Source organism: Triticum urartu, chromosome 1 (genome assembly GCF_003073215.2).
Source record: "Triticum urartu cultivar G1812 chromosome 1, Tu2.1, whole genome shotgun sequence".
Lineage (NCBI taxonomy): Eukaryota > Viridiplantae > Streptophyta > Magnoliopsida > Poales > Poaceae > Triticum > Triticum urartu.
This window is the reverse complement of record NC_053022.1, coordinates 388,433,218-388,505,306: the sequence shown is the minus strand read 5'-3', so window position 1 is coordinate 388,505,306 and position 72,089 is coordinate 388,433,218. Positions and strand designations below refer to the sequence as shown.

The following is a 72,089-nucleotide window of genomic DNA, read 5'->3' as shown; positions in this document are numbered from 1 at the left end:
TCCAAAGAGCAGGGGAAAGGAGGGGACAAGGAAGAAAACGTGTACGTGATGATTCCACCCAAACCTTTCCGACGCGAACCCCCTCTTAATAGTACGGCTTTCCTACGACTCAAATCCACCAAAAAGAAACATAGAAAAGATGTTGTCTTCAACAGTCTTCGAGGGGCACCAAACCGTCTTGTGCCTAGCGATGAAACGTCTGGGAAACTCAAGGCACACGATTAGTCCGCAAAAGCATTATCATCAATCACCAAAACACCTTAGGGATAAATATGCCCTTACAATCTCCCCCTTTTTGGTGGATTGATGACAATACGGGATTTGCATAGAGGAAATAAGGTTAAGCAAACGCAAACCCCTCCTCTCTAGAATATAGACGGGCTCCCCCTAGATGTGTGCTAAATAGATGGGTGCTTTGGACTGCACGGCACACATACTAAGATCAAAATCCCCCTATATTATAGAGACAAGCCATATCTTGCAAAAGTAAGGCTAACACTAGACAAGATAGCAAATACGAGCATAACAAGTAGCACAATCATAAGCTCACTAGGATAGAATAGAGTGCATATGTCTTACACCATATGAAGGATAAGTCTCAAAGGCGCAAACTAAACCAAAGCAAACGAGGTTCAAACGACAAAGCAAACACCAAAGACGACACGACACGCAAGCACGCAAATCCCTATACTCTCTCCCCCTTTGGCATCGAGACGCCAAAAAGGCAGAGAGGACACCTACACACAAGGGGTGGCTCAGGCAGAGAAATCATCCCAATGCTCCTTGTGCTCCTCGTCAGACTCGGCGGCGGGACGGTCTCCTCGATGTCCTCCTCAGAACTAGTCCACTTGAAACCTTGCTTCGCCATCCATGCAGCCTCTGGCGTGATGGCATCCTCAGAACCGCCAGAGACATCCTCTCCAAAGAGCCTCATGACCTTCTTGTCGCGGCGGCGACTCTCCTTGGATGCCACATGAGTCCTGTACTGCCCCTTCGCATGCATGCAGAAGAGAGTCTTCATCTTGTCCTTCAACTGCTTGGCCCACAATGGCTCAGAGGAAGGTGGGGAAGACCTAGCAGCACAGTCCTCAGCAACATCCTCTGCACCAGCCTCCTCCTCACCAACAGCCCTCCTAGCAGCAGACGCCTCAGCAAGAGTAGTAGTATTGGCCCAGTTGGGCTTGACGCGGAGACTGATGGACTCATGCCGAATCCAGTCTGGAGCTAAGAACTCATCACCAAGGTACATCTTCTCCCAAGTCATGGAGATCAACAGAAACATGTATGGTCCATAGATAGGTACTGACGGTGTCCTGGACTAGGGGGTACTCAACACGTCATCTCCCGATCTGATAGATTGGGCCGAGGACCCCCGTGGCCGTATACTCATGGGCCAGTTCGGACAGCTGCCGCATACAAGGAAGATTCCACAAGACTTGGCGATCAAGACAAGGACTTCTCCCCACCGGCATATTCGGCTAGGACTCTTGTTAACCTAGGCCTCTGGTGCATTATATAAACCAGGGCCGGGCTAGTCGATAGACAACAGACAACAATCATACCATAGGCTAGCTTTTAGGGTTTGGCCTCTCTGATCACGTGGTAGATCTACTCTTGTACTACCCATATCATCAATATTAATCAAGCAGGAGTAGGGTATTATCTCCATCGAGAGGGCCCGAACCTGGGTAAAAACATCGTGTCCCTTGTCTCCTGTTACCATCCGGCCTTGACGCATAGTTTGGGACCCCCTACCCGAGATCTGCCGGTTTTGACACCGACATTGGTGCTTTCATTGAGGGTTCCGCTGTGTGATCGACAAAAGGATCGATGGCTCGCCTGCAGATCAACTGCGACTTCGGCATCTTCGTCACCAGCTCGACTGGTCACCTTGGTTCGACCAAGAATTGCGCCCCGTGTTCGGATCACCATGTCCGGACAAGGGCCTTCATCAAACATCAACTCCGATCTCTATCAAGATCACGGAGGAATCATCTATGGAGCTCGGGGGCTCAACGTCAACATTGCCCTCAAGCGACCGTGCTGTTTTTCTGGACAGCGAACTCGTATCTGCCACCACCACCTTCTTGAGTATCGCTTTGACGATCGCTTTGGTGGAATTGTGCGGAATTGAGTCTACAACAACCCTGGAAAATTTCGTCGAGTTCCGATGGAGGAATCTCTGGCAATCCACGATATACCGGAGCCCTGTCAAATCTGGACGGGAATTTGGAGGAGTTTAGGGCGTGGTGTCCAGCTTCTAGCTCGGACGTCCTTTGGAAGATCCAACTGTTGATCGGCTGCGGAATTCCTGTATCTACCACCTCTCAAAATTTCAGCTCGATCCGACCGTCCAAACTCCGGGAACCTTCCGATTAGTGCATCACTTTTCAGATCTGTTTTCTGCGCGAAAACGAATCCGACCTGAGTTCATCTTTTTTATGAACGGGATTTCGGACATCCCTTTTGAAGGAAGTTTTGTATGGGGTATTGTGTTTTGTTCCCGAACACATCCCACTAACTTTAAGATCTTTTGAACATGACTTCAACATCATGCTGGTGTCAAACCAGTCCGGCAATATTACTCCACGGCTGCCGACCCGCGCTAGACACGTCGTCACTTTAGCCGAGCTCAACTTCTTCGGATCATCATCTCGGCAAGCCGAACAAGAGTCCGGCATCGCGAAGGATAAATCATCATCAACATCGCCGCCCCACGGATTACACGGAGCGGGGCATACCGGCATCGCCGCACGGTCGCTTCATCAAGCCGGCATCGACCACGTCACGACCTGCATCGACAGGGCCGCACTATTGCTTCTTCAAGCTGGTGTCCATCATGCCGACCTACTTCGACATCTCGGCTGGACCGGGGGTTTCGTCATCTCTTCATCAACCTACTCCGGACGCTTCGGCTTCACTAGCCGACCAGCTCCGTCACGTTAGCTGGGCCGAGGGCTTTGCCTCGGCGAGTCAACCTTTACCAGCATTGACATGCCGTCGTTTTATCGCCCATCAGGCAATGGGTGTGCAGAGCGAGTCCCAATTTTGGGAATCATCTTCCTTCGGATTGCTACAACAAATAAACCAGGTGCTATTAATCCCAGTATTTTTTGCTTATTTGGATTCATTTTTCCCAAGGAATTAGTACTCTGGTTTGTCCATCATATGTACACAGGTCTATCAAATGGTGGCCGCATTAACGACAGTCGCATGGTGGTCCGGTCAGTCTCCGTACATAGTCCGGCGAATACCGCATCCGGAACTCGGACCGACCTGTGAATTCAGGCTTTGCCACGCCTTTACCGCATCACGCCGACGCCCTGCATCGACATTGACTTCGGCGCCGGGCCATATTTCTTTTATTACTCACTTTGCATAAATTATTTATTATGCAACATTTTTTTTAATTATCATTATTACTATTATCTCCGGTTTGCACTATTTTTTGTGCACAGGAAAACGATTCGGGGACTTCGGCGTCACTCTGCCGGTCTGCATTGACCGTGCTATGTCACCACTTCGTCGTGTCGAGCTCTCCGCTCCGCCACCTCGGGACCGGCTTGGGAGATGGAACCTAGCCCCGCATCAAGCTCGGACCACGTCATCAATACCGAACACATTAACCAGCTAAGTCGCTTTCATGCTCAAAGCTTTAATTTCTAACTTGTGTTCGGTTCGACCAAGCATTGTACTTTTTTGGAAAAAAGTTGCTTGTAAAAAATTTTCCTTGTCCAAACTTTGTTTGTGACACACAAATTCAAGGACCCAATTCACTTGGGGGCTTCCTTTATGAAGCTTTTCCTCTTGCATATGATTATACTTGTACGGCTTCGTTCCTTGTTCGTGTATTACGCCACAATATGCACCATATTGACTTAAGCGATTTGCAAGCTGGGTTGCCTCACTCCTGTATTTACCCCTACGTTCCCGATTGTTCGGCTAGGGAGTAAAGGGAGCACCTCTGCGATTGTCGCAATCGGGTCAACCGAGCCGGACCTTAGACTGGGTGAAGCCGAAAGCTAGCGCTCTTATAGTTTTCAATGATGGTCGGCACACAACGGAACTCATGAGTACAAAAAATCTATTGCACGAGTCTCATAATAACAATGAGCACCGAAGAAAGGTATCGGTGGGGGTACTATTTTCTTCGAAGATGCTTCTTACACTTCACGGTAATATAGCATAAGTTCCCTGAGCGCGCTTTGTCTGTTACAGCCTTATGGCCTGATTGCCTGGTTATTGGAAACACCGTCGATATTCTCGACCGATGGAGTACATAACACTTTTCGGTCCTTGACCGAAGAGGGAGAAGCTGACGGTCGGTTAAGACGCGTTTAAAGTTCGGTTGAACATAGATATGATATAAGTACTTCGGTACATGCAATCATTCTTCTACCCAAGTCACTTGGGGGATCTTAAGTTTATTTGAGCCGTTTTATAATAAGTGTTCTTCTTCTTAGTGGTTGCAAAGTTTTATTATTATTTATCACTCCTTTTTTCGACACGAGTGTGCGGTCACTAGCCGGGGAGCCTAATTTCTCTCTCAAATCCGCTAGAGTTTAGTTTGCTAAACTGGCCTGATGAGAAGTACTCCGCCCTCGGGATAGGAGGTTGAAGCCGTAGGCTGACCCGCTCAAAGTCTTGAGATAGGATGTATCATGTTAAAACACGACAGAGCACTTCTTTTTTCTAAGACAAGCTTTCGGATTGGCACCGAACACGTGATATTGTTCGGACGTCATGTTTTTATTGACGTTTCTTGGTTTTCCAAGCTTTTTGGCACTTTTAAAACTATTTGTGCTTTTCCAGCATTAGTCTCGCAGTGGAACCCCGGACACCTTTAGGGATTCGGCAAAAACATTCTCAGATATTGCTATATATGCATCGGTTTCGAATTGTGTCTTCGGTCAATAGTTGGGTTGCCCGGCTCCTGCACTTGCTTCCTACGTTCCATTTTGTTCGGCTAGGCGTGCAAAGGGAGAACCACTGTGATTGTGCTTCCAGCTCACATGGTTAAGCACCTTAGTGGAGAAAGCCGAAAACTGACTATCACAATAAGCGTAAACTGGTCAGCGATCCGATGACTATGACGGGCCATTCATAACATTGGCCGAAGTGTTTACAGCTTGACCTCGACTGTCGCCGAACACTACCGGGGGCTATTAACTGGCCTCCCAAACTAAATCCTCAATATTTTGCTCTTACATTCGAGCTGAGGTTTCATGATCATGCTTAGCATGACAACCCAAAGAAAGGAACCGATAGCGGGACTATTTTCTTTGGAATACATTTCTTCTGTTAAACAGTAATATAACATATCTCTCTGCGTACCTTTGTTTATAAAACCGTGTGGCCAGATTGCCTTGTTTGTCGTAAATCTTTGCCCTCATAAAGGCTTTATAAAGTAGGACAAACACTCCTCGGCTACTGGCCAAGGAGGTGGAAGCCGATGGTCGGTCAACAAAGTTTTGTACAATGCGGATCCGAGCATTAATGACGTAAAGTACTTGGATACATAGAGTCATTACACATAATTTGTGATTTTACTATGGATATTGATCCTTAATTCGGCCACCCGTGCCCGCATTAAGGCTCGGGGGCTACTGGGCTTTGGGCTTATTATTTACAAATATTAAAGGGGCACATCGATCCCCTGATCTGGTGTTGCCACCTGACCAGTGTCTCGGGGGCTACTGCATTGCCTGTTCAATGCAGAAAATTTTAAGTGCAATACAGTTGTCGAGGAGATTTTGATCCTCAGGTTGGTCGGCCGCACCCAACCTGAGTCTCGAGGACTAAGCACACCGCTTTTTGTGTCCCGAAGTATTCTGCCGAGTTAGGACTTGATCCTCAGGCCGATTTTGCAAATCAACCTGAGTCTCAGCGGCTACTGGGATCAGCGGTCTTACGTCATCCTTCAGGTGCATCTCGGGTTTTAGACCGATACACACCTTGAGGGCTACTGGCTATATATCTCGGCAGAGAATAAATTGCACCAATAAAAAATATTCACAAAAATCGGCTCACATTCGGGGTGGTGCACCACCTCGGAAGCAGCCCGGCATAAAGCTCGGGCGCTAGTGGCTGGCTCCATAGAGGGCATTTCCGGCATTAAGCTCGGCTAAACTCCTTCAACTTTTTTGAACCAAGGTGATATGACACCTCGGATATAGTCCGGTGTTGGAGCTCGGATACAGTCCGGCGTTGGAGCTCGGATACATAGTCCGGCGTTGGAGCTCGGATACATTCCGGCGTTAGAGCTGGGAAGCGGTCCGGCATTGGTGCTCGGCTGCAAAAGATACCTCGAATACAGTCCGGCGTTAGAGCTCGAGGACACTGCCTCCCGGGAACAACTTCAAACCCGAGGTGTGGCATAAAAATAATAAGGCATTGATAAAGGCCGGAAACTTAAAGGGGCTCCTCGGATACCCGGCGTATAAACTCGTCAAATGCATTTCGGCGATCCTCAAGATCGAAGATGAGAAGATTTGTTGAACCAGTTTTCAAGACCGACGACCGAAGATGAAGAACAGTTCAGAAGAATCGAGGAGCGTCCCTAACTTGAAGACCGGTTCAGGGGGCTACTGACGGTGTCCTGGACTAGGGGGTACTCAACACGTCATCTCCCGATCTGATAGATTGGGCCGAGGACCCCCGTGGCTATATACTCATGGGCCAGTTCGGACAGCTGCCGCATACAAGGAAGATTCCACAAGACTTGGCGATCAAGACAAGGACTTCTCCCCACCGGCATATTCGGCTAGGACTCTTGTTAACCTAGGCCTCTGGTGCATTATATAAACCAGGGCCGGGCTAGTCGATAGACAACAGACAACAATCATACCATAGGCTAGCTTTTAGGGTTTAGCCTCTCTGATCTCGTGGTAGATCTACTCTTGTACTACCCATATCATCAATATTAATCAAGCAGGAGTAGGGTATTACCTCCATCGAGAGGGCCCGAACCTGGGTAAAAACATCGTGTCCCTTGTCTCCTGTTACCATCCGGCCTTGACGCACAGTTCGGGACCCCCTACCCGAGATCCGCCGGTTTTGACACCGACAGGTACCTTGCGGGTGTACACCGCAAACCGAAGCTCACACCACATGATGTGTGAGACATCAAGTGGTTGAGTCTGAGACGAACGTGCCTCCGTGCACAGGAGCATCATGTCCACCAGATAGGAATGAACCTTGTCCTTGTCGCCAATGCGAGGGAACAGAGTGTTGCGGAAGATGTGATGCGTGATATCCAGAAAAGAGTTCAGCACCCAAGTCGACTTGCCACTGGGAAGCACCTTCTCAACATAGTACGGCTGAAGCAAGTTCTTGTTAGCAGACTCAGAATTGGCGTGGGGGCGAACACCAACGGGTGTGCGAAGCCCATCATCAGGAACTTGGAGCAGACCCATGAACTCCTTCCAGGTAGTAGACAACTGACGGCCATTTGTCATCCAGGTCATCCTCCGCTCATCCCCGGGGTGAAAGTGAACTGAGGCAAAGAACTGACAGATAAGCTCAGGATCATAGTCAAGGTGGAAAGAGATCACATGTTCAATACCGAACTGCTCCACCAAATCCAGAGCTTCTCCAAAGTAGTCACGAAACTTGTCCTTCCTCATGTGATTCATGTCTATCCACTTGACATCCACATAGGTGTTTTGCTTGTTCTTGATTACATCCAGATAAATGAGAGCCTGCTGCTTGGTCCAAAACAACTCAGTGCCTCTGAGGATAGCACGAGCATTCACATAAGGGTTGATCTTCCGGTGTTCAATGTACTCATTGAGGGGAATCTCATCCATGCCCTTAGCAGGTTCCTTTTGCTTGCTGGCAGTGGTCTTGACATTGCGCTTGGGGGCATTGGAGCCCTCTGGTGCTTCATCTTGAGGATTGCGCAGTCGCTTGGAGCTAGTGTCACGACTGGGATTGGAACGGCGAGAGCCACCACCTAAGACACAAGAGAAAGCACACACACAGAGCGAGAAGAATCAATGCAAAGACCACGGCAAAGCAAGGGAAACAGGTAGAAATCATACGGGATAAATGCCACAAGGGAGATGGGACAACGACGATAGTGCTGCCTGGTCATGCGGTACTAAAATTTTAGTACCGTTCCTAGTCGCGCTAGTACCGTGTGAGGATACGGTAGTACCATGGCTTGGAGCGGTAGTAAGACCTTAGTGCCACAGAATGTGCGGTAGTACCGCACCGAACGAGCGGTAGTACCGAATGAGCGGTAGTACCGCATCAGAGGCACGGTAGTACCGCACCGCGTCAGATACGAGCCTACTTTTGAATCTGAGCAGACGCGCGAAACCACGGCAGAACTACGGTTGATCACATCTACCACGGGACAATATATCAAGTAAAATGTCTACGCAACACTGCTCTCCTACAACCTTCTCTTGCAAAGATTTGGCCTAAAATCTCAAGAACACAAGCATCTCCCCAAAAACCTAGAGACAAGAGAACCAACAAGAAAGAGAGGGATTTGGGGAAAAACCTTAGTCCATGGCAAGAGGAAGTGATGGGGAACGATCCCACCGGTCGAAATCCAAAGAGAGCAGCCGGAGATGGAGATCCGACGAGGGACTCTGGCCCCGTTCTTGAGCGAGAGAGAGAGAGACGAAGTGGGGAAACTGACGAATGGGTATGGGGAAGTTAGAACCCCCCGTTCCCGTCCTTTATCCCCACGCACCTCCGACAGCGCGGTAGTACCGCGTATCATCGCGGTAGTACCTCTTGGGCGGAAGGACTGCACCAAAACGGTAGTACCGCTCCCCCAGGTGGTAGTACCGTGCTGGGCCGGTAGTACCGTACACTCCATGCACGGTAGTACCATGGCAGGCCGCGGTAGTACCGTGAGCTCAAGAAGAAGCACATTTCCAACACAAGAGAAAGAGTGGTCTTTGCACGGAAACTTCAAACGAACACCACACCACCCAACAAGCTCAAACACGAGGAGAAGAAGGGGCAAAAAGACAACAAGAGACGACCATGAGACACAACCTCTCCAACGAGAGGTCGGTGGCCAGAGCCACCTATGTTTGAGTCAATTGGTATGGCACCGCGAAGAATTATCCTTGGGCCCATGACCAAAACTCGTCTTTAAAGCACAAGTACCATCAACCATGGCTAATGTGAAAGACTTGATCAATTTATGCATAATGGGGGAGGGAGAGTTCATTGAGAGAACAACACTCCACCTATGTCCATGCCTACATCTAAACAAGACAACAAGTTGAGTATGGTGGGGTGTGTAAGGGTTCAAGCAATATTGCTTGAATCAATGATATTTAGCTCATGCCTTAACTCGCGAAATCTTGCTTCATCCAACGGCTTCGTGAAAATATCTGCAAGGTTATCATGAGTGTTGACATAGTTGAGCTCGATCTCCCCTCGCCTGATGTGATCCCGGATGAAGTGATACCGAATCTCAATATGCTTCGTCTTGAAGTGTTGCACCTAGTTGAGAGAAATCTTGATGGCACTTTCATTGTCACACCAAAGAGGCACTTTGTCACAAATGACACCGTAATCCTTTAAAGTTTGCCTCATCCATAAGAGTTGTGCACAACAACTACCGGCCGCTACATACTCCGCTTCGGTGGACGAGAGAGACACACAACTTTTCTTTTTGGAAGACCAACTTACCAAAGAGCAACCAAGGAATTGGCACCCTCTGGAAGTGGACTTCCTATCCACTTTGTCTCCCGCCCAATCCGAGTCCAAGTAACCTACAAGCTTGAAGTTTGCTCCTCTTGGGTACCATAAGCCAAAGTTTGGGGTATGAGCCAAATATCGAAAGATTCATTTGACCGCGACATAGTGACTTTCCTTAGGTGCGGCTTGAAACCGTGCACAAATTCCCACACTCAACATGATATCCGGTCTAGATGCACAAAGGTAAAGCAAGGAGCCAATCATGGAGCGATATACCTTTTGATCCACCGCTTTACCATTGGGATCAATGTCAAGTTGACACTTGGTGGGCATGGGAGTGGACGTCGGCTTGACATCACTTAGCTTGAATCTCTTAAGCATGTCTTGAGTGTATTTGGCTTGGTTGATGAAGGTTCCTTCTCTCCTTTGCTTCACTTCGAACCTGAGAAAGAACTTCAACTCTCCCATGGAAGACATCTCGAACTTTGAGGTCATGAGAGCGGAAAATTCCTCATTGAAAGCTTTGTTAGGGGAACCAAAGATAATATCATCAACATATAATTGACACACAAACAACTCCCCTTTGACCTTCTTAGTAAAAAGAGTGGGGTCGATTAGCCCAACTTCAAAACCACGGTCTTGTAACAACTCGGTAAGGTGGTCATACCACGCACGTGGGGCTTGTTTAAGGCCATGGAGTGCCTTATCGAGTTGATACACATGATCGAGAAAGTAGGGATCCTCGAACCCGGGGGGTTGCTTGACATAAACCAATTCATTAATAGGACCATTAAGAAAGGCACTCTTCACATCCATTTGTTGTAACTTAAAGTTATGGTGAGAAGCATATGCAATCAACATGCGAATGGATTCAAGACGAGCAACGGGAGCAAAGGTTTCACCATAGTCGATACCCTCGACTTGGGAGTAGCCTTGTGCTACCAAGTGAGCCTTGTTGCGAATGATAATCCCATGAGCATCTTTCTTGTTCTTAAATATACACTTGGTTCCAATGACATTGTGGTTCACCGTCGGCCTTGGCACCAATCTCCACACGTTGTTGTGCTCGAAGTTGTTGAGTTCTTCGTGCATGCCATTGAGCCAATCCGGATCTTCGAGCGCCTCATAGACCTTTTGGGGCTCAACACAAGAGACAAACGCGTGATGTTCACAATAGTTTGCTAATTGTCTATGAGTGCTTACCCCCTTTCTTAAGCTTCCAAGCACATTTGTCATGAGATGATCCTTGGTGGAGAGCTTGGAAGCAACCTTGGCGGCACGACGCTCCAATTCCTCCTCGGGTGTGAGACGAGGAGTGGTCACTTGATCATCTTGAGCGTCATCTTGAGCTTGTTCTCGTTCTCGTGGAAGCTCTTGATCTTGAACTTGCTCGGAGGAGGGAACTTGACCTTGGGCATCACTTGATGTTACAACACCATCTTGAGATTGATCTTGCCCTTGGTCTTGTTCATGAGGTTGAGGGCCCTCACTTTGTTCTTCGGAAGCGTGTGGGTCTTGGGTTGGTGAAGGTTCCACTTGAGTAGAACATTGTCCTTCTCCTTCGGCCACAAGGGGTTCCTCAATGGGTAGGATAAGACCAACACCCATTCTTCTTATGGCTTGAGGAGGAATTTCATCACCTACATCACAAGTACCACTTTGCTCCACTTGGGAGCCGCTGTTCTCATCAAACTCCACGTTACACGTTTCCTCAATAAGTCCCGTGAACTTATTGAGAACACGGTAAGCATGAGAGTTTGTAGCATAACCAACAAATATGCCCTCATGAGCTCTAGCCTCAAATTTAGACAAACAGACACCTTTCTTGAGAATGAAACACTTACACCCGAACACCCAGAAGTACTTGAGGTTGGGCTTGTTACCGTTGAGTATCTCATATGGAGTCTTGTTCAAGCCTTTGCGGAGGTAGAGCCGATTAGATGCATGGCACGTGGTGTTGATGTCTTCGGCCCAAAAGTTGTAGGGAGACTTGAACTCCGCCATCATGGTCCTTGCCGCATCCATCAACGTCCGGTTCTTCCACTCCGCTACACCATTTTGTTGAGGGGTATAAGGTGTGGAATATTGATGCTTGATTCCCCCATCACTCAAAAACTCATCCAAGGTGTAGTTCTTGAAATCGGAGCCGTTGTCACTTCTTATTGTCAAGATCTTTGTATTATGCTGTCGTTGAGCTTCATTTGCAAAGTCGATGACGGTTTGTTGGGTCTCACTCTTCCTCTTGAAGAAATATACCCAAGTGTATCTTGAATAGTCATCTACAATCACCAAGCAATACTTTCTACCCCCAAGACTATCAAAGGATGGAGGTCCAAAGAGATCCAAGTGAAGGAGCTCCAGGGCCTCTTCGAATAGATGATAGTCTTGGGAGGGTGAGCCTTCTCATGTAGCTTTCCTTCGATGCAAGCACTGCAAGCACGATCTTTGGCAAAACTAACACTTGTTAGTCCACGGACATGGTCCCCCTTGAGAAGACTTTGCAAAGATCTTATATTGACGTGGGCTAAACGGCGATGCCAAAGCCATCCCACGTCAACTTTAGCCATTAGGCATGTCGTGATCTTAGTGGGTCGCTCCAAAAAGTTAATCACATAGAGACCGTTCTCGACATGCCCAACAAAGGCTACTTTAAGAGTCTTGCTCCACAAGAGGGCCACGGAATCAATATCAAAGAAAGTGGCAAAGTCCATGAGTGCTAGTTGACAAACGGAAAGTAAATTGTATGCAAGGGACTCAACAAGCATGACCTTCTCGATCGTAAGATCATGAGAAATGACAACTTTGCCAAGTCCCAATACCTTAGAAGACGAGGCATCACCCCACTCAACATTGGTGGGCATGGATGGAATCTTTTGCACGTCCACCACCAAGTCCTTGCTTCCGGTCATATGATTAGTAGCTCCACTATCGAGCAACCATGATCCCCCACCGGAAGCAAACACCTACAAGAGATCAATGCTTGGTTTTAGGTACCCATTTTGTAATGGGTCCTTTGATGTTAGTAACAAGGGTCTTAGGAACCCAAATAGACCATTCAATGTACTCATAAGGAGAACCAACAAATTTGGCATAAAGATGCCCATCACTAGCGCGGCACAACACGTAAGAAGGGTTAAAGTCCCCGGCTTTGTTGGGAAGGGGAGCGTTTCCCTTCTTGGCACCTATACCCCTCATGGAGTTTTTCTCCTTCTCCTTAGTAGCACCCTCACCCTCCTTCACAAAGGTTTGCATGAGAGGAGGAGGTCATTTGGCCTTGTCATTCTTCTTCTTGTTCTTGGACTTGGGCACGTACCCAATCCCTTCCTTGGCCACAACTCCCTTTTGGTTGGTCAAGAGGTCGTTGAGGTTCTTCTCGCCTTGTATGCAAGACGCAAGACCTTTCTCAAGTTGCACCTTTAGCTTAGCGTTCTCCTCAACAAGATGCACATGCTCACAACACGGGTTAGTAGCATTTGCATTATCAATTAACATCATACGAGGAAAAGTGGCTTTTTTCCTTGGTTAGCTTTACTTGAAGTTGATCATGAGACTCTTTGAGGCTAGCGTGAGCACCCTTCAAGACCTTGTGAGCCTTGTCAAGTAGATCAAACTCCTCTTTGATTCTAGTAAGATCAACCTCAAGTTCGGCCTTCTCGGAGTTTAGCACACGAGAAACAATGAGAGCATGATTAAAATCTTTCTTTAACTTAGCATGATCAACGTTGTGTGACTCCTCAAGAGCCAAACGAAGACCACGCTCTTCCTCAAGAGCATTGTAAAGATCCGAGATCTCATCGGCATAGTCACGACTATGCCCCTCCATCTTGGAGATAGTATCTTCATGATACTCGATCATGTCATTGGCTTCACCGAGTTGTTCCAAGAGAGCAATAAAATGCTTCTTGGATTTACCCTTGAGTTTACCCATAAACGACTCAAGCTCATTTTCCTCCACATTAGATCCCCCACATTCATCAATGCAATCCATCAAGGAAGGATTATTAATGATGGTAGTTTTGATGTTGGGAGTTACCTTGTTGGTGGCTTTAGCCATGAGACACTTGGCGGTGATGTTCTCATTGGGTGAGTCGAAGAGAGATACTCGTGGAGTTTTTGCAATGGCAACGGATGCCATGGCCACCGACTCACCATCTTCATCATCATCATCATCCTCATGGTACTCTTCTTGAACCACCAACGCCTTGCGAGGGATTTTCTTGGTGAAGTTGTTCTTGTTGGGGAAAGACTTGGCTTTGTCCTTTCGAATGAGCTTGCCACCATTGTATTCCCTCTTCTCATACGGGCACTCCGCAACAAAGTGACTCACATTGCCACAATTGTAGCAAGTCCTTGCACGTTGCTTGCTCTTCGTGCCACTTGGGTTGTTCTTGTTGAAGTTTGGCCTTGAGTTTTTCTTACTCCAAAATTGCCTTGAAGCAAGTGCCATGTGTTCATGATAGGCATACTTTGTATCTTCGGGGTTGATTTCCTCTTCTTCCTCTTATTCTTCCTCTTCACTGCAAACCTTGGCCTTTAATGCAAGGTTGGGCTTCTTTGCCCTTTGAGAGCGAAGCACCACATTGTCGGCGGTCTTGTCCAAGATTTTCATAGCCACAAACTCATCCAACACTTCACTTGAGGTCAAAGTGTGGAAGTCCGACCTTTGACAAATGATGGAGGACATGGCCTTGTGGTAAGGCATCATTGCCTTGAGGAATTTGCGCTTGATCCAATTGTCATCCGTGTCCTTGCTCCCGTGATCTCGGAGTGAGACCGCGAGTTTGGTTACTCTCCTATAAAGCTCACGGGGTTCTTCATCTTCTTTCATAGCAAACTCATCGGCTTCATCTTGCACTACTTCATAGTTGGAGCGTTGAATGCTCGCGCTTCCCCGGTAGAGAGAGACAACACAAAGCCATGCATCTTTGGCCAAGGCGAAGGGCCGAAGATGAGGAAGATCTTCGGGTGGAATTGCATCTTGTATGATGAAGAGAGCATTCTCATTGAATTGATTATCCGCGGCTTCTCGAGGAGTGAAGTTGCTTGGATTGTGCGGATGAAAACCTTCTTCAATGATTCTCCAAAGATTAGTGTTCACATGATTTAAATGACGCTTAAAGCGATAAACCCAAGAATCAAAGTCCTCATTTTTCACAATCTTAGGGGGAGGACTGGCATGATTCAAATGAGTGGAAGGAACCGGTCCACCATAAACAAGTGGTGGTTCCACATGAGCAAAGATGCCGGTGCCATTTTTACCACTAGAAGAAGGAGCCTTTTCACTACTAGCTTCCCCCTTGTCGGAGATAGCGTCCGTCACCTTGTCAGTGGGATCACCCACTTTCAACGGTGCGGTGGATAGTTTAAGCCCTTCAAGGAATTTAGTAAACATGCTTTCAACCTTGGTCGTCATGGAGGTTTTCAATGTCTCCAAGGCCACATTGAACTCCTCACGAGAGACCGAGGTTCCCCCATCGCCCGTAGACGAGATCGGATTCACACCGGAGTGTTCCTCCACACCGTCTACAGTATCAACCATACTCTTCGGACGGTAAAGTCCTTAACAAAGAGACGAGGCTCTGATACCAATTGAAATGATCGATATGGTTGACTAGAGGGGGGTGAATAGGCAACTAACATTGTTTAGCTTTTCTTTAACAATTTAAACTTTGCATCAAAGTAGGTTGTCTAGATATGCAACTAGGTGAGCAACCTATATGATGCAACAAAGATAGGAACACAAGCAAGCAAGAGATATATCACAAATAAGCTTGCACAAGTAAAGGCACAAGATAACCAAGAGTGGAGCCGGTGGAGACGAGGATGTGTTACCGAAGTTCCTTCCCTTTGAGGGGAAGTACGTCTCCGTTGGAGCGGTGTGGAGGCACAATGCTCCCCAAGAAGCCACTAGGGCCACCGTACTCTCCTCACGCCCTCACACAATGCGATATGCCGTGATTCCACTATTGGTGCCCTTGGAGGCGGCGACCGAACCTTTACAAACAAGGTTGGGGCAATCTCCACAACTCAATTGGAGGCTCCCAATGACACCATGAAGCTTCACCACAATGGACTATGACTCCGCGTTGACCTCCACCATCTAGGGTGCTCAAACACCCAAGAGTAACAAGATCTGCAAGGGATTGGTGGGGGGAATCAAATTTCTCTTGGTGGAAGTGTAGATCAGGGCCTTCTCAACCACTCCCGAGCAAATCAACAAGTTTGATTGGCTAGGGAGTGAGATTGGGCGAAAATGGAGCTTAGAGCAACAATGGAGCTTAGGGTTGGAAGAGGTAGTAACTAGAGGAAGAAGACACCCCTTTTATAGCTTAGGACAAAAATCCAACCGTTATCCATCTACCAGCCCGCGACCAACTGTACTACCACCCCAGACCAGCGATACTACCACAGGGCCACACGGTACTTCCGCTTGCTGACAAGCGGTACTACCGCAAGGCCATGCGGTACTACCGTGCGAACTCGCGGTACTACCGCTGTAGTCGCAGCAGCTAGGGCAGACCTGTAGCACAAGAGCTGAGGGCGGTACTGCCGCAGGCGCGGTACTACCGCTCCCCCTTGTGGTACTACCACAAGGCAGGAAACCCCTAGCCTGGGAAGAGCGCGAATACATCCATGCCTACTTCCGCTGGTAAACGGAAGAAGCAAACATCCGACACAGTACTACCGCAGAGGAGCGGTACTACCGCGGGTGCCTGCAGTACTACCGCTCAACAGGGAGCAGTACTACCGCAAGCCCACCAACAGCAGTCAGGACAAGGGAAAGGAGGATCAACGGAGGATGCTCCAAAGAGCAGGGGAAAGGAGGGGACAAGGAAGAAAACGTGTACGTGATGATTCCACCCAAACCTTTCCGACGCGAACCCCCTCTTAATAGTACGGCTTTCCTACGACTCAAATCCACCAAAAAGAAACGTAGAAAAGACGTCGTCTTCAACAGTCTTCGAGGGGCACCAACCCGTCTTGTGCCTAGCGATGAAATGTCTGGGAAACTCAAGGCACACGATTAGTCCGCAAAAGCATTGTCATCAATCATCAAAACACCTTAGGGATAAATATGCCCTTACAGTAGGCATTGGGACCAAAGAGATCCATATGAAGTAGCTCGAGCGGTCTCCTCGTGGTCATGATGTTCTTCACGGGATGACTTCCTCCGACTTGTTTTCCTGCTTGACAAGCACTGCGCAATCTATCCTTGTCAAATATAACATCTTTTACTCCAAGGATGTGATCACCTTTAATAAGGTTATCAAGATTTCGCATGCCCACATGACCTAACCTTCTATACCACAACCATCCTTTCGAGGATTTAGCAATTAGGCAAGTTATAGGTTGAGCCTTTCTAGTAAAATCAACAATACAAAAATCACCTCTATGTATACCGGTAAAGACCATTTTATGATTATCTCTATGAAACACTTGGCAATCTACTTCAGTAAATAGGACACTGAAACCAAAGTCAGCAAGTCTAGATACGGAAAGTAAGTTGTAGCCAAGAGATTCAACGAGCATAACATTTTGTATAGAGCTATCATGTGAGATGGCCACCTTACCAAGGCCAACCACCTTACCCTTTGAGTTATCACCAAAAGTGACATACTTCCGAGGGCCGTCGTTTTCAGCAAGCTCACGAAACATATCTTTGTCTCCGGTCATATGATCAGTGCACCCACTATCAAGGACTCATTCCTTTCCTCGGGCCGTGTAGCCACGAAGATTAGCCATAAGACCAAAGTGTCACATAGACTCATCGAGATCAAGGTCACTATCATCATCCTCATCATAGTACCCATGTTCAACATCGTCTTGTGATGGATCAATTCCAAGAGAGGGCAATTCATTAGATAAATGGTCATCACAATAGTCATCTTTATGAATTCTAATGGCTTCGGAGATGATATTGCTAATGATTCCAACATCTTCTTTGGCACTCGTAAGATTAGTAAGCTCAAATAGACAATCACCAAATTTGGGATCATTGGAACTCATGTTACTCAAAGCAATAGATTTATAAAGAATTTCATCCAAGTTTTGCAAGGAATAGTTTGGAAATCGTTTCTCAAGAAATCTCCATATGGTGTAGGCACAATCAAGAGCAGGTAAGCTAGCAAGCAAGTTTCTAAGAAAACCTCTAGTGATTAAATTGACACTTCTAAGATTACAGATCATGTCAATAGACTCATCAAGGGTAGGATGCAAAGGATCAACATGAGGTGCACAAGGGCTAGTAATGTACTTGTTCAAATTATATTCATTGAAAATCTCAAGCATCTCAATTTTCCACTCATGAAAGTACTCTCCATCAAGAATAGGTACTCTAGTCTAAGACTCCCCAACATAGACTCACCCATCTTCCTCCAACGGTGTTTAAACCAAAGCAATGGAGACCAATGCTCTGATACCAATTGAAAGGATCGAGGAAAGGTGTCCAGAGGGGGGTGAATAGACTCCTAACAAAGAAAAGTTGCAGTTTTTATTTTCTTCAAGTTAAGGTAGAGTTTTAGCACAAGTTTAAACAGTCACAATACATTCAAGCAAGCATGGCAAGAGTATATGAGCAGCGGAAAGTAAAGCATGAAATTTGCAGGAATGTGAAGGGATGGGATTGGAGTGTGCAAACGCAATTAGAGACACGGAGATTTTTGGCGTGGTTCTGATAGGTGGTGCTATCGTACATCCATGTTGATGGAGACTTCAACCCACGAAGGGTAACGGTTGCGCGAGTCCACGGAGGTCTCCACCCATGAAGGGTCCACGAAGAAGCAACCTTGTTTATCCACCATGGCCATCGCGCACGAAGGACTTGCATCACTAGGGTAGATCTTCACGAAGTAGGCGATATCCTTGCCCGTACAAACTCATTGGTTCAACTCCACAATCTTGACGAAGGCTCCCAAGTGACACCTAACCAATCTAGGAGACACCACTCTCCAAAAGGTAATAGACGGTGTGTTGATGATGAACTCCTTGCTCTTGTGCTTAAAATGATAGTCTCCCCAACACTCAACTCTCTCTCACAGATTTGGATTTGGTGGAGAGATGATTTGAGTGGAAAGAAACTTGGAGAAGGCTAGAGATCAAGATTCATATGGTTGGAATGGAATATCTTGACCTCAACACATGAGTAGGTGGTTCTCTCTCAAAAAATGTATGATGAAAGTGTAGGCATGTTCTGATGGCTCTCTCCACTAATGAAGAGTGGGTGGAGGGGTATTTATAGCCTTCACACAAAATCCAACCGTTACACACACATCACCAAACTCGGTGGGACCGAATCAAAAAACTCGGTCAGACCGATTTAGTTTAAAATGTGACCGTTAGGCATTTCGGTGGGACCGATATGATCAACTCGGTGGGACCGATGTGCTAGGGTTAGTGTAAAACCTCATCTCGATTTGACCAATTATGCAAACTCGGTGGGACCGATTTTGGCAATAAGCTAACCAAAGAGTTAGTCAGGCAAACTCGGTGGGACCGAAATTATTGCAATAGGTAATAGATAGTTTGCAAGCCCATCTCGGTGAGACCGAGATCCCATCGGTGAGACCGAGTTGATTAGGGTTTGTGGCAGTGGCTATGTCAAGTGAACTCGGTGGCGCCGGATAGAAAGTTTCGGTGGGGCCGAGTTTGACTTTTTGGTTTGGGACATATGTGGATGTGAGAAAGTGGTTCAGGGTTTTGGAGCATATCACTAAGCATTTTGAGCAAGCAAGCCATTAAGCAACACCTCATCCCCTTTTAATAGTATTGGCTTTCCTATGGACTCAATGTGATCTTGGATCACTAAAAGTAAAATGTAGAGTCTTGAGCTTTTGAGCTTGAGCCAATCCTTTGTCCTTAGCATCTTGAAAGGGTTCCATATCCTCTTGTCCACGCCACTCCATCTGTTGAACTTGTCTGAAATAAACTAGATGAAGACATTAGTCCAACAAGAGATATGTTGACATTAATTACCAAAACCACCCAGGGAGCACTTGTGCTTTCAGACGGTGTGGGGGCCTGCCGCCATGATGATTAAGGTGGCAGTCCTCGTGCTCTTCTCGCATCACAGCAACACCCTGCATGATTGTTCTGTTGGAAATATGCCCTAGAGGCAATAATAAAATGGTTATTATTATATTTCTTTGTTCATGATAATTGTCTATTGTTCATGCTATAATTGTGTTATCCGGAAATCGTAATACATGTGTGAATACATAGACCACAACACGTCCCTAGTGAGCCTCTAGTTGACTAGCTCGTTGATCAAAGGATAGTCATGGTTTCCTCACTATGGACATTGGATGTCATTGATAACGGGATCACATCATTAGGAGAATGATGTGATGGACAAGACCCAATCCTAAGCATAGCTCAAAGATCATGTAATTCGTTTGCTGTCGCTTTTCCGAATGTCAAGTATCATTTCCTTAGACCATGAGATTGTGCAACTCCCGGATACCGTAGGAGTGCTTTGGGTGTGCCAAACGTCACGACGTAACTGGGTGACTATAAAGGTACACTACAGGTATCTCCGAAAGTGTCTGTTGGGTTGGCACGAATCGAGACTGGGATTTGTCACTCCGTATGACGGAGAGGTATCTCTGGGCCCACTCGGTAATGCATCATCATAATGAGCTCAATGTGACCAAGTGGTTGATCATGGGATCATGCATTACGGTACAAGTAAAGTGACTTGCCGGTAACGAGATTGAATGAGGTATTGGGATACCGACGATCGAGTCTCGGGCAAGTAACGTACCGATTGACAAAGGGAATTGTATGCGGATTGATTGAATCCTCGACATCGTGGTTCATCCGATGAGATCATCGTGGAGCATGTGGGAGCCAACATGGGTATCCAAATCCCGCTGTTAGTTATTGACCGGAGAGTCGTCTCGGTCATGTCTGCATGTCTCCCGAACCCGTAGGGTCTACACACTTAAGGTTCGGTGACGCTAGGGTTGTTGAGATATTAGTATACGGTAACCCGAAAGTTGTTCGGAGTCCCGGATGAGATCCCAGACGTCACGAGGAGTTCCGGAATGGTCCGGAGGTGAAGATTTATATATAGGAAGTCAAGTTTCGGCCATCGGGAAAGTTTCGGGGGTAATCGGTATTGTACCAGGACCACCGGAAGGGTCCCGGGGGTCCACCGGGTGGGACCACCTATCCCGGAGGGCCCCATGGGCTGAAGTGGGAGGGGAACCAGCCCCTAGTGGGCTGGTGCGCCCCCCTTGGGCCTCCCCCTGCGCCTAGGGTTGGAAACCCTAGGGGTGGGGGGGCGCCACCCTTGCCTTGGGGGGCAAGGCACCCCCATGGCCGTCGCCCCTCCTAGGAGATTGGATCTCCTAGGGCCGGCGCCCCCCCTAGGGACCCTATATATAGTGGGGGGGAGGGAGGGCAGCTGCACCCAAGCCCCTGGCCTCTCCCTCTCCCACCCGTAACACTCCTCCGTCTCCCTGCGCTTGGCGAAGCCCTGCCGAGATCACCGTTGCTTCCACCACCACGCCGTCGTGCTGCTGGATCTTCATCAACCTCTCCTTCCCCCTTGCTGGATCAAGAAGGAGGAGACGTCTTCCCAACTGTACGTGTGTTGAACACGGAGGTGCCGTCCGTTCGGCACTAGGTCATCGGTGATTTGGATCACGTCGAGTACGACTCCATCAACCCCGTTCTCTTGAACGCTTCCACACGCGATCTACAAGGGTATGTAGATGCACTCCTCTCTCCCTCGTTGCTAGATGACTCCATAGATTGATCTTGGTGATGCGTAGAAAATTTTAAAATTCTGCTACGTTCCCCAACAGTGGCATCATGAGCTAGGTCTATGCGTAGTTACTATGCACGAGTAGAACACAAAGCAGTTGTGGGCGTCGATATTGTCAATTTGCTTGCCGTTACTAGTCTTATCTTGATTCGGCGGCATCATGGGATGAAGCGGCCCGGACCGACCTTACACGTACGCTTACGTGAGACTGGTTCCACCAACTGACATGCACTAGTTGCATAAGGTGGCTGGCGGGTGTCTGTCTCTCCCACTTTAGTCGGATCGGATTCGATGAACAGGGTCCTTATGAAGGGTAAATAGAAATTGGCAATTCACGTTGTGGTTTTGGCGTAGGTAAGAAACGTTCTTGCTAGAAACCTATAGCAGCCACGTAAAAACTTGCAACAACAATTAGAGGACGTCTAAATTGTTTTTGCAGCAAGTGTTTTGTGATGTGATATGGCCAAAGGATGTGATGAATGATATATGTGATGTATGAGATGATCATGTTCTTGTAATAGGAATCACAACTTGCATGTCGATGAGTATGACAACCGGCAGGAGCCATAGGAGTTGTCTTTATTTATTTATGACCTGCGTGTCAACATAAACATCATGTAATTACTTTACTTTATTGCTAAAGCGTTAGCCATAGTAGTAGAAGTAATAGATGACGAGACAACTTCAAGAAGACACGATGATGGAGATCATGATGATGGAGATCATGGTGTCATGCCGGTGACAACGATGATCATGGAGCCCCGAAGATGGAGATCAAAAGGAGCAAATGATATTGGCCATATCATGTCACCATTTGATTGCATGTGATGTTTATCATGTTTTACATCTTATTTGCTTAGAACGACGGTAGCTTAAATAAGATGATCCCTCGTAATAATTTCAAGAAAGCGTTCCCCCTAACTGTGCACCGTTGTGAAGGTTCGTTGTTTCGAAGCACCACGTGATGATCGGGTGTGATAGATTCTAACGCTCGAATACAACGGGTGTAAGCCAGATTTACACATGCAATACACTTAGGTTGACTTGACGAGCCTAGCATGTACAAACATGGCCTCAGAACACGGAAGACCAAAAGGTCGAGCATGAGTCATATAGAAGATACGATCAACATGAAGATGTTCACCGATGTTGGCTAGTCCGTCTCACGTGATGATCGGACACGGCCTAGTTAACTCGGATCATGTTTCACTTAGATGACTGGAGGGATGTCTATCTGAGTGGGAATTCATTGAGTAATTTGATTAGATGAACTTAATTATCATGAACTTAGTCTAAAATCTTTACAATATGTCTTGTAGATCAAATGGCCCACGTTGTCCTCAACTTCAACGCGTTCCTAGAGAAAACCAAGCTGAAAGATGATGGCAGCAACTATACGGACTGGGTCCGGAACCTGAGGATCATCCTCATAGTTGCCAAGAAAGATTATGTCCTAGAAGCACCGCTAGGTGACGCACCTGTCCCAGAGAACCAAGACGTTATGAACGCTTGGCAGTCACGTACTGATGATTACTCCCTCATTCAGTGCGGCATGCTTTACAGCTTAGAACCGGGGCTCCAAAAGCGTTTTGAGAGACACAGAGCATATGAGATGTTCGAAGAGCTGAAAATGGGTTTTCAAGCTCATGCCCGGGTCGATAGATATGAAGTCTCTGACAAGTTCTTCAGCTGTAAGATGGAGGAAAATAGTTCTGTCAGTAAGCACATAGTCAAAATGTCTAGGTTGCATAACCACTTGACTCAGCTGGGAGTTAATCTCCCGGATGACGCGGTCATTGACAGAATCCTTCAGTCGCTTCCACCAAGCTACAAGAGCTTTGTGATGGAAAAGACCATTCCTGAGGTATATTCAATGCTGAAATCAGCAGAGGTGGAAATCAAAAAGGAACATCAAGTGTTGATGGTGAATAAAACCACTAAGTTCAAGAAAGGCAAGGGTAAGAAGAACTTCAAGAAGGACGGCAAGGGAGTTGCCGCGCCCGGTAAGCAAACTGCCGGGAAGAAGCCAAAGAATGGACCCAAGCCCGAAACTGAGTGTTTTTATTGCAAGGGAAGTGGTCACTGGAAGCGGAACTGCCCCAAATACTTAGCGGACAAGAAGGCCGGCAACACTAAAGGTATATGTGATATACATGTAATTGATGTGTACCTTACCAGTACTCGTAGTAGCTCCTGGGTATTTGATACCGGTGCGGCTGCTCACATTTGTAACTCAAAGCAGGAGCTGCGGAATAAGCGGAGACTGGCGAAGGACGAGGTGACGATGCGCGTCGGGAATGGTTCCAAGGTCGATGTGATCGCCGTCGGCACGCTGCCTCTACATTTACCTACGGGATTAGTTTTAAACCGCAATAATTGTTATTTAGTGCCAGCTTTGAGCATGAACATTATATCAGGATCTCGTTTAATTCGAGATGGCTACTCATTTAAATCCGAGAATAATGGTTGTTCTATTTATATGAGAGATATGTTTTATGGTCATGCTCCGATGGTGAATGGTTTATTCTTAATGAATCTCGAGCGTAATGCTACACATATTCATAGTGTGAATACCAAAAGATGTAAGGTTGATAATGATAGTCCCACATACTTGTGGCATTGCCGCCTTGGTCACATAGGTGTCAAACGCATGAAGAAGCTCCATGCAGATGGACTTTTAGAGTCTCTTGATTACGAATCATTTGACACGTGCGAACCATGCCTCATGGGAAAAATGACCAAGACTCCGTTCTCAGGAACAATGGAGCGAGCAACCAACTTATTGGAAATCATACATACTGATGTGTGTGGTCCAATGAGTGTTGAGGCTCGCGGTGGCTATCGTTATGTTCTCACCCTCACTGATGACTTGAGTAGATATGGGTATGTCTACTTAATGAAACACAAGTCTGAGACCTTTGAAAAGTTCAAAGAATTTCAGAGTGAGGTTGAGAATCAACGTGACAAGAAAATCAAGTTCTTGCGATCAGATGGCGCGGGAGAATACTTGAGTCATGAATTTGGCACACACTTAAGAAAATGTGGAATAGTTTCACAACTCACGCCGCCTAGAACACCTCAGCGTAATGGTGTGTCCGAACGTCGTAATCGCACTCTATTGGATATGGTGCGATCTATGATGTCTCTTACCAATTTACCGCTTTCATTTTGGGGCTATGCTTTAGAGACTGCCGCATTCACTTTAAATAGGGCTCCGTCAAAATCCGTTGAGATGACACCGTATGAATTATGGTTTGGGAAGAAACCTAAGCTGTCATTTCTAAAAGTTTGGGGATGTGATGCTTATGTCAAGAAACTTCAACCTGAAAAGCTCGAACCCAAATTAGAAAAATGCGTCTTCATAGGATACCCTAAAGAAACTATTGGGTATACCTTCTACCTCAGATCCGAAGGCAAGATCTTTGTTGCCAAGAATGGGTCCTTTCCAGAGAAAGAGTTTCTCTCGAAAGAAATAAGTGGGAGGAAAGTAGAACTTGATGAGGTATTACCTCTTGAACCGGTAAGTGGCGCAGCTCAAGAAAATGTTCCTGAGGTGCCTACACCGACTAGAGAGGAAGTTAATGATGATGATCATGAAACTTCACATCAAGTTGCTACTGAACTTCGTAGGTCCACAAGGACACGTTCCGCACCAGAGTGGTACGACAACCCTGTCTTGGAAATCATGTTGTTAGATAACGGTGAACCTTCGAACTATGAAGAAGCGATGGCGGGCCCGGATTCCGACAAATGGCTGGAAGCCATGAAATCCGAGATAGGATCCATGTATGAAAATGAAGTATGGACTTTGACTGACTTGCCCGTTGATCGGCGAGCCATAGAAAATAAATGGATCTTTAAGAAGAAGACAGACGCGGATGGTAACGTAACCATCTATAAAGCTCGGCTTGTCACTAAGGGTTATCGACAAGTTCAAGGGGTTGACTACGATGAGGCTTTCTCACCCGTAGCAAAGCTGAAGTCCGTCCGAATCATGTTAGCAATTGCCGCATTCTATGATTATGCAATATGGCAAATGGACGTCAAAACGGCATTCCTTAATGGTTTCCTTAAGGAAGAATTGTATATGATGCAGCCGGAAGGTTTTGTCGATCCTAAGAATGCTGACAAGGTGTGCAAGCTCCAACGCTCGATTTACGGCTGGTGCAAGCATCTCGGAGTTGGAACATTCGTTTTGATGAGATGATCAAAGCATTTGGGTTTACGCAGACTTATGGAGAAGCCTGCATTTACAAGAAAGTGAGTGGGAGCTTTGTAGCATTTCTCATATTGTATGTGGATGACATACTGTTGATGGGAAATGATATAGAATTCTTGGAAAGCATAAAGGCCTACTTGAACAAGTGTTTTTCAATGAAGGACCTTGGAGAAGCTGCTTATATATTAGGCATCAAGATCTATAGAGATAGATCGAGACGCCTCATTGGTCTTTCAAAGAGTACGTACCTTGACAAGATATTGAAGAAGTTCAAGATGGATCAGTCAAAGAAGGGGTTCTTGCCTGTATTGCAAGGTATGAGTGTTGGGTTTCGTAGTAATTTCAAAAAAATTCCTACGCACACGCAAGATCATGGTGATGCATAGCAACGAGAGGGGAGAGTGTTGTCTACGTACCCACGCAGACCGACTGCGGAAGCGTTGACACAACGTAGAGGAAGTATCGTACGTCTTCACGATCCAACCGATCAAGCACCGAAACTACGGCACCTCCGAGTTCGAGCACACGTTCAGCTCGATGACGATCCCCGGACTCCGATCCAGCAAAGTGTCAGGGAAGAGTTCCGTCAGCACGACGGCGTGGTGACGCTCTTGATGTACTACAGCAGCAGGGCTTCGCCTAAACTCCGCTACAGTATTATCGAGGACTATGGTGGCTGGGGGCGCCGCACACGGCTAAGGAATAGATCACGTGGATCAACTTGTGTGTTCTTTGGGGTGCCCTGCCTCTTTATATAAAGGACTAGAGGGGGGAGGCTGGCCGGCCAAGGGAGGGCGCGCCAGGAGAGTCCTACTCCCTCTGGGAGTAGCCCCCCCCAATCCTAGTTGGAATAGGATTCCTTGAGGGGGGAAAGAGAGAGAGGGGGCCGGCCACCTCTCCTAGTCCTAATAGGACTAGGGGAAGGGGGGAGGCGCACAGCCACCTTGGGCTGTCCCTTTCTCCTTTCCACTAAAGCCCACTAAGGCCCATATAGCTCCCGGGGGGTTCCGGTAACCTCCCGGTACTCCGGTAAAATCCCGATTTCACCCGGAACACTTCCGATATCCAAACATAGGCTTCCAATATATCAATCTTTAATGTCTCGACCATTTTCGAGACTCCTCGTCATGTCCGTGATCACATCCGGGACTCGAACACCTTTCGGTACATCAAAATGCATAAACTCATAATATAACTATCATCGTAACCTTAAGCGTGCGGAACCCTAACGGGTTTCGAACAATGTAGACATGACCGAGACATGTCTTCGTCAAATAACCAAATAGCGGGACCTGGATTGCCCATATTGGCTCCTACATATTCTAACGAAGATCTTTATCGTCAAGACCCGCATAACAACATACGTTGTTCCCTTTGTCATCGGTATGTTACTTGCCCGAAGATTCGATCCGTCGGTATCAATCTAGTTCAATCTCGTTACCGGCAAGTCTCTTTACTCGTTCCGTAATACATCATCTCACAACTAACTTATTAGTTGCAATGCTTGCAAGGCTTATGTGATGTGCATTACCGAGAGGGCCCAGAGATACCTCTCCGACAATCGGAGTGACAAATCCTAATCTCGAAATACGCCAACCCGACATCTACCTTTGGAGACACCTGTAATGCTCCTTTATAATCACCCAGTTACGTTGTGACGTTTGGTTGCACCCAAAGTGTTCCTCCGGCAAACGGGAGTTGCATAATCTCATAGTCATAGGAACATGTATAAGTCATGAAGAAAGCAATAGCAACATACTAAACGATCGGGTGCTAAGCTAATGGAATGGGTCATGTCAATCAGATCATTCAACTAATGATGTGATCCCGTTAATCAAATAACAACTCTTTGTCATGGTTAGGAAACATAACCATCTTTGATTAACGAGCTAGTCAAGTAGAGGCATACTAGTGACACTCTGTTTGTCTATGTATTCACACATGTATTATGTTTCCGGTTAATACAATTCTAGCATGAATAATAAACATTTATCATGATATAAGGAAATAAATAATAACTTTATTATTGCCTCTAGGGCATATTTCCTTCAGTCTCCCACTTGCACTAGAGTCAATAATCTAGATTACACTGTAATGATTCTAACACCCATGGAGCCTTGGTGCTGATCATGTTTTGCTCGTGGAAGAGGCTTAGTCAACGGGTCTGCAACATTCAGATCCGTATGTATCTTGCAAATCTCTATGTCTCCCACCTGGACTAGATCCCGGATGGAGTTGAAGCGTCTCTTGATGTGCTTGGTCCTTTTGTGAAATCTGGATTCCTTTGCCAAGGCAATTGCACCAGTATTGTCACAAAAGATTTTCATTGGACCCGATGCACTAGGTATGACACCTAGATCGGATATGAACTCCTTCATCCAGACTCCTTCGTTCGCTGCTTCCGAAGCAGCTATGTACTCCGCTTCACATGTAGATCCCGCTACGACGCTTTGTTTAGAACAGCACCAACTGACAGCTCCACCGTTTAATGTAAACACATATCCGGTTTGCGATTTAGAATCGTCCGGATCAGTGTCAAAGCTTGCATCAATGTAACCTTTTACGGTGAGCTCTTTGTCACCTCCATATACGAGAAACATATCCTTAGTCCTTTTTAGGTATTTCAGGATGTTCTTGACCGCTGTCCAGTGATCCACTCCTGGATTACTTTGGTACCTCCCTGCTAAACTTATAGCAAGGCACACATCAGGTCCGGTACACAGCATTGCATACATGATAGAGCCTATGGCTGAAGCATAGGGAACATCTTTCATTTTCTCTCTATCTTCTGCAGTGGTCGGGCATTGAGTCTTACTCAACTTCACACCTTGTAACACAGGCAAGAACCCTTTCTTTACTTGATCCATTTTGAACTTCTTCAAAACTTTGTCAAGGTATGTGCTTTGTGAAAGTCCAATTAAGCGTCTTGATCTATCTCTATAGATCTTAATGCCTAATATGTAAGCAGCTTCACCGAGGTCTTTCATTGAAAAACTCTTATTCAAGTATCCCTTTATGCTATCCAGAAATTATATATCATTTCCAATTAGTAATATGTCATCCACATATAATATCAGAAATGCTACAGAGCTCTCACTCACTTTCTTGTAAATACAGGCTTCTCCGAAAGTCTGTATAAAACCAAATGCTTTGATCACACTATCAAAGCGTTTATTCCAACTCCGAGAGGCTTGCACCAGTCCATAAATGGATCGCTGGAGCTTGCACACTTTGTTAGCTCCCTTTGGATCGACAAAACCTTCCGGTTGCATCATATACAACTCTTCTTCCAGAAATCCATTCAGGAATGCAGTTTTGACATCCATCTGCCAAATTTCATAATCATAAAATGCGGCAATCGCTAACATGATTCGGACAGACTTAAGCATCGCTACAGGTGAGAAAGTCTCATCGTAGTCAACCCCTTGAACTTGTCGAAAACCTTTCGCGACAAGTCGAGCTTTGTAGACAGTAACATTACCATCAGCGTCAGTCCTCTTCTTGAAGATCCATTTATTTTCAATTGCTTGCCGATCATCGGGCAAGTCAACCAAAGTCCATACTTTGTTCTCATACATGGATCCCATCTCAGATTTCATGGCTTCAAGCCACTTTGCGAAATCTGGGCTCACCATTGCTTCTTCATAGTTCGTAGGTTCATCATGATCTAGTAGCATGACTTCCAGAACAGGATTACCGTACCACTCTGGTGCGGATCTTACTCTGGTTGATCTACGAGGTTCAGTAGTATCTTGATCTGAAGTTTCATGATCATTATCATTAGCTTCCTTACTAACTGGTGTAGGTGTCACTGAAACAGTTTTCTGTGATGTACTACTTTCCAGTAAGGGAGCAGGTACAGTTACCCCGACAAGTTCTACTTTCCTCCCACTCACTTCTTTCGAGAGAAACTCCTTCTCTAGAAAGGATCCATTCTTAGCAACGAATGTCTTGCCTTCGGATCTGTGATAGAAGGTGTACCCAACAGTCTCCTTTGGGTATCCTATGAAGACACATTTCTCCGATTTGGGTTCGAGCTTATCAGGTTGAAGCATTTTCACATAAGCATCACAGCCCCAAACTTTAAGAAACGACAATTTTGGTTTCTTGCCAAACCATAGTTCATAAGGTGTCGTCTCAACGGATTTTGATGGTGCCCTATTTAACGTGAATGCGGCCGTCTCTAAAGCATAACCCCAAAACAATAGCGGTAAATCTGTAAGAGACATCATAGATCGCACCATATCTAGTAAAGTACGATTACGACGTTCGAACACACCATTACGCTGTGGTGTTCCGGGTGGCGTGAGTTGCGAAACTATTCCACCGATTTTCAAATGTACACCAAACTCGTAACTCAAATATTCTCCTCCACGATCAGATCGTAGAAACTTTATTTTCTTGTTACGATGATTTTCAACTTCATTCTGAAATTCTTTGAAGTTTTCAAATGTTTCAGACTTATGTTTCATTAAGTAGATATACCCATATCTGCTTAAATCATCTGTGAAGGTGAGAAAATAACGATATCCGCCACGAGCCTCAATATTCATCGGACCACATACATCGGTATGTATGATTTTCAACAAATCTGTTGATCTCTCCATAGTACCGGAGAACGGTGTTTTAGTCATCTTGCCCATGAGGCACGGTTCGCAAGTACCAAGTGATTCATAATCAAGTGGTTCCAAAAGTCCATCAGTATGGAGTTTCTTCATGTGCTTTACACCGATATGACCTAAACGACAGTGCCATAAATAAGTTGCACATTCATTATCAACTCTGCATCTTTTGGCTTCAACATTATGAATATGTGTATTACTACTATCGAGATTCAATAAGAATAGACCACTCTTCAAGGGTGCATGACCATAAAAGATATTACTCATATAAATAGAACAACCATTATTCTCTGATTTAAATGAATAACCGTCTCGCATTAAACAAGATCCAGATATAATGTTCATGCTCAACGCTGGCACCAAATAACAATTATTTAGGTCTAATACTAATCCCGAAGGTAGATGTAGAGGTAGCGTGCCGACCGCGATCACATCGACTTTGGAACCGTTTCCCACGCGCATCGTCACCTCGTCCTTCGCCAGTGTTCGCTTAATCCGTAGTCCCTGTTTCGAGTTGCAAATATTAGCAACAGAACCAGTATCAAATACCCAGGTGCTACTGCGAGCTCTAGTAAGGTACACATCAATAACATGTATATCACATATACCTTTGTTCACCTTGCCATCCTTCTTATCCGCCAAATACTTGGGGCAGTTCCGCTTCCAGTGACCAGTCTGCTTGTAGTAGAAGCACTCAGTTTCAGGCTTAGGTCCAGACTTGGGTTTCTTCTCCTGAGCAGCAACTTGCTTGCTGTTCTTCTTGAAGTTCCCCTTCTTCTTCCCCTTTGCCCTTTTTCTTGAAACTAGTGGTCTTGTTAACCATCAACACTTGATGCTCCTTCTTGATTTCTACCTCCGCAGCTTTCAGCATTGCGAAGAGCTCGGGAATAGTCTTGTTCATCCCTTGCATATTATAGTTCATCACGAAGCTCTTGTAGCTTGGTGGCAGTGATTGGAGAATTCTGTCAATGACGCAATCATCTGGAAGATTAACTCCCATCTGAATCAAGTGATTATTATACCCAGACATTTTGAGTATATGCTCACTGACAGAACTGTTCTCCTCCATCTTGCAGCTATAGAACTTATTGGAGACTTCATATCTCTCAATCCGGGCATTTGCTTGAAATATTAACTTCAACTCCTGGAACATCTCATATGCTCCATGACGTTCAAAACATCGTTGAAGTCCCGATTCTAAGCCGTAAAGCATGGCACACTGAACTATCGAGTAGTCATCAGCTTTGCTCTGCCAGACGTTCATAACATCTGGTGTTGCTCCAGCAGCAGGCCTAGCACCCAGCGGTGCTTCCAGGACGTAATTCTTCTGAGCAGCAATGAGGATAATCCTCAAGTTACGGACCCAGTCCGTATAATTGCTACCATCATCTTTCAACTTTGCTTTCTCAAGGAACGCATTAAAATTCAACGGAACAACAGCACGAGCCATCTATCTACAATCAACATAAACAAGCAAGATACTATCAGGTACTAAGTTCATGATAAGTTTAAGTTCAATTAATCAAATTACTTAAGAACTCCCACTTAGATAGACATCCCTCTAATCCTCTAAGTGATCACGTGATCCAAATCAACTAAACCATAACCGATCATCACGTGAGATGGAGTAGTTTTCAATGGTGAACATCGTTATGTTGATCATATCTACTATATGATTCACGCTCGACCTTTCGGTCTCCGTGTTCCGAGGCCATATCTGCATATGCTAGGCTCGTCAAGTTTAACCTGAGTATTCTGCATGTGCAAAACTGTCTTGCACCCGTTGTAGATGGACGTAGAGCTTATCACACCCGATCATCACGTGGTGTCTGGGCACGACGAACTTTGGCAACGGTGCATACTCAGGGAGAACACTTCTTGATAATTTAGTGAGAGATCATCTTATAATGCTACCGTCAATCAAAGCAAGATAAGATGCATAAAAAGATAAACATCACATGCAATCAATATAAGTGATATGATATGGCCATCATCATCTTGTGCTTGTGATCTCCATCTCCGAAGCACCGTCATGATCACCATCGTCACCGGCGCGACACCTTGATCTCCATCATAGCATCATTGTCGTCTCGTCAATCTTATGCTTCCACGACTATCACTACCGTTTAGTAATAAAGTAAAGCATTACATCGCGATTGCATTGCATACAATAAAGCGACAACCATATGGCTCCTGCCAGTTGCCGATAACTCGGTTACAAAACATGATCATCTCATACAATAAAATTTAGCATCATGCCTTGACCATATCACATCACAACATGCCCTGCAAAAACAAGTTAGACGTCCTCTACTTTGTTGTTGCAAGTTTTACGTGGCTGCTACGGGCTTAAGCAAGAACCAATCTCACCTACGCATCAAAACCACAACGATAGTTTGTCAAATAGACTCCATTTTAACCTTCGCAAGGACCGGGCGTAGCCACACTTGGTTCAACTAAAGTTGGAGAGACAGTCGCCCGCAAGCCACCTATGTGCAAAGCACGTCGGGGGAACTGGTCTCGCGTAAGCGTACGCGTAATGTTGGTCCGGGTCGTCTCGTCCAACAATGCCGCCGAACCAAAGTATGACATGCTGGTAGGCAGTATGACTTATATCGCCCACAACTCACTTGTGTTCTACTCGTGCATATAACATCAACATAAATAACCTAGGCTCGGATGCCACTGTTGGGTTTCGTAGTAATTTCAAAAAAATTCCTACGCACACGCAAGATCATGGTGATGCATAGCAACGAGAGGGGAGAGTGTTGTCTACGTACCCACGCAGACCGACTGCGGAAGCGTTGACACAACGTAGAGGAAGTAGTCGTACGTCTTCACGATCCAACCGATCAAGCACCGAAACTACGGCACCTCCGAGTTCGAGCACACGTTCAGCTCGATGACGATCCCCGGACTCCGATCCAGCAAAGTGTCGGGGAAGAGTTCCGTCAGCACGACGGCGTGGTGACGATCTTGATGTACTACAGCAGCAGGGCTTCGCCTAAACTCCGCTACAGTATTATCGAGGACTATGGTGGCTGGGGGCGCCGCACACGGCTAAGGAATAGATCACGTGGATCAACTTGTGTGTTCTTTGGGGTGCCCTGCCTCTGTATATAAAGGACTAGAGGGGGGAGGCTGGCCGGCCAAGGCAGGGCGCGCCAGGAGAGTCCTACTCCCTCTGGGAGTAGGATTCCCCCCCCCCCCAATCCTAGTTGGAATAGGATTCCTTGAGGGGGGAAAGAGAGAGAGGGGGCCGGCCACCTCTCCTAGTCCTAATAGGACTAGGGGAAGGGGGGAGGCGCACAGCCACCTTGGGCTGGCCCTTTCTCCTTTCCACTAAAGCCCACTAAGGCCCATATAGCTCCCGGGGGGTTCCGGTAACCTCCCGGTACTCCGGTAAAATCCCGATTTCACCCGGAACACTTCCGATATCCAAACATAGGCTTCCAATATATCAATCTTTATGTCTCGACCATTTCGAGACTCCTCGTCATGTCCGTGATCACATCCGGGACTCCGAACAACCTTCGGTACATCAAAATGCATAAACTCATAATATAACTGTCATCGTAACCTTAAGCGTGCGGACCCTACGGGTTCGAGAACAATGTAGACATGACCGAGACATGTCTCCGGTCAATAACCAATAGCGGGACCTGGATGCCCATATTGGCTCCTACATATTCTACGAAGATCTTTATCGGTCAGACCGCATAACAACATACGTTGTTCCCTTTGTCATCGGTATGTTACTTGCCCAAGATTCGATCGTCGGTATCCAATACCTAGTTCAATCTCGTTACCGGCAAGTCTCTTTACTCGTTCCGTAATACATCATCTCACAACTAACATATTAGTTGTAATGCTTGCAAGGCTTATGTGATGTGCATTACCGAGAGGGCGCAGAGATACCTCTCCAACAATCGGAGTGACAAATCCTAATCTCGAAATACGCCAACCCAACATGTACCTTTGGAGACACCTGTAGTACTCCTTTATAATCACCCAGTTACGTTGTGACGTTTGGTAGTACCCAAAGTGTTCCTCCGGTAAACGGGAGTTGCATAATCTCATAGTTATAGGAACATGTATAAGTCATGAAGAAAGCAATAGCAACATACTAAACGATCGGGTGCTAAGCTAATGGAATGGGTCATGTCAATCAGATCATTCAACTAATGATGTGGCCTCGTTAATCAAATAACAACACTTTGTTCATGGTCAGGAAACATAACCATCTTTGATTAACGAGCTAGTCAAGTAGAGGCATACTAGTGACACTAAGTTTGTCTATGTATTCACACATGTATTATGTTTCCGGTTAATACAATTCTAGCATGAATAATAAACATTTATCATGATATAAGAAAATAAATAATAACTTTATTATTGCCTCTAGGGCATATTTCCTTCAATGAGATTGAGCACGGCTCAATGCCCGACCACGACAGAAGATAGAGAAAAGATGAGTGTCGTCCCCTATGCCTCGGCCATAGGGTCTATCATGTATGCTATGTTGTGTACCAGACCTGATGTGAACCTTGCCGTAAGTTTGGTAGGAAGATACCAAAGTAATTCCGGCATGGAACGCTGGACAGCGGTCAAGAATGTCCTGAAGTACCTGAAAAGGACTAAGGATATGTTTCTCGTTTATGGAGGTGACGAAGAGCTCGTCGTAAAGGGTTACGTCGATGCTAGCTTCGACACAGATCTGGATGACTCTAAGTCACAAACCGGATACATGTATATTTTGAATGGTGGGGCAGTAAGCTGGTGCAGTTGCAAGCAAAGCGTTGTGGCGGGATCTACATGTGAAGCGGAGTACATGGCAGCCTTAGAGGCAGCACAAGAAGCAGTCTGGGTGAAGGAGTTCATTACCGACCTAGGAGTCATACCCAATGCGTCGGGCCCGATGGCTCTCTTCTGTGACAACACTGGAGCTATTGCCCTTGCCAAGGAGCCCAGGTTTCACAGGAAGACCAGGCATATCAAGCGTCGCTTCAACTCCATTCGTGAAAGTGTTCAAAATGGAGACATAGAGATTTGTAAAGTACATACGGACCTGAATGTGGCAGATCCGTTGACTAAACCTCTCCCTAGAGCAAAACATGATCAACACCAGAACCGCATGGGTGTTCGATTCATCACAATTTAACTAGACTATTGACTCTAGTGCAAGTGGGAGACTGTTGGAAATATGCCCTAGAGGCAATAATAAAATGGTTATTATTATATTTCTTTGTTCATGATAATTGTCTATTGTTCATGCTATAATTGTGTTATCCAGAAATCATAATACATGTGTGAATACATAGACCACAACACGTCCCTAGTGAGCCTCTAGTTGACTAGCCCATTGATCAAAGGATAGTCATGGTTTCCTGACTATGGACATTGGATGTCATTGATAACGGGATCACATCATTAGGAGAATGATGTGATGGACAAGACCCAATCCTAAGCATAGCTCAAAGATCGTGTAGTTCGTTTGTTGTAGCTTTTCCGAATGTCAAGTATCATTTCCTTAGACCATGAGATTGTGCAACTCCCGGATACCGTAGGAGTGCTTTGGGTGTGCCAAACGTCACGACGTAACTGGGTGACTATAAAGGTACACTACAGGTATCTCCGAAAGTGTCTGTTGGGTTGGCACGAATCGAGACTGGGATTTGTCACTCCGTATGACGGAGAGGTATCTCTGGGCCCACTCGGTAATGCATCATCATAATGAGCTCAATGTGACCAAGTGGTTGATCACGAGATCATGCATTACGGTACGAGTAAAGTGACTTGCCGGTAACGAGATTGAACGAGGTATTGGGATACCGACGATCGAGTCTCGGGCAAGTAACGTACCGATTGACAAAGGGAATTGTATGCGGATTGATTGAATCCTCGACATCGTGGTTCATCCGATGAGATCATCGTGGAGCATGTGGGAGCCAACATGGGTATCCAGTTCCCGCTGTTAGTTATTGACCGGAGAGTCCTCTCGGTCATGTCTGCATGTCTCCCAAACCCGTAGGGTCTACACACTTAAGGTTCGGTGACGCTAGGGTTGTTGAGATATTAGTATACGGTAACCCAAAAGTTGTTCGGAGTCCCGGATGAGATCCCGGACGTCACGAGGAGTTCTGGAATGGTCCGGAGGTGAAGATTTATATATAGGAAGTCAAGTTTCGGCCATCGGGAAAGTTTCGGGGGTAATCGGTATTGTACCAGGACCACCGGAAGGGTCCCGGGGGTCCACAGGGTGGGACCACCTATCCCGGAGGGCCCCATGGGCTGAAATGGGAGGGGAACCAGCCCCTAGTGGGCTGGTGCGCCCCCCTTGGGCCTCCCCCTGCGCCTAGGGTTGGAAACCCTAGGGGTGGGGGGCGCCACCCTTGCCTTGGGGGGCAAGGCACCCCCTTGGCCGCCGCCCCTCCTAGGAGATTGGATCTCCTAGGGCCGGCGCCCCCCTAGGGACCCTATATATAGTGGGGGGAGGGAGGGCAGCCGCACCCAAGCCCCTGGCCTCTCCCTCTCCCACCCGTAACACTCCTCCGTCTCCCTGCGCTTGGCGAAGCCCTGCTGAGATCACCGTTACTTCCACCACCACGCCGTCGTGCTGCTGGATCTTCATCAACCTCTCCTTCCCCCTTGCTGGGTCAAGAAGGAGGAGACGTCTTCCCAACCGTACGTGTGTTGAACACGGAGGTGCCGTCCGTTCGGCACTAGGTCATCGGTGATTTGGATCACGTCGAGTACGACTCCATCAACCCCGTTCTCTTGAACGCTTCCGCACGCGATCTACAAGGGTATGTAGATGCACTCCTCTCTCCCTCATTGCTAGATGACTCCATAGATTGATCTTGGTGATGCGTAGAAAATTTTAAAATTCTGCTACGTTCCCCAACATGTTCCTCCTCGATCTGGCCATCGACGTGTTCCGGGACGACCGCCGAAGATCTTGCTCATGATATCTGGATCGGTTAGATTTCGGTCATGCATGCCCATACCAGCTTACGAGGTCCTGAGAGCGTGGACAGCGGTGGAGAAGGTCATGATGGCTGAGATTGGAGGATCGGTTGGACGGATGGAGCCTTGGAGACGATGGAGTCAGCCACGTGTTAGATAACTCTCAGGAGCAGCAGTGATAAGTGGGGGTGGCAGCACTGACGGATTTATTTTTGGTGGTACTCCTCGGGTGCCGAGTTGTGACTTTTAGGGTGAAAACCTAATGTCTGGCCTTCATCGGTTGTGTCTGGCGATTGGCTTGCTGATGGAATTGTTTTGAAAGCGCGGACTTTCTCTAGGGTGAAAAATGTTCCCATCTTGGAGGCGTTGCTTTTGGAGACCTTTTATGTTTTTCGGGTGTTGTATTAGGTGGTGGTAGGTGTGCTGCTGTTGAGAGGAGTCGATCACTGTGGCGGGACCTTTCTTCTCATTTTCTCTTTTGGCTGTGTGCATCTTGGATGTCTTTATGACATCTTGTAGGTGTAAAGGCTGAGTGTAATTGGTATATTCACGATATTAATATATTCTTTTTTTTAAAAGACAAGACTATGCGAGAAGATGTGGAAATGCATTTGCAGGGATGCACACTAGCATCCACTGGTGGAATCTACAGACATGTCATTGATCCACCCCCAACCTTAAAGTTTTTTTTTGGGAGGGGGGGGGGCACTTAGATAAAGAAAAAACAGTTTTTTGCCCTTAACAATTCGTGTTTTCTTGTTTGCCCCATCAACAATCCATGCCTAGCTCCATCCCTAATAAGATCCTTTAAAAATAATAGCAGTATGTGGTTGGAGGCAATGATGATCGTTGTATCTTATAGCACAACAAGAATACAACCCTAGATTTGACACATGTTTGCCTCATTAACGTGGAGACGACATTCCTATTGATAGTCAAATCTTGAAGCAGTAAACATTGCGTGTGTGTGTGTGCAGTAATCAGGTGATTCTCACGAATCAACTCCACACGGAAAAAGAAAGTCCTCCAATCCAAAAAGTAAAAAGCCATTGTCATTTTTCAAGGAGAACAGGACACCTTTTCCTTCGTCGTTATAAGAACAGAAAATATAACACCGAGTCGACCGTCCGATCATCGAGCAAGCCTGTCGGGCCCGGGCGGGGGTCGCGTGGGCCGTCGGATCGAGGGCGTCCACTAGTACTAAACCACGCGTCCTGCCCTCCCCGCCAGAGGCCCACCCCCAAAACCCAGACTCCCGCCTCTAAACCCTAGCCGCCGGCGCTGCCTATATTCCCCTCTCTCCCTCCTCCGCAGCCTCCTTCCATTTGTCTGGGAGAGGCGGCCGAGCGAGCGAGCGAGCGAGCGCGGAAGCATCCCCCGGCAGATTCGTTCTTCTGGTAAGCTCTCCCGCTTCCTCGATTGGTCTCTCGCTGTTTCCTTCCGCTGTCTCAATCAATCCCCGATCTCTCTCGGACTTGTCCCCAATCCCTAACCCTAGCCGCCTACCCCGTCAGTCTCCGCAGTATCCAGTCCGGTCTCCCCTTCCTCCACTTTACCCTGTTTATATCCGTCTCACCGCCGGTTAAGCGCGCGGCGTCTGCGGGAAGCAGCACCCCGTCGTGGGCCGGCGGCGGAACCAGCCGTATGGGCTAGTAGTCGTTTTATTTATTTATTTATGTATTATTGTAAGCCGCCTATATACGCATCGGAGCTTTACCCTGGTAGTGGTAGCCCAGTTGGCCATCCTACAGGTGCATCAGGGATTGTGTCCAAGTTGGTTCGACCAGCGTATTTGTATGTATAGCTTAGCCCGCCGTGGATTAGTTGAATTGATCTAGCGCTGTTGATTAGTACAATTTGATTTGACATGTTCAAGGTCCTGGCAGTGTATCCATATATTTCCCTGCTGTAACTTTGTTTTCTTAATAGTATACTCTTATTGTCCATGCATGCAGTAGCATTGTTCAGGGGCATCATAATTTATCTGGTTGTAGAACAACTTCATATGGTTTGGTTTTGTCAAAATCAGCCCTGGTGATGTAGTGTGCAGTTGCCTCATGAATACCTAGTTTACCGGTGGGGTTCTTTAGCCTTTTTAGCTATGCCTCCTCAATCAAATAAACTTAACGCATGGTCAGATCCTTTGTAACTGTTTAACTAGGAAATATGTCTCGCTGATAGAGATAAACAGTACCTATCTACTGAAGTAACGGTAACTATCTTATGAATGCGTTGTTTCATTTGTGGTAGATGTTTTTTGCATCCTGTAACTGTATTTTAGCAAAACTATTTTTTGATTAACCGTGTAACTGCATTATGTGGTTGTCAAGCCTTTCTTAATTTTACTTGTGGAAGAACACTAAGCTACGTGAAACTGGTCAGTAGCCTGTAGATCTAGGACAGCTCACAAGTGCTATTTTGTTTTAATTTGTATTTGTACTTAGATGCTTTATCCTTGAATGTTGCTGACTGACACAGTCTGTTCCTCCCATATTTGTCTGGCTAACTGATACAATCTGGTCTTCCAATATTTGCCAGGGCAGGTGCAACAGCCATGGATATCACTCAGATTCTGCTAGCTGCCCAGTCTCCAGATGGCAACCTTCGCTCAGCAGCAGAAGGCAACATCAAGCAGTTCCAGGAGCAGAATCTTCCCAACTTCCTCCTATCCTTGTCAGTGGAGTTATCGAATGATGAAAGACCACCAGAGTCTAGAAGACTTGCTGGTATTATCCTTAAGAACTCACTGGACGCAAAGGATTCTGCAAAGAAGGAGCTGCTGACTCAACAATGGGTCAGCTTGGATCACTCGATCAAATTGCAGATTAAGGAGTCATTGCTGATAACACTAGGATCTTCGGTGGGTGATGCGCGGCAGACGTCATCACAAGTCATTGCAAAGATTGCATCCATTGAGATACCCCGTCGGGAATGGCAAGACCTCATTGCCAAATTATTGAGCAACATGACGCAGCCTGGGGCCTCTGCGCCACTAAAGCAAGCAACTCTAGAAGCATTGGGGTATGTGTGTGAGGAGATTCCTCCTGAGCACTTGGAGCAGGATCAAGTGAACGCTGTTCTGACTGCTGTGGTTCAGGGGATGAACCAGACAGAGCTAAGCTCTGAAGTCCGTCTTGCAGCAGTTAAAGCTCTGTATAATGCTCTTGACTTTGCTGAGAGCAACTTTGCAAATGAGATGGAGAGGACCTTTATAATGAAGGTAATTTGTGATACTGCTGTATCTAAGGAAGTGGAGATCAGACAGGCAGCCTTTGAATGCCTTGTGGCAATTGCATCCACATATTATGTGCACTTAGATCCTTATATGCAAACCATATTCAACCTGACAGCTAATGCTGTCAAAGGAGATGAGGAACCAGTTGCACTGCAGGCTGTTGAGTTCTGGAGTACTATTTGTGAGGAAGAGATTGAACTCCAAGAGGAATATGAGGGATCTGATGATGCTAACTCAACTGTAAATTATCGCTTCATTGAGAAGGCCCTCCCTTCACTTGTTCCAATGCTGCTAGAAACTCTGTTGAAGCAAGAGGAAGATCAAGAGCAAGATGATAATGCTTGGAACATTTCCATGAGTGGCGGAACATGCCTTGGACTCATTGCTAGAACTGTTGGTGATGCAATTGTCCCTCTTGTGATGCCATTTGTGGAAGCTAACATCACAAAGCCAGACTGGCGTTGTCGTGAGGCAGCCACTTTTGCATTTGGTTCTATCCTTGATGGCCCATCCCTTGAGAAACTTGCTCCCCTGGTACAGGCCGGACTTGATTTCTTGCTCAATACAATGAATGATCCAAACAGCCAGGTAAAAGACACCACTGCATGGACTCTTGGACGGGTATTTGAGCTTTTGCATTCTCCATGCAGTACTAATCCAATCATATCAAATGCAAACCTTCCTCGTATCATGGCTGTGCTGCTAGAGAGTAGCAAAGATGTTCCAAATGTGGCTGAGAAAGTCTGTGGAGCCATATATTTTCTTGCCCAAGGTTATGAAGATGCAGAGCCGGCCTCATCTTTGCTTACACCTTATCTTCCTAATGTTATTGCTGCACTCCTTACTGCCGCGGATCGTGGTGATATGACCCATGTGAGGCTTCGTGCATCTGCTTATGAAGCGCTGAATGAGATTGTAAGAGTCAGTAACATACCCGAAACTTCAAGCATTATAGGCCAGTTATTGCAGGAGATCATGAGAAGATTGAACCTGACATTTGATCACCAAATATTTTCATCAGGCGACAAGGAGAAGCAAAGCGATCTGCAGGCTTTGCTGTGTGGTGTACTGCAGGTCATTATCCAGAAACTGAGCAGCTCAGATGCAAAGTCCATAATTGCACAGACTGCTGATCAGCTGATGCTTCTGTTTCTCCGCGTCTTTGCCTGCCACAGTGCTACTGTACATGAAGAAGCAATGCTTGCCATTGGTGCTCTTGCTTATGCCACAGGTCCAGATTTTGTGAAATACATGCCTGAGTTTTTCAAGTACCTTGAGGCAGGCTTGCAGAATTATGAAGAATACCAAGTATGCTCCATCTCTGTAGGGGTGGTGGGTGATATTTGCCGTGCCTTGGAAGATAAAATTTTGCCCTTCTGTGATGGGATCATGACTGTGCTTCTCAAGGATCTCTCAAACTCACAGCTCAACAGGTCTGTCAAGCCTCCGATTTTCTCATGCTTTGGAGACATTGCTCTTGCCATCGGTGAGAATTTTGAGAAGTACCTGCCGTATGCTATGCCAATGCTTCAAGGGGCGGCTGAGCTTCTTGTTGTTTTGGATCAAAATGATGAGGATATGGTTGATTATGGTAACCAGCTCAGACGGGGAATATTTGAGGCGTACTCTGGCATACTACAGGGCATAAAGGGCGCAAAAGCTCAGCTGATGATACCTTATGCAGGACATCTGTTGCAGTTCACTGAAGCTGTCTACAAAGATCGGAGCAGGTCCATGTCATTTCTCTCGCCTTTCTTTTTTGTTACATTATTACATGGGTGATTGGTTCTCTTGCTTAACATTATATATATGCATGCGTTTACTTTCAGGGACGAGAGCGTGACAAAGGCTGCAGTTGCTGTCCTGGGGGATCTTGCGGACACGCTTGGGCCAATCTCGAAGGATCTGTTCAAGAGCCACCTCTTCCACGTTGAGTTCCTGAGGGAGTGCCTCGATTTGGATGATGAAGTCAGGGAGACGGCGTCATGGACCCAGGGGATGATAAACCAAGCGATAGTCTCCTAGACGAGAAATTATCTTGCGTCGTCTGTTATGGTGGATGTTTGGTTTTGTTGCTGCGCCAAACTCCGTTTGGGTTTGGTTCAGATGAACAGAAGGGTACCAAAGTATAGCGTCAGTCAGTCGTAGGAACATTGTCGTAGATGTTTTCTGTGGTGGTTTATTATTTTCAGTCTGTCAAGTCGTTATGCGTCACATTCGACGGCAGTGGGGTTTATGGGCATTGGACGTCTTGAACAGCTAAACTTATTATTGTATTCTACTCGTTTGTGTTGCGTACTTGCATGCATGCTATGCTGCTGCTGATGTCTCTTCTGCATGGTGTTTCTGCGAGCTGCAGTATGCACTGAGGCAGTCTGGTTACAAAATCTGGACAAACTACAAGGTCTGTAGTGAAGCGAAAATACAAGCACACCTTTGTCACTATGCTATGCTACACCACTTGCACACACTGCGATTTCAACTGTTGGTATACGAACTCTTGTAGCAAACCTGTATGCTCAGCTCCTTCAGGTGGCCTCGGTGGAGATGATCTCCAGCTCCGCCCACCACAGCGGCGACACCTTGGGGGTGGCCGCCTCCGGCGGCATGGCCGTGATCTCCCTCAGCCGCCTCGCCACCTCTGCCATCGCGGGTCGCCGCCTCGCCTCCCGGTCGGTGCAGGACCGTATCACGCCGTCCAGCCTGTTGACGGTCTCGGCCTGGCGGGGCGCGTTCCAGCTCAGGCCAGGGTCCATGACGTCCCTCAGCTGCCTCTCCCCTCGGAGGAAGCTCGCCGCCCAGCCCTCCAGCAGGCCGCCGGCCGACGCCGTGAACCTGCCGGACATGATCTCCAGCAGCACCATGCCGTAGCTGTACACAACGCTCTCCCTGTCGGACAGAGCCAGGAGGGACTGCAGGCTCGCCATCTCCGCCCTTGTCGACGAGGCGTCGTCCGAGCAGAAGAAGACGTCCGCAATCTTGGCCGCGAAGTCGTCGGTCAGGTACACGGTGGACGTGTCGAGCGTCTTGAGGATCTCCGGCGGGCTCAGCTGGTGCATGTGCTCCAGGCAGTAGGCGATCCCCACCGCCACCCGCAGCCTCGTCGGCCAGTCCAGGTGACCGTCTTCCCTCACTGCAGCGAACCACACCATTGTTAGTTAATCTGCTACAGCTCTTGTAAAAACGTCTGATGGATGAAACTCCATTAATCTTACCATGGAGATGGTCGAAGAGGGTGCCGTTTGGAGCATACTCGAACACCATCATCCTTGTGAACGGCTGCTCTTCCTGGCAGTAGCCCAGCAGGTTCACAAAGTTCTTGTGGTTAACTCTGGACAGGCTTGTTATCTGAAACAGTACAATGCCCATCATTACTAAGTTCATTAAGGTAAGTCTATTTATTTTCAGGGTAATACTATCTAATTTGTTCAGTTTCATCCTAGCTTTGCAGCCACCTTTTTCCTGAACTGGGCTTCGCAGTGCTTGGACCACTCCTTGCCGGACTTCGTCGTCGTCGATATGACGGCGATCTCGACGCCGCTCGACAGCGTCCCCTTGTACATCATGTAATCCGACAGGCAGCCGATGACGTTGCTGAAATCTTCGCAGGCCGCCTGGAGCTCCGACCTCTTGAGCGACGGCACGCCTGCAGCCATCTCCCAATCACTTCCAAGAAAGGAAGCGAGCCACGTAGCAGCACAGATGGAAACTTGGGCACAGTTTTCAGGGGCGAGCCGAACCTGTCACGAACGCTTTCTGCAGCTGCCCGCTGAGGCCGGTCGCCCACGGCCTGACGGTGACCACCTTATTGGACCGGTAGCACAGGACGAACAGCGCCGCCGAAATGGCCACAAGGAGGGAAGCTCCTGCTCCGGCGATGACATAGACACGCCGCCTGGTAGGAGCGTGCCCCGCCGCCTCAGTCGACGGTTCTCCGACCGCTGCAGCGCCGTGGGCCACCACCGTGGCTGGCATCGGTGGCACCGTGATGCTGTGCGCAGGCTTCTCGACGTCCCGAGGAGGCACTGCCAGAGGCTTGGCGACCTCCGGCGACGGTGCGGGGGCGCTTGACGGGGAGCCAGCACCCTGCAACGGCGGAGAACTCGGCGTCGGCGTCGGTGCCGGTGCCCATGGCCAGGGTGGCCACTGCGGGAACGCCGTCGACTGCTTGGAACTGTACCTGGTTGGTTGTGGCAGAGCTTCTCGGATGTGTACCGCCTGGACTACACGCCTGCCAATGATTGGAGTCGGCAGATGGGAGTGAGCAGAAGCGGTGAAGAACAATTGGACGACGGACATGCACCAACCGGGGTTGCTCGGTGGTTCAGCTGTCCGTCTCTGACAGCCGACACGCCATTCCCACCTCAGATCTTATTGGTGTTTATCCATGCGATGCAATCTGAGAAGATGGCCGCGAAGAATGTTTTTGCAGTATTTTAAGTGTTTTTTAATCGTTTTCCTTGCGAATTTAAAATGGAGAGTGGAATGTTGCGATGACGAAACACGAAACATGCAGATGAAGAAGTTTCCAAGCTACTCTGCCTAGACGAAGGAAGATTTCATGCTACTACTATAATGGCTTTCACGAGATTTTACACTCTATTTCCTCCCAGTGACACTGAAATTCAGAGCCTTCCTGCACAGAACATGAAAGGTATGGTGAGAGAGATCTCACCTGTCTGCGGGGCGTGCATCTTCCTCCCGGTCGTTCACCCATCCTACAGTGAGAGAGTTCGTACTTAATTACCATCACTATACATCTCAACTTTAAAGAAACAAAAACAAGCAAGTAAACTAAAAAAAGGGAAGAAGCTTGCTCCAATGACATGAACACGCACAAGAATCAAATAGCAGCAATGTTTCTTCAGCAGCAGCACTGCAGCAGAGGCACACACACCGACATACCTCGCTGAGCATCGGAGCTGCAGGCGCCAAGGCTGAAACTGAGGCAGGCGAGCAGCAGCAGCAGCGCAGCCGCCGCGCAGCACAGCCTCCCCATGGATCGACACGGATGGAGCTCCGAAACGGGGAGAGGGGCCTGGGCTGGTCAAGCGCGCGGCACAATATGATGGAGCGATGGCGCGAGGGAGGGGAGAGGAGGAAGGCTCGGGGTCAAGAGGCGGATAACCGAGCAAGGAGCGAGGAGCAGGGAGGATATTGGGCGCGCGGCCACCTGGAAGGAGAGGAGGGAGGGAGGGGGGCCTCGACGATGGCTTGTTGTTTTGCTGGGGGCGTGACCACCGAATGCCACGCCGCCCACGGCACGCACCGATGAAATCCTGCTTGCTTGGCTCCGTTCGGATTAGAGCGGTACGACGCGCGTCCGTGCGTGCCCACTCTCGGTCTCGGAGTCCAGTCTACCGACTGCCGCATTGGACGGCTCCAGGTGAAAACAAGGCTAAATGCGTCGCCGTCTGTCGCGGCGGGGATGCGCTAACGTGAGCGGTCGGGTTCACTCGGCCGAGCACCACCTACCGTGGTTTCATAGACGGGCTCTCATCTGGATGTGGCTAGATCTTAGTCGACTGAGATTTAATCAAATCTTAGTCAAATGATATAGTATAATACTTCCTTCGGTCTTTTTTACTCCGCGTATTAGGTTTTGGTCAAGTCAAACATTATAAAGTTTGATCAAATATATATTAAAAACTATCAACATTTACTATACTAAATATATATTCCGTGAAACTACAGTTCGTAATGAATCTAACTATGTTGATTTGACATTGTAAATGTTGATTCTTTTTTGAATAAGTTTGGTCAAAGTAGAGATGCTTTGACTTGAGTCAAAACTTATATACAGACTAAAAAGGACCGGAGGGAGTAAGAAAAAAAAAAGAAAAAAGTGAAAAGAATTTTTTGCACGAATGTCCATACGAAATTAAAAGACTATAGTATCGACTGAGACATAGGAGCGTGCGCCGAAGAAACAACAGTACCAGCCCGCACAACATTGAGACTCGTGGTCGGTCACCGCTGCCTTCTCCGCGCACTACTCACTGAGACATCATCGAGCTGAGACCTTCGTCAGCTAGCTCTGGGAGCAACGAAAGATCACCGCCTTCTCCTTGCACTACATTCCAGGACATCATTGAGCTGCGCCCTTCCTCAACTGCTCCTGATTGGCTGCATTGCGTGAACCCGGGTCTGGGATTGCCTGCGTCGAACACGCCACCGGTCTGGCCTTCTTGCTCGCCGCCCTCGTCTCATGCACCGTGCAACCTCCTCGACTACAGGCTCCTCTTTGGGCGCGACTCCATCCACCGACAGCCCGACGTGCACCCCTGTCTTTGTACTGCGAACGCCCACCACCTCCCCGCCGTGGACGCCTTCTATCAGAAGAATGAGGTCGCCAACACGCAATGGGCCGACTAATCTGTTGCAGCCATCGCTGCCTCTTCTAGATGGCTGCACCCCGACGCGCCCTTCTGGCTTGCTTCGCCTGTCCAGAACTTCTCCGATCCCAAGTTTGCCAGCGAGGGTCGTCTCTGCTCCTCAAAGCTCCCAGGAGGACTGCTCCGAACAGCTAGAGCAGAGCATCCCCATCTTTGTGCCTTGTCAGCAGGCCCTGCTGCCATCGCCAACGCCAAGATCAACCCTGCCAAGGCCACCAACAAGAAGGAAGACCTTGGTTGGTATCTCCAGTTTCACAGTGGGACGCAGCAGCCCGCGGCTCCAGGCCAAGAACCGATCGATGCTATCGCAAAATTAGCGGAGAAGCTGCTTTGCCAAAGGCTGGGTATCATAGAGGAAGGTGAAATGATGACCGAGGAGGCCATCAACAAGTATGTCGCGTTGTTCAATGGTAAACTGCCAGACATTGTGGTGGCGGCTTTGCGTGCACTATTCAAGCTTGACTGTGGCCTGGCCACTGTTGTCGAAGACGCTCTAGTTGAGCATGGTGGCGACACGGCCCCAGACCTACATGCCATGGGAAGTGAGGAGGCCACGACGATGGCATGATAATGTTTCTACACTGATGATTGATGTATTGTTAGTTTCTAATGGAAGATAACAACTTATGCATTTTGAATTGGAATGTTCGTGGATTGAACTGCCCAGACCGTCGTTCTACTGTACATGAAACCATCGCCTCCACTTCTTGCAACATTGTATGTCTTCAAGAAACCAAGCTTGCAGCCGTGGATCCTTTTATTGCTACTTTCCTCGGCAGCCATCGTCTGAAAAGTTCCACTGAGCGGCCCGCGAATGGCACCCGTGGAGGAATTCTTCTATTATGGAATGAAGACCTAGTCAAGATTGATAATGTGAGCTTTGGGGACTTCTTCCTCTCGGCCATGGTGACTATCATTGGCTCAAACACATCCTTCCAAATCACAACCGTGTATGGCCCTACTAGAGGCAATTTGAAGGATGCCTTTTTCCTTGAAATGGTTGGACAAAAACCTCCTGTTGGCACGAGATGGATTGTCACCGATGACTTCAACCAAGTCTATCGGGCCAGAGATAAGAACCGTACAAATGTCGATCGCAGCCGTATTGTCCGCTTCCGCAACGCCCTCAATGCTTGTGAGCTAAAGGAGATACACTTGCAGAATAGGAAATTCACATGGAGCAATGAGCAAGTAAACCAGACCATGAGCAAACTTGATAGCTTCTTTTGCAATGAAGATTGGGACATTCAGTTTGGCTCCCACCTTCTCCACGCATTGTCATCTTCATTGTCCGACCACTGTCCTCTACTCCTTGCTAGTGATGCGGGGCCCTCCCGGCCAAAATGCTTCCACTTTGAAAACTTTTGGATCAAGATGCCTAACTTCAAGAAGACTGTTCAAGATGCTTGGAATGAGAGAGTCCCCCATGTCAAGCCATGTCAAATCCTCTTTCACAAGCTAAAAAGAGTTAGTCAACACCTTCGCACTTGGAGCAAAAAGATCTTCTCGAACCATAAGGTCCAACTTCACATGGCCCTTGACATCATTCTTAGATTGGATTTGGCCCAAGAGAGTAGAACATTGATCTCTGAGTAGAGAGACCTTCGGAGGAAGCTCAAAAGAAAGATTGTGGCCCTTGCCGTTCTTGAGAGAGCTAGAAAGGGACAAAGCTCTTGGGTTACTTTGCTCAAAGAGGGTGATGCCAACACGCGTTTCTTCCACCTTCACATCAACCAGAGAAGAAGAATTTTTTTATTCATCGGTTGAAACATAACAATGGATGGGTCACAGACCACGAGGATAAGAAGATGATTGCACAAGAACACTTTAGGAAGGCCATAAAAGAAGGGGTGCCCCGTGCTATGGACCTCAACTGGGAATCCATCCTTGCTCCAGTTTGTGACCTCGCGGACTTGGCGATGCCTTTCTCGGTGGAGGAGGTCAAGGCGGCAATCTTTGCCCTCCCTAGTGATAAAGCCCCAGGCCCTAACGGATTCACCGGAGCCTTCTTCAAAGAGTGTTGGGGAATAGTCCAACCTAAAATTATGGAGGTCATCAACAACTTCTCTAGCCTTCATGTCTCCAACTTGAATTGGCTGAACTCGGAAAACATAGCTCTCATTCCGAAGAAAGATGGTGCAGAGGACATCTCAGATTTTCGACCAATTAATCTCATCCATCATATTGCTAAGATCATTGCAAAAATGATGGCCACACGGCTCACTCCTCATATGCACAAACTAGTATCCAATGCATAGAGTGCTTTCATCAAAAAAAGAAGTATTCATAACAATTTTATGTATGTGCACAACTTGGCTAGGCGCTTCCAACGCACAAATACACCAAACTTTGCTTTTCAAGCTTGACATAAAGAATGCTTTTGATTCGGTGTGCTGGGATTACTTCATGGATTTGCTGCGCCACCATGGCTTCCCAAGTCGCTTCAGAGATTGGATCTCTGCCCTTCTTTCCTCGGCATCTTCGCGCTGTGTTGCTCAATGGTATTGCCGGTGACCCAATTCGGCATGGTCGAGGCCTTCGTCAAGGGGACCCCCTCTCCCCATTGCTATTTGTGCTTGACATTGACCTGTTGCACCACATCCTTGCCAAGGCGACTTCTCAAGGTCATCTTCAACCGCTCAGAGGTCGACCCATCTGTGCGTCGCTTTATGCCGATGATGCTGCCATTTTCATTACCCCAATAAAAAATGACATTCAGTTCCTGGCTTCAACTCTTGCATCCTTTGGTGATGTTACATGATTGGTCACTAATTGTGCCAAAAGTGTAGTTGCGCCCATTCGCTGCGGTAACATTGACCTTGATGACGTCCTGCAAGCCTTCCCAGCGGTTCGCTCCACCTTCCCTATGAGATATTTGGGGCTTCCCCTTTCAATTCTTAAGAGGATTCACTTTCAATTCTTAGAGGATAAAGTTGCGGGGAAACTACCACCTTGGGTTGCCAAACATGTGGCCATGCCAGGCCGTGTCGTCTTGGTCAAGGCAGTGCTTACCGCCATTGCTATATATCATATTACACCCCTGCATTTGCCGGCGGAAGTGAGGAAGAAGATTTACAGCTTGCGGCATGCCTATCTTTGGGCGGGTTGCGATAAAGTGACCGGTGGAAAATGTAAGGTCAACTGGGAACTCGTCCGCAAGCCCAAGATCTTCGGTGGTTTGGGCATCCTCAACCTTGAGAAGTTTGATACTGTCCTTCGACTGCGATGGCTTTGGTATGAGTGGGCTGACCCCGCCAAGACTTGGGCTGGGACGGGAACACCGTGCAATGATGATGATAGAGACCAGTTTGTGGCAACCACCACGGTTAGTGTTGGAAACGGATGTAAGGCAAAGTTCTGGGAATCATCTTGGCTCAACGGCATGAGACCCAAAGATATTGCCCCAAAGATATTTGACCTCTCAGAATAGAAATCTACCTTGGTCCAAAAAGCTCTCCTCAATAATTATTGGGTTAGTCAGATTGATATCCATCATGGGCTCACCATGGAGCATATCCAGGAGTTCGCCTTGCTATGGGAAAAGATATCCTTTGTTACTCTCAACAATGGTGCGCATGATACTATCCTATAGAAGTTCACGTCTCATGGAGAATACTCGGCGTCGACGACCTATATGGCACAGTTTGCGAGACACACGATAAGCATCATGAATGCTGCTATTTGGAAGTGTTGGGCCCCTCTGAAATGCAATTTTTTTGCTTGGTTTATAATTCAAAATAGAGTTTGGACAACCAATCGATTGCACCGTCGTGGATGGCCGAACTGCAACCTTTACCCGCTTTACAAGCAAGTCCAGAAAACCGCAGCACACCTTCTCTTCCAATGTAGGTTCTCCTAGCGTGTCTGGATCGAGATTGCAACATGGCTTGGTATACATGGTGATGTGGTGAGGAGCTGGCGAAATAAGGTTTCGGTTCGAGAATGGTGGATTAGAAATGTGGTTGAGCGTGGAGATCAGAGAAAGGCTACCGCCTCCTTGTTCATGCTCATGTCTTGGGAGATTTGGAAAGAGCGTAATGGAAGGGTTTTCCGTAACACCGCCACTACGACGATGATGCTCATCGCGAAGATAAAAGAGGAGGCCCATTTTTGGGCTATTGCTGGTGCCACCCACTTGAGTATTGTAATGTCGCGAGAGTAGATATTTGTTTCCCGCTTTGCGGTCATCTGTCTTAAACCTTCTCCTTTAATCAATGAAAATGGTAAATCTTTTGCCTTGTTTCAAAATAAAAATAAAAATAACGAAGTCTCAGTAGCAAAACTGTATTATTACGTACAATACTGCATATTCATGGGAGTGCCAAAGATCATGTATCTATACAATCGAGGAGATGCTTTTGTAGCTGTAAAAAGTAGTACAAGAAAACAATGATCCCCTTTCTTTTTTTAAACGAAGCGAATATTCAAGACAGTCCTCAAACCTCCCCAAGGGGATTTTTGGCACAGTCTTTTGCTGCCCGCGAGCATGTCCGAACATATCCATGGGCATATGGTGGTTGAAATTAGACAGATGCCTTCTAAGATGCACTAACTGTATTAACTCTCGGTAAACTCATTTGGCTAATGAGTTAAATCTTCAGCAAACTTGTTCTCTTCATGCTTGTCCGGCGAGCACGTGGATTCGCCTTCTCTTTGCATGTCGCTTTCGCGGTCGGTGGCGGTGATGGAAATTCCGGTGCCTCGATCCTGCCAGTAGTTTAGGTTAGAGTTTCTTTAGACCTTGCAGGTGTGGCGCTCAAGAAGTTGGCGGTGCTTTGTCCTCGAGTTTGTCTCCCATGCTCTATTCTCATCAAGTTCGTTCGTCTAGACACAATCAATGGAGCTCCTAGTAGATTCCTGTTGTCTCGTTGGGGCGACGATGTTAGGGTTTCTTGTCGCGTTGCGGCGATGAGTTTTGGTCTCAGGTGCTTCCGATCGATTTAAGAGTTCATTCACGACGACTACGGCATTAGGCCACTGATCCTTAATTAGGGATACATGCACGAAAACTTTTCAACTGTTATTGACAAGGTCAAGCTGGCTGCAGTAAGGGAGATGCGATGTTGATGCGCCGACGGCTCATTATGGCGGCGGTAGTGGTTATTCAATATTTCTGGCACCTCGGTGTAAATTTTTATTATGTTTGAGACGCTTTGTAATTTTGATGAACTTTTATAATATATCAGGATCATTTTCATAAAAACAGTAACAAGTACTCGTTTATCTCTCGAGCTTGTGTGTTATTTTCGCCCCTAGTTGTATATCCATTAGAGAAACTACTCCCTCCATTCTAAATATAAGTTTTTTAAGAGATTTAATTACAAACTACATACGAATGTATATAAACATATTTTAGAATGTAGGATGGGAGTACGTAGCAGGATTACGGTGGGAAAAAAAAACCAAGCCGAATCCTCGACCGTTTTGCCGTTGTCCATGCCAGTTAGCTGAAGGGGATGCGCTACCGAAAGACACCCAGCCAGGTTCAGCCCGGCAAGAGCAGCACGGTAGGTAGATGGTGCAAAGTGCAACAGGGCGAGAAGGAGCTAGAGTGTAGGTCACGCATTTCACACCTAAAAGCAAAGCTCTCAGCAGCCGCTGCGACGTAGTACGTCAAAAGAGAATGAGGAAACCGAACGCCGCCGACTCTCTCCCGACCGCGCCGCTCACCCCCTCGATCCTCACCGGCGCGCAGTAGTAATCAGGTAAGATCATGACCAATTTTTTCAAAAAGGCACTCGATCCCTGGACTATTATTTTCAACGACCTCCCATCTCTCGTTGGCATCGACGTACGGTTTGCTCTGTTTGAATTCTGATGAACCATCCCCTAGCTATCACTATTAGGCCACCTAATTAAAACGCCCTCGCAGTCGATCAATCACCTGCTAAAAGGACATGCACCATTTGGGGGTGTAACCTGCGTACACCTCTTGCATGTCAGTACGGTACATATGTCGTCGGATGGCTCCGTTGAGCGAGCGGGAAGAGTACAAGCCTCCGTCGGGTGACTGGTCTCCCTCGGGCCTCGACCATGCAGCTAGCTAGCTGGGTGGTCGCGCGTCGATGGAGATCGCTCGCCCGCCCGCCACATGCATGTGTAGCCATACGGACCGAGACATACACGTCGCCTTCTCCCTTCTCCCTCTCCGCCGTACACAAACGGTTAGCATTCGTTAACTCCATGTCAATTAGTAGTAGTGGTAGATGATTGGAGTGGATACGTACTTGTTAACTTAGCTTTCAGCTAAGACCTCCGTAGATAAGGGTACGTAGCCTGCACGTATTTAATTAGCATGCGGTAGGTCTAACGGTGAACGACGGTTGGTTGCCCATCTCCATGCAGATGCAGTCTCAAAAATTATAAAATCGATCGCCATCTAAGTATGTAAGTACTCCCTCCGTAAATAAATACAAAAGCATTTAGATCATTACTTTAGTGATTTAAATATTTTTATATTAGTTTACAAAGGAAAGTACAACTATCAGTGAAAGCTTTCGATCGATGGGCTGACTGGCCATTGCCCTTAGAGCATCCCTAGTGGCTTGTCTAAATTTAATAGTTTATATCTACATATACATAATGGTGTAAAAAGATTTTCTTTTAGACAACCTAAGTTTTCCAGCGGATTGTCTATATACATGATGTCTATATTCTCTTTCATATATTTTAATAGTATCTTATAGCAGCTATATTTTCTAAAAATCTTATGTTGGTCATTTCTGAGTTGTTCTCATTTATTTTTTTCATCCGCAAGACATATAAAGGAGAAAATAAACCAGCCCGCGAAATTATTTTAGGTTCAACACTGGCAACACCCTATATAATTTACGAGAAATAAACAATAGCAACAGGTTCAACCCTGATGAGGCGGTGGTCCAGGCGCAACGGCCTCCGTGTCCAGCGCCGGCGCGGCCGCCTCCCTGCCGACGTCCTCCAATTGCTCCGAATTGGTGAATGGCTGAGCTCATGAGTCAACATTTTTGGTTTAGACATTGTGGCTTGGTTGTCCAAATGTGGACGACGGGTAGCTAGTTTGGACATTGTCTAAATTTTAGACGACGCAATAGACAAGCCACTGAAGACGTTTTTTTGGCATGTGGTAGTCTAAATTTGGTATAGACCACCATTTGCACAAGCCACTAGAGATGCTCTTACTCTCTGCGTCACGTAATGCACACAAACCATGAGAATTTCTCTCAAGGAAAAGAAAACCCATGAGTAGTAGCACTTACTGGTTATAATCACTCATTTCAAACATGAGATTGGGCTATGCATGCATAATTCAGTTCAACGCAGAACAAATTAACTGGACAACCTTCTCCTTTTTTAACAAATCGGGATCCTATGGAGCCGACTTTAAAATACATTAGAAGTTTCTTTTATAAATATAAACAGGGAACTGTTGGAGCACAATGAGGTCCTCTCTCTCTCTCTCACTCACTCATATGGTTAAACTTTTTGGTGTTATATAGCTTAATATAGTATCAGAACCAATAGAAATATTATATAGCTTTTTGGTGTTGAGCTAACGGATACACTCGTATGAATATGGGCTGCATAACACTACTAGTCTCCTACTCCCTTCGTTCCTAAATACAAGTCTTTTTAGAGATTCCAATAAGACTATGTACGGAGCAAAATGAGTGAATCTACACTCTAAACTACGTCTATACACAATCGTGTGTAAACTATAATGAAATCTCTAAAAAGATTTATATTTAAAAACGGAGGGAGTATATCACTATGCTCCCTAATTTAGAAGCCTCACAATCAAGTGAGATTGCTAATTTTGAATTGTGTATCTCAATTTTGACCCGGCTTCTCCTGGGCTGTGTGGAGGGATTTACCACTTGGTGGGCCCTCTTGGTAAGTGATCGGTGTGTGTGCGCCAGGGTTGTCGATGGGCAGGAGGCGCAAGGGAGGAGCCGGCGCAAGGAAGCGCGCAACACACTTTTAGTATAAGTTACTCTTCACTATGAGTAATCTTATTTCACCGCCATAAGAATTATTTCCCCTGGTAGAATTATAATCTTGTGGAATTGAGTGCTGCTTGGAATTGTGTGTGGCTCTTCCCTTGTTACTCCCTCCGGTCCTTTTTACTCTGCACATTGAATTTGTCAAAAGTTAAACTTTGCTAAATTTGACCAAATTTATATTAGAAATTATTAGCATCTATAATATCTAATAAATATAATATGAAAATATATTCCAAGATGAATCTAATGATATTGGTGTTGTTATGTGAATGTCTATAATTTTTTATATAAACTTGGTCAAAGTTGGATGAGATTGACTTAAAACAAACCTAATATGCAAAGTAAAAAGGACCGTAGGAAGTATATGAGAACGATTGCAATTACTCCGTTGCCAAGCACTGCCTTGTGCCCTCTCATTAACCACGGCAGATAAAACTGAAACATCACTCGTTTGGTGACCGATATCGGCCTTGATTAAATTGATTAGCCCATCAATTTATTAAGGGAGCATATAACTCGATCACACTTGGACTGTAAATGTCTATCGCAATCTTCAGATAGATTCAGGAAAAAGTCGCAGTACTGCTACTTTTTTCTCCGGGACAAGGCAAGAACATGTGTGGGCCAAGGCTGCAAAAGACATGCGGCAACTGTCCCACTCTAATTCTATTCAGAGAAATTGAGGATTAGGTGGTGATTGGTTCTGATTTTTTCTAATCTCAACTAAAAAGTCTCTAGTCCCTGAAAAATTCTTCCTTGTTTGTTTCCAGAGACTAAAAAGTTCCTAATCTCTTCCTAGAGATTATTAAATGACCATGTTGCCAATAATATATAGAAAAATAACAATCAAATAACACTATGGGGGGTGGGCCAATGGGTGCATGGAGGGACATTGTTGGAAAAGTCCCAGAAAGTCTCAAAAAGACTCTCCTTGAGAGTCTTCTTCATTTAGACCCAAATGCCTAGTTTAGTCCCTAAAAAGTCCCTCCCGTTTAATAACAAAGTCTCTAAGAGGACTTTTTTTAGTCCCTACACAAAAAAGTTCCTGGAACCAAACACCCCCTTAGTTCTAGTTTTCTGTTATTGGAAGCAATTAATTCGATCATGTTTGTTTGGTAGACAGATCACAGATGGTTTTGTTCCAAGGATAACCATGAAGTAAATTCATAGGTGTACATTCAGATTTGATAAATAAGAAAGCTGTACATTCAGTATAATGATAAATACATTTAATAAATCAACTAAAAATACATTTAATAAATATTGTACGAGTAGGTACGTTCGTGAATTTCACTGATTTTCTTTTGTTCTGTTGAGAGGGTACTGAAACCATGCATAAACACGTCATCAAATTCGTCATACATGAAACTCCCATAGTTAAGCTCCACACGTGGTGTTTACAGATAATCTTCTAGCTCGAGCTAATGGAATATCTCCGAACCTAAGTAATTTTATGGATGACCCTGGGTCTGTGGGCTTGAATTCTAGCTCTCTGGCTTCATTAATTTCAATACAAGTTTTTAATTTACTGGTGTGCCTCGGCTATTTCTTTCTTCCAAAAAAGGAGTTTAACCCCTGGTCTCTGCATCATCGATGCACACAACAATATTTATTATTTATTAAGTGGAGTGCAAAACAAATGCAACCACCGTTGAACAATTACAACTAAAAAGCATGTAGACTAAGTCGGCTTTTTCTATAGCAACGTCTTCAAAAATGATAAAATATAATTTGATTGGCTAGTTGGTGCCCAAGTTTAGGTAGAACTCGTATTTTCCTTTCGGCAAACAGTTTGAGCTGAAAGAAACAAATGGATAAAGCATCAACTCGAGAAGTTATGAGATGAACAAAGACACAAAGTTTGCCTATATGTTCGTGTTCTCGTGTGTGAGTAATGGCCCTACTCCTTATATGGGATTATAGTCAATAGTGATTACAATGGGGTGCACAATGGCATGTGCGGCAAGTTGGAGGTCTAGTCGCCGGAGTTGAAGGTGAACGATCTTGACGGGGTGTCTAGATCAGAACTACTAATCAACCATGCCTACGCTTCTAGGGTTTTCAGAGTCGAAGAAGTCTCCCATCCGTCCTAGGAATGCCTTTACATAGGGGTCTTGTGTGGTCGCCATCTTCCGTCTTGACCTTCTTAGTGTACAAACTTCAAACTCCTTTCTTTTTGGTAGTTGCACGACTCCCTTTAAGGAAACCTGGGGCGGCAGGCACAAGAAAAGTGTCCGCCTGGGCATGGGCCCTTCACACAGGGTGAGCATGAGCAAATATGGCTTGAGATACCTTACACGCGATGTAGGAAGGTTCTGAAGTCACTACCCCTCGTCAAGTTCCCCATCAGTGTTTGTAATAGTGTTGCAGGCGAGTTGCCCACGTGGAAGTCTCCAGCAAAGTTGTTCAGATGATTTCGTTTAGACACAGTGTGGCCTGATGATGCCGTTGTTGTAAGTGCATCTAGAAACCCCTTTGTGGGTTTTGGATGATTAATGATAAAAAATAAGGGATTAATGTGTTTGTGAGTATACAGAGATGAAAGTCCATGTTGATTTAGTTTAACTATGGAATATTACCCCTAAAAATGTTGTGAGAGCATTGAAGTTGTCAGAATGCCCATTGAACAATTGGAAGTTGTTGTGTAGAATTTTGCATACTAGAGTCATATGGCATGCAAACCGTACTATTATGTCGGGCCTAAGTGAAAGCAAAATTAAAGTGTTTGTGTGTGTGCTCAATCGAACCTAATTCTTCAGCGAGTGCATACTTGGAAATCTTCTCCGAAGTGATCCATTTAGCCTCAGTGTCGAAGTTAAGTCTTCGGGAGCCTTGGGTTAAAAATCCACGTTCAGGAGTTGGATGACTTGTTCCGCAAGTCAGTACACACGCACCTAACTTTGAAATTCATACCGTTGGTCACGTGTCGTGTGCACGCTGAAGTGCGCCTCCAATGGTCATTTCAAACCACTTGGTTGCTCGATGGCTATAAATAGCCACCATACCTCAACCATTTGTGGTTGGCTGCTCCATGTGATTTGACAAGTGTTGTTTGAGAAACCCTTTCTCCCACATATTTAAGAAAAGGGTTAATTGGATCTATGCCACTACAATTTTCACGTGTTGGAAAAATGCCATTACAAAAACTCAAGTTGGAAATATGCCACTACAACTTTCCTATACCCCTATCCATGCCATTTTCTCAACTTGAAACAATAACAGTTCAAATAATACAAGTATTCCGGTCTGTACTAAAGTATTTACCATACCGCCCCTGTTTCCAACTTTCAGCAGCATATTTGGGTCTTCTAGGGTGCCAAAAATTTCAAAAATTACCCCAAAATCAAACTTCTCAGAAAAAATATAAAAATTACAGAAAATCATAAACACTAGTATGAGTGTAGTGGTCAAATATGAGCCATTTCTGGGCACCTATGAACTCTTAAACTGACATTCTAAATTCTGTCCAAATTTGTCAAAGTTTGGCAAAAGTTGAACTTCTCAGAAAAATCTGAAAAAATTACAGAAAATTATAAACACTATTATGAGCCTACTGTTCAAATATGAACCATTTCTGTGCACATATGGGCCCTTAAACTGACATGAGAAGTTCTGGCCAGAAACTTCGATAGCATTTCTGCTCAATTTAACACGCATTAACAAACACAACTCATATAGATTCATAAACAGGTTCACAAGCATGATTTAATTGAGTAAATAGGTTCACAAGCATGATTTAGTAGACTAAATAGGTTCACATAAACAGGTTCACAAGCACGATTTAATTTTGGCAGCCGCTAGCCACCAAGCCAATAAAGAAGGCTTCTTTTTGCACCATTTGTAGGCTGCCCTTCTGGAGGTGGAGGTGGAGGTGGAGGTATAACAGGCGCAAATGGAACATTCTTCTTGACTTTCTTCCCTTTAGATGTCTTCTTCTTGGCTTTCTCTTGTGATGCAACTTTCTTCACGGGGGTCTTCTTTTTGGTTTTCTGTTGTGTTGTAGCTTTCTTCACAGGAGTCTTTTTCTTGATCTTCTCTTCTACCGTAGCTATCTTCACAGGTGTCTTCTTCTTGGCTGGTGTATTGAACTTTTCAGGTGCCTTCGGCTTCCGTGGAGTTGTTCTGGCCCTTTTCCTGCATTGACAACATGTGTTTTAGATTGAGTAATCATAGATTAAGGCAAGTGCAGTAATTTACCTTATAAGATTGATAAGGACTTCATCATCTGCTGCATCACCATCTGTTGTATCCGTTGTTTCATCACATTTCTTCCCATGGTACAAACAAGAGAAATCAGTTTTGTGATAGATTAGTCATGAAAACAAATTCAGAAAATACTTATGTTGTAGCAGTTGTTGCATTACCTTTTGTTTGTAGGTGTAGACGGATCCTTTATAGGTATATCATCATCTACCGCCATATATTCAGGATTAGGAACCTTGCATGTCTTCTACATGTGCCCAGGTTCACCACACCTCTTACACTTGACTATTTTCCTTCTGGGCTCTAGCCATCCTCTAATTCTCTGAACTCGTGGCCTACCAGCTACTGTTTGCTGCAAAGGAGGGTGCACCTTGAAACCCAAATCCACTTGGATCCACTGTGACTTATCTGTCATGGAAGGGATATTCCCAGCATACACTGCCTTGAACTTATCCACAGAATAGTAATCATCCACATATGTTTGAATCTCAGCACCATTAATGCTACAAATGAAGTCCAATGCGTGCATGCATGGCTTTCCTGAAACTTGCCAAACTCTACAAGTACGTGTTCTATCTTTCAAGTTGACAATGTGTCTTTTGACAAATTTGAGATCCAACAACGTGACTTCTGCCTCATGTTCACTTGTCCAAAGAATCTTGTTTCGACCAATGGTTTTGCTGAGAGCATTTAGTTGCTTAATGAGATGAGGAAGAATCCTACCCTTTAGCTGCTTACTTACTTGTCCTCTAATATAGAACTTCTCTGTGATGATCTCCCTAATTTTGTCAAAAAGGTTCAGCACATTGAGCCCTTTGAAGTCTTTTATTTGCTTGTTGAAACTCTCGGATATGTTGTTTGTCAAATAATCAACCTTACCGGCCTCTCCAAAACCACATCTATACCACAACCTATTGTGATGAATATCTAGATATTCAATAGCCGATGGATTTGCATCCTGAATTTTCTTCATATGATGCATAAACTTTCGATGTGAGAAAGACCGTGCAGCTGGATAAAGATTATCTGTGTACACTTTACCATGGAATTTCTTCATAAAATTTGCATACAAGTGCCTCATGCACTCTCGGTTTTCACAATTAGGAAACACAAGGTCAATGGCAGTCTCTAATCCTTTGCATGCATCACTAGAAATAACAAGACCAGGTGGGGAACCTATAGCTCTATGCAATTGTTTCATGAACCATTTCCAATTTTCACCAGTTTCAGAATCAAACACAGCAAATGCTACATAATATAGCCAGTTGTGCCCATCTACAACAGTTGCTGATGCTAACTGGCCCTTAAACTTGCCATAAAGCATTGTCGAGTCCACACCAACATAAGGCCTACAACCAGCTAAGAAACCATCAATGCAAGGCTTGAATGCAACAAAAATTCTGTTAAAATGGTATTTATCTCCATTTTTAGGAGCTCTATCTCTACAATACTCCCCGGGCATTTATGTTCTATCTCAGCTTTCCAGTTAAAAAGCAATGGAAAACAATCTTCATAACTACCATGGATTTGATCTAGTGCTACCTTCATACCGTACCAAGCCTTATTGTATTTCAGCTTGATGTTGAACTCATCTTCCAACTTTCCTTTGGCGTCTTTTGCACCAACACCAGGATTTTTCTTCACCCAGTCCCCAATCTTATCTGCAAATTGATAATTTTGTAGTTGGACAGTTGTGCTCAAATGGAAGTGTTTTAATCTGCAAAAAGCACAAGGACTACATAAATGAGATGCAACAAAAAAAAATAACTACATAAGATAAATAATAGCATGGTACACAACCCATACCATGACTGTTCTACCGTCTTGCAATGTGGATGCATGTATGCGCCATGGACATGGCCCATGTGCACACTCAACAATGAACCTAGTTTTGTCCGTTTTGATTTTAGCCAACTTAAACCCAACTAAAATAGCACGTTGCCTTATAGCTTTTCTGAAAGTCACAATGTCAGGAAAGAGAGCCCCAACCCTGATGTCTGGGTTCTCAATGTCATGCACCATAGTATAGCCTGCAGGATCAATATCAATCACTTCTTCCTCCTCATGGTGCACAAATACATCAGCGCCATCATCCTATTTCTCCTGAATGTTGCTGCCCTGCTCAACAGATGCTGCTGCGACAGGGGCAGATGGCTCAACAACATACATGTACTCATCATCTACCCCGACGTACTCCTCAACCATGTCAAATGGGTCAGTTTCTAGATTCTGGGCAGATGACTCTACTTGTGCAGATTGTTTTAATGGTGTGTTTGCATGAGATGGTACATTCTTACTAGGAGTTAAAGGACAATCTTGCATATCCATCAATAGCACATCATTGTCAGAAATAGTTGCTTGAGGCACATGAACAACATTGTCAACGACGGGTACAGGAGTTTCAGAATCAGAGTTATCAAGCACAACAACAGCCAATGTAAGCTTCTTCTCTGCTCTGTACATGTCAAACATCACATGAAGTTGATCCTTATGAGTTAGTCTAACATCTTGCACCATTATCTTGTCAAAATACCACACAGTAACACCATGATTCCTGCCAACTCTTAGCTCAGCACCTAAGCCACCCATTAGCACATCAATTGTGAAATCCACCGAGTCTACGTTCCATCTAATTGTTTTCCCCTTCACATATGATTTCCTACCGCTTAGTTCCTTCAATAGAAACCCTTGAAGAACTAGGTCTAAGCTAAAAATACTCGTTGGCTCCAGCATACGTGTTTCATTTAAAAACAACACAGGTAAAAGGCTATTTCAATTAACATCTATGGAAAAAATTTCAATCAACAATCGATAAGAGAAGGGGTTGAGGCGTGAGGTTCAGGCATGAGGTTGGGGCTCGAGAACTCACTCGTACGGCGACTTGGGGGTTAGCGACTCCATGGATGTTTCAGCAACCGTAGCAGCACGAGCCAACAGCCGGGGAGCCTACTTCCCTCCACCGCGGGCCACTGCCGTGTCGCGTAGTTCCAGTCGCCACGGGCCGCGGCGCCCGCCTCCCGCCTCCTTGGGCCCCGCCGCGTCGCGCCCAGCGGCGCGAGCGAGCGAACAGTCGTGAGCCGCGGCGCCCGCCTCCCGCCACCTTGGGCCCTGCCGCGTCACGCGCGTCTAACCGCCGTCGCCCGCGCCTCCAGCCACCGCTCGCTAGGGTTGCTGTGTGTGAGTCGGGGTGGAGAATGGATAAGATGTGTGTGTGCTAGCTGAGGTGGTGTGTCAATTGGATACGTATGGATGTATATGCGCATGTATATGGAGAGTATATGGCTAAGTATTGGAGAAAATGGCATAGATAGATGTACGAGGAAGTTGTAGTGGCATATTTCGAACTTGAGTTTTTGTAATGGCATTTTTCCAACACGTGAATGTTGTAGTGGCATAGATCCAATTAACCCATAAGAAAAATCATAAATGAGGAACATCCCATATACAAAATGTGTTAAGTGATTTTGCATCACCAAAGAATCTGATTGAGATAAATTGGACTTGTTATTCTTGAGGACCCTGCATCCTCTACACAGATAGGAGTCATTCAAAGCATCCAAAGTGTGAAACCGTCGAAGAACAAGTTTGTACCAGTTCGGAGATCACCACAAGATCTACCCTGAGTTGTTGAGTTATAAATATGCCCTAGATGCAATAATGAAGTTGTTATTATCATATTTCCTTGTTCTTGATAAGTATTTGTTCTCCATGCTATAATTGTATTAACCAAAAACTCAAATACATGTGTGAATACGTAACCAAACACCGTGTCCCTAGTGAGCCTCTACTAGACTAATTCTTTGATTTAAGATGGTTAAGGTTTCCTAACCATAGACACGAGTTGTCATTTAATGATGTGATGGACATGCCCAATCATAAGCTTAGCATCTGATCGTGTCACTAAGTTCAAATTGCCATAGCTTCCTTAATGTCAAGTATCTATTCCTTAGACCATGAGATCATGCCACTCCCTAATGCCATAATAATGCTTTGTGGGTATCAACCGTCACTTTGTAACTGGGTGATCATAAAGGTGCTCTTCAGGTATCTCAGAAGGTACTAGTTGGGTTGCATGGATCAAGACTGGGATTTGTCACTCCATGTGACGAAGAGATATCTCCGGACCCTCTCGTTAATACAACATCCTAAGTAGTTGTGGCACCCCGGCTCAGAGCGACCAGTTTACCATGCATTGCCAGCCCAAAGACCATGTCTTCTGGCAACACACAACATCTTGGTACAGAAAAACAACCACTTTATTGATGCTAGCGGAACAGAGTTTACATTACAACAGCCGTCGAGGCCAAGCGGCACACTCGGTGTGGCTGAACAATATGTACGTTATTTAGTAAACATAAAGGGGCCTCGATCCGAACAACTACATGGCAGCGGAATAACGTCGTGGCGGAAGCTCCATATCACAGGAACACCGATGTGGACACGATCTAGACTCGAACATCGCTCCTCTCCAACGATACTTTCCTGAAATCTGGCATGACACGCCAGGTCAGTACATTGAATGTACTTGCAAGCTCACAACAGGCATAATCATAATGACAAACAATATCATGATATTTAACCAATTATTAATAATGCAACACTATATGTCAACATGCTGTGATCATGCTCGAACGTCCCTCGGGACAGCTTACCAACTGTGATAATCTCTGGATCACAAACACACCACCAAAGTGGTCTTTCTCAAGAACAACTCGTGATCCTTACGACGATCACAACCACGACCATCATTTGGTCCCAAATGCCTCGATGGCCTTTCTGCCATCCATCAACAATGCAAAGTTCATAGCTTAGTGTGCAATTTTTATTAAACGTTGACTCATGGTGGGACCTACTACGAGGTGTCCGTGACCGTGGACTCGGCTATCGATAGATTACACACTCTGCAGAGGTAGCACACTGTACCTACACCACGAAACCCATGGCCTCACACTCCCATTCGGGTGGACCAACGGCATTCCGACAAAACCCTTCCATTGCCACAACACTCTCCCGCCCACTCTGACCCAAATCCCCAACGGGCTGGTCCTGGGTGGCCCCATGAAAACAGAGAGGGTTCATATCTGAAATCATGGCACTCAGGCCCTAGTGAGAAACATTAAGCATAGCAAAGTCATAGTAACATCAATCTCAGAACATAGTGAATACTAGGGATCAAGCCCTAACAAATTGACTGGATTACATGACAAATCTCATCCAACTCCATCACCATCGAGAAATCCTACAAAGGAATTACTCACTCCCGGTACTGAGCACCATGGAATTGTTGATGAAGACGGGTTGGTGATGACGATGGTGAGGAATCCCCCTCTTTGGAGCCCCGAACGGACTCCAGAACAACCCTGCCGATGAAGAATAGGAGGTGGCTGCAGCTCCATATCGTAAAACGCGATGAAACTTCTCTTATTTTTCTGGGGAAACATAATTTATAGGCTTGGAATTAGGTCACACGGTCGCCCGTGGGACCCACAAGACAACAGGGCACGCCCTGGGGGTAGGTGCTCCATGTTGCCTTGTGAGCAACTGGTAGCCCCCCTCCGATGGATCTTCGTTCTAGTATTCTTTATTTATTCAATTAAAAATCCCCACAAAGTTTTGTCCGATTCTGAGAACTTTTATTTCTGCAATGAAACAACACCATGGTAGTTCTGCTGAAAACAATGTCAGTCCGGGTTAGTGTCATTCAAATCATGCAAATTAGAGTCCAACAAGAGCAAAAGTGTTTGGAAAAGTAGATATGACAGAGATATATCATGAGGCTACCACCTCCTAGAAGGTTTGTGATTGTTTCCTCGGTGGCCCCTTTTTTGGGTGTTTGTGAAGAGGTCCAGGCTGCTTTTTGTGGAGATTGCGAAGTGGTTGTGGAGATTGTCATCTCTGCAAGGGAGGAAGACATAAGGAATGGGAGCTCATGCTTGATTCGGCGAGGCTCTTGGAGAATAAGGTGACATTGTTTTCTTTTGAGGGACTTTGTTAGTACTCTACTTCTCCAACAGAGACTAAAGTCACGGTGGATACTTGAACTTTGGAAAAACATCAGTTCTCTCTTGTACCCTTTACTTTATGCAATCCATACTGGCTTCTATTGGTATATCTTGTACTTATTTTGAATTGCTAGCTCGTATCCTTTTACTGCTCATGCTAGTCAGCTTAAGTTGTTAGTGCACTTAGTTGAGCCTAGCATATTTAGGATTTGTTCCAAAAGTATCCCCCTTGTTCATTTTCGAATTAGGATGAAGCCAAATTATAAATGTTTTGAAATGCCTATTCACACCTCTAGGTGACATCTTGCTCCTTTCAAGTGGTTTCGAGTGGATTTGACTTGGAGGCTCCAAAGGAACTAGGGTTTTGCAATGGTTATCCCTGAAAATACACGGAGCTTCCGAGAGATGCTTGGTTGGTTTTGCATGAGTTTGGAATTTGATATGGAAGCACTTTGATAAGGAAACTCATCACCACATTCTTTTCACCCCTTTTAATAGTATCTGCATACCTATTGACTCATTGTGATATTGGATCACTAGAAATATGAAAGGTATGCATTTTTTCAAAAAATACAAGAGCGATGTCATATCTATTAGAAGAAGTAAAACGGTTCACGTCAGGTGCCGCACATATACTAGACTTTGCCTATGGCTATGAAGCTAAAAACAAATTAAACATAAGCCTCCATCATCTTGAACCACCCTATCAAAGGCCAAATCCCTCTGCCTGACCATCTCCTTAATCATGTATGTTGTGCTTGCCACCGAATTGTACTCCTGTTTAAAAATTCTGCCATCCCGTTATGTCCAAATTTGCCAGGTGCTATAGAGAAACAACCCATCCAGATTCTCCCTGTTCGACCCTGGGACCTCCCTTTGGCAATGTGACCACCAATCCACTAGCTTGTCCGATGTGGGGTTGTCAGTCAGCTTGAGAGTTTGCAAGCCCGACCATGCCACCATAGCTCTCTGGATCTTCCTCGCAAAACTGCAGGGGTGGAACAGATGAACTATAGACTCCTCATTGGTGCCACACATTGGAAAAATGGGGCTCCCCATCCAACCGCGATGAAGTAGCTTTCTTGATGTAAGTAACCTGCCATGAGCTAGTAGTCAACCACGAAAATGGACCTTGTTGTCATCGTCCTTCTAAACAACCCTGAAGTTGTGGTGAGCAAAATGATCCAGCAAACATCACTTTGTATGCCAACCTAGTAGCATAAACGCCGGACTCAGTCCAATGCGAGCGAACCTCATCAGAAATACCAGGGTTGAGTTGCACTTCCCTAACCTTGAGCCAAAGAGTCATGAATTCTAGTGCGACACCATCTTCGGAGAACAGAATGTACAAGGGATGGTCCGATCTTCATGGTGTAGGATCGATGAATAGATGGGGATAACTAGCTGCAAGCAGCTGAAAAATAGAAAATAAGAGATTATGACCCGACGAGTAGGATGCTAACTGTAGCCTGCAATCTGAAAAACCGCTGATCCACAACCCGCAATACTACCCCACACAACCATGCTCAAGTCATGGAGCACAGGATAGGTGCAACCCGCAAGGGAAACCACAAACTCTAACCTACACAACACGATATAGTCATAGAGCATACATTAGGAGCGACTTCTCAAGGAATCACGAGAATAAGGATAATAAGATTTCTCCAATCTCAGTAGGAGTCTATGTCTTTGGTTTTTATAGCAATGGAAAAAGTTCCCAACGAAGGGAAGAGCTAGCCTATTTATAATAGGGACACCCCCCGGATAGGTGTGAAATCAAACTAGCTTAGTTGTGAAAGAGAACCAACTTTGGTGTGACTAAACGAGCTTCGAAACTTAATGAGGTAGCTTCATGAAATTTCTCATTGGAGGTGGTTCGTTGTTCCTGACCAAAAAATGTTCACTGGAGTCGGAGCAATGTTTTTTCAGCAGCAAACTGGAGTTTTGAAAATCTTTCACAAGTTGGGATATCTAAACTCGTACAAAACGTTGTTTCATCAGTGCCAAAACATAGTTTTCTCAGCAGACAACTTATTTCCTCATGAACTCGCAACTTTGTTTCTTTGTCATAAAACATTGTTTCAGCACATGCTAAAAATTTTGTTGGCCTTCTTCGATGTTGCACCTGAGTTCAACCAACAATGAAGGAGGTGAAGGCAACCATGGTTTCAAGGTCAAATGATAACTAAGTTAGCATTCACCTGATCGTGTATTTGCTTTGCATGGCTTCTTGTGGTTGGACTGCTGATGATTGGTGGTGTGGTGTCTGTGGTTGGCATGTCCTCATCAGATTCCTACAGCAGCATTGTCGAGTTTATTCCACAAAAGGAACTCATCCATCTGTTGTCAATCAGAGCCATTTTCCTGGTGATGTTTTCCCTAAGGGAGAGCCTTAAGATGCCAGGTGCAAGCACGACCAAAGGTTGCCGCTGCAACGAATCGGGTTGCCAAAACTTTGTTGTGGTCCCATCCCCAATCCAGATGATAGTGGACGCCATGAAGATGCCGTTGTGATTGGAAGAGTAACGCCCTTGATGCGGCTATAGCTCCCACGTGTCGAGGCACGACTTAGAGGCATAACCGCATTGAAAGCAATGTCGCAAGTCAGGCAATCATTACAACATCCCATGTAATACATAATAAAAGGGGGAGATAACATAGTTGGCTTACACTCGCCACGTCACATCAGAGTACATAAATAACATCCATCAAGCAAACACTCATGGCCCGACTACGGTGCCAAAATAGAAAAGAACCCAACATGCGACAAGGCCCTGAATCAAACCCCAACTAGGCACCACTACTGATCATCGGGAAAGGAAACATAGTAACGCTGAGAGTCCTCGTCGAACTCCCACTTGAGCTCGTACTCGTCACCTGGAGCGGAATCACCTGGACCTGCATCTGGAATTATAGTATTTGTGAGCCACAGGGACTCAGCAATCTCGCACCCTCGTGATCAAGACTATTTAAGCTTATAGGAATGGATGAGGCAAATATATGTGGAGCTGCAGCAAGCGACTAGCATATATGGTGGCTATCTTATACGCAAAAGAGAGCGAGAAGAGAAGGCAAGCGCGAGCGAGAAGCTAGAAGGAACAACCTGCGCAAACATAACTCCAACACCGTGTCCACCTCCCGGACTCCGCTGAGAAGAGGCCATCACGGCAACACACACGGTTGATTCATTTTAATTAATTAAGGTTTAAGTTATCTACAACCGGACATTAACAAATTCCCATCTGCCCATAACCGCGGGCACGGCTTTCGAAAGTTCAATCCCTGCAGGGGGTCCCAACTTAGCCCATGACAAGCTCTCACGGTCAACGAAGGAATAGACCTCCACCCGAGTCACACCGATCAGACTCGGTAACCCGGTACAACAAGACAGTTCGACAGGTTAAAACAAGACCAGCAACACCGCCCGAATGTGCCGACAAATCCCGATAGGAGCTGCACATATCTCTTTCTCAGGGCACACTCAGATGAGACATCCTACGAGTAAAACCAACCCTCAAGTTGCCCCGAGGTGGTCCCGCAGTCTACTCGGTCGGACCAACACTCAGAGGGAGCACTGGCCCGTGGGGGGCTAAAATAAGATGACCCTTGAGTCTGCAGAACCCAAGGGAAAGAAAAGGGTAGGTGGCAAATGGTAAAACCAATGTTGGGCATTGCTGGAAAAGCTTTAATCAAGGCGAAATATCAAGGGGTTCCCATTATAACCCAACCGCGTAAGGAACGCAAAATCCGGGAACATAACACCGATATGACGGAAACTAGGGCGGCAAGAGTGGAACAAAACACTAGGCGAGAGGCCGAGCCTTCCACCCTTTACCAAGTATATAGATGCATTAAGATAACATAGCAATATAATGATATCCCAACAAGTAAATAAATTTTCCAACAAGGAACGGCTCCAATCTTCACCTGCAACTAACAACGCTATAAGAGGGGCTGAGCAAAGCGGTAACATAGCCAATCAACGGTTTGCTAGGACATGGTGGGTTAGAGGTTTGGCATGGCAATTGGGAGGCTGAAAAACAAAAGGTAGGCATCGTAGCATTGGCAAAGCAAGAGCGAGCAAACTAGCATAGCAAAGATAGTAGTGATTTCGAGGGTATGATCATCTTGCCTGCACAGTTGTCAAAGTTGACTGGATCCTCACAAGCAAGCTCAACGGGCTCCTCGGTAGCGAACACATCTCCCGTCTCTACCCAACAAGACAAACAAGCAACAAGGATACAATCAACCACGGGCAAGACCAAGCAATATGATGAAATGATGATATGCTATGCGGGATGCGATGCGGGATGCAAAATGCAAGATATGACAGGAAATGCATGAACCTGGCCTCAACTTGGAATTCCAAGGGTGCCACTGGATAGAGGGGATGAAATCTCTTGAAAACGATATAAAGATCATTGGAATCGGAGCTACGGTTTGGAAATGGCAAGCGTTTTAAGATATGACACCGGTCTGCGATTTACAGCAAGTAGGCATCTAAATGCAACAAAATAAACATGCTACAGCCACCAAACATGAAAACAAAGTACATGGCAGTGATTTACACAAGATGGTTAACAAATCACTAGCACTGAGCCATAGGCAAATTCATCCATTAAGAGGTTCAAACAAGCATGGCAAAAATGAATATGCAAAACAGATTCCAGACTTAGTGAAATTAACACTAGCCTGAAATTTCAGATCACGAAGCCCTCTTCGGAGCAGCAAAACAACATGATACAAAACCTGAACATGACAAGTAAGAACATGGTATGGAGCTACTCAACAAGCTTAACAAAACACCCAAAGTGACCTGGGGCCAAAAGGGTTCACAAAATACTCTACCGAGCACACGAACATAGCTCAAACACAATCAGTTTTCAGACTTAGTGAAAACTGAGACATGCTGAAATATAACTCACGAAGGCATGTAAACGAGCTCGATGCACTCACTACGGTGCAAGTCATGGCAAGGCAAGCATATATCCAGCAAGAAGGCACAATATGCTAGCTACACATGGCAAGAACAAAGGCATAGCATGCATGGATCACTAACAATAGCACCGGCAAAATCGCAAATGAGTTGACGATCTGCCCAGATTAACAACGAAGCAAAAGTTGAGCTCGATGGAGTCAACCTAGAGCACTCCATATATGCAAACAAAGACATGGATGGATAGAGCATAACATAAATATCAAAACTCCCTTACTTATCATCCTCAAAAGAGGCACGGATCACTAGGAAACAAGCTGGACATATGGCATGATGAACTAAAATATCCCAGACAGTGAAAATCACTAAGTCCCTGAAATCAGCAATCTCAGGTACCTCTCTTCGCAAGCTTGCACAAGACAACACACACATCCTAAAAATGCATGGGTGGCACCTCTGGAAAGAAGACAAAATGCTTAACAATTCATCCCAAAGGGGCACAGGCATATCATGCACGAATTAAACATGGCAAAAATGACAAAAGTGCATGATGAACTAACGGATCTGCAATTTAACTCAGGAAGCCTCCTTCTAACAGCATTTTGGGCAACAAGATGACCTCAAATGCAAATGATGCAATGGAATTAAATGATGTACATGTCGAGGCGAAGATTTTGATATATCATATGCCCAAAATGGAGCTACGGTTGCGGAGATACAAGCAGTCAAAAGTAGCACGAAAATTAGGGTTTCGGGGGAGAGGGGTCAACCCAGATCTAGATCCAGCGGCACGGATTACGAGGCGGCCGGGGCACTGTGGCGGCACGGCTGCCGAGGTTCGCCGGGAATGGTGGGGACGGCGGCTGGAGCAGCGGGGAAGGCCGGGCCCGGAGGAGAGGACGGCGGCCGGAGGTGGAGCGGCGTCCTGCGGCGGCGCGGGCCACCGGAGGAGGTCGAGGCGGCGGGGCCCGACGCGGTGGCGCCGGCCGGCGACGGCGGCAGCGCGCGGCCGGGGACGGGCGGCGGCGGGGCGCCGACGACGAGGAAGAACGGCGGCGGGGCGCTGGCGCGAGGCGGCGGGGGAGATGGGCCACGGGGGCCGGGCGCGGGCCAGGCGGGCCGGCGGCGATGCGGTCCCGCCCCGGGGACAGGTGGCGGCGAATGGTTGGCTGGCGGCGGCGGGGCGGACGGTGTCCGGTCGGATCCGGACACGTCCGTCGGTGGGGGGGGGGGGTTGATCTGCTTCTTTTTAGGAGGAGGACGGGGAGGAAGACGAGATCCGAAAATGGGGGGCCTTTAAATAGGCATAAGTGGAGCTAGGAGAGTCCAAATGAGGTGCGGTTTTCGCCCACGCGATCGTGATCGAACGCTCTAGGACATGGAGCAGAGTTTGGTGGGTTTTGGGAAAAATTTGGAGGGTGTTGGGCTGCAACACACACAAGGCCTTTTCGGTCCCTCGGTTAACCGTTGGAGTATCAAACGAAGTCCAAATGATACGAAACTTGACAGGCGGTCTACCGGTAGTAGCCCAAGGCCGCATGGCAAGTCTCGGTCCAATCCGGAAATGTTTGAACCCCACACACGAAAGAAAGCTAGAAATGGCCACCGGAGGAGAACGAAGCGCCGGAATGCAAAACGGACAACGGGGAAAATGCTCGAATGCATGAGATGAACATGTATGCAAATGCAATGCACGTGATGACATGATAAGAGATGCACGAAAAATAAAAACAACACACGGAGACAAAGACCCAAACCCGAGAAATAAATATAACTTAGCGCCGGAGACGGCAAGAGTTGGATACAAATATGGAAAGTATATCTGGGGCGTTACAACACTCCACCACTACGAAAAGATCTCGTCCCGAGATCTAGGACTGAAAGAACTCCGGGTACTCAGAACGGAGGTGATCCTCGCGTTCCCAGGTAGCTCCATGGTCGGAATGGTGAGACCACTTGACTTTGAGAAATTTGATTGACTTGTTGCGAGTCTTGCGTTCAGTCTCTTCAAGAATAGCAACTGGGTGCTCACGATAAGAGATATCTTCTTGGAGCTCAATGTCCTCGAAGTTGACGGTGCGGTCAGGAGTCTTGAA

The 72,089-nt window shown here is 46.3% G+C and overlaps 2 protein-coding genes across 3 annotated transcripts; one reads left to right on the top strand and one right to left on the bottom strand.

Annotated features, from left to right (window-relative positions):
* Positions 1 to 38,451: 38,451 nt before the first annotated feature.
* LOC125514029 (importin subunit beta-1-like) lies at positions 38,452 to 42,776 on the top strand. 2 transcript variants are annotated; one of them, XM_048679283.1, is made up of 3 exons: positions 38,452 to 38,640; positions 39,787 to 42,208; positions 42,308 to 42,776. In XM_048679283.1, the coding sequence occupies exons 2-3, from the start codon at positions 39,798 to 39,800 to the stop codon at positions 42,501 to 42,503; spliced, it is 2,607 nt and encodes an 868-aa protein (XP_048535240.1). In that variant the 5' UTR covers positions 38,452 to 38,640; positions 39,787 to 39,797; the 3' UTR covers positions 42,504 to 42,776. The 2 variants fall into 2 exon arrangements, with proteins under 2 accessions (XP_048535240.1, XP_048535234.1); XM_048679277.1 differs by having other exon boundaries at positions 38,459 to 38,640; positions 39,782 to 42,208.
* A 15-nt stretch (positions 42,777 to 42,791) lies between these two features.
* Positions 42,792 to 45,830, bottom strand: LOC125514045 (probable inactive receptor-like protein kinase At3g56050). Its single transcript, XM_048679294.1, has 6 exons — positions 45,384 to 45,830; positions 45,154 to 45,196; positions 44,219 to 44,709; positions 43,934 to 44,124; positions 43,694 to 43,826; positions 42,792 to 43,611 (listed from the first exon to the last, which is right to left on the bottom strand). The coding sequence occupies exons 1-6, from the start codon at positions 45,475 to 45,477 to the stop codon at positions 43,007 to 43,009; spliced, it is 1,557 nt and encodes a 518-aa protein (XP_048535251.1). The 5' UTR covers positions 45,478 to 45,830; the 3' UTR covers positions 42,792 to 43,006.
* Positions 45,831 to 72,089: the final 26,259 nt, after the last annotated feature.

What these genes read in the sequence shown, in the direction of transcription:
- LOC125514029 (XM_048679283.1), top strand. Translation starts at nt 39,798, where the DNA reads ATGGATATCACTCAGATTCTGCTAGCTGCCCAGTCTCCAGATGGCAAC. An exon ending in GTCTACAAAGATCGGAGCAG is followed by an intron (nt 42,209 to 42,307) that starts GTCCATGTCATT and finishes GTTTACTTTCAG; the next exon opens with GGACGAGAGCGTGACAAAGG.
- LOC125514045 (XM_048679294.1), bottom strand. Translation starts at nt 45,477, where the DNA reads ATGGGGAGGCTGTGCTGCGCGGCGGCTGCGCTGCTGCTGCTGCTCGCC. An exon ending in AAGCCCAGTTCAGGAAAAAG is followed by an intron (nt 43,827 to 43,933) that starts GTGGCTGCAAAG and finishes GTACTGTTTCAG; the next exon opens with ATAACAAGCCTGTCCAGAGT. An exon ending in CCTCTTCGACCATCTCCATG is followed by an intron (nt 43,612 to 43,693) that starts GTAAGATTAATG and finishes GGTTCGCTGCAG; the next exon opens with TGAGGGAAGACGGTCACCTG.